The 72089-nt window shown below is 33.4% G+C and overlaps 3 protein-coding genes across 4 annotated transcripts; 1 reads left to right on the top strand and 2 right to left on the bottom strand.

Moving 5' to 3' along the window:
• The first annotated feature begins 28916 nt into the window (after positions 1-28916).
• On the top strand, positions 28917-31912 carry ARP6 (actin-related protein 6). 2 transcript variants are annotated; one of them, XR_015783509.1, is made up of 9 exons: positions 28917-29719; positions 30106-30328; positions 30413-30476; positions 30624-30708; positions 30817-30867; positions 30998-31060; positions 31135-31298; positions 31372-31530; positions 31618-31912. XR_015783509.1 is itself a non-coding variant. In XM_047291528.2 (8 exons), exons 1-7 carry the CDS (start codon positions 29028-29030, stop codon positions 31262-31264), a joined length of 1308 nt encoding a protein of 435 aa, XP_047147484.1. In that variant the 5' UTR covers positions 28917-29027; the 3' UTR covers positions 31265-31298; positions 31372-31912. The 2 variants fall into 2 exon arrangements, 1 of the variants encoding a protein (XP_047147484.1); XM_047291528.2 differs by having other exon boundaries at positions 31372-31912.
• A 4152-nt stretch (positions 31913-36064) lies between these two features.
• Positions 36065-39164, bottom strand: LOC124819922 (putative serine/threonine-protein kinase PBL3). Its single transcript, XM_047291529.1, has 6 exons — positions 38896-39164; positions 37903-38231; positions 37615-37750; positions 37227-37363; positions 37014-37137; positions 36065-36615 (listed from the first exon to the last, which is right to left on the bottom strand). The coding sequence occupies exons 1-6, from the start codon at positions 38957-38959 to the stop codon at positions 36224-36226; spliced, it is 1182 nt and encodes a 393-aa protein (XP_047147485.1). The 5' UTR covers positions 38960-39164; the 3' UTR covers positions 36065-36223.
• An 8540-nt stretch (positions 39165-47704) lies between these two features.
• On the bottom strand, positions 47705-53648 carry LOC124819923 (transcription factor MYB124-like). Its single transcript, XM_047291531.2, has 13 exons — positions 53350-53648; positions 52642-52861; positions 52489-52535; positions 52327-52383; positions 52139-52211; positions 51439-51494; positions 51163-51342; positions 50907-51085; positions 50614-50759; positions 49942-50075; positions 49662-49864; positions 49251-49396; positions 47705-48270 (listed from the first exon to the last, which is right to left on the bottom strand). Exons 2-13 carry the CDS (start codon positions 52774-52776, stop codon positions 48160-48162), a joined length of 1467 nt encoding a protein of 488 aa, XP_047147487.1. The 5' UTR covers positions 52777-52861; positions 53350-53648; the 3' UTR covers positions 47705-48159.
• Between the last annotated feature and the right edge of the window lie 18441 nt (positions 53649-72089).

Below are 72089 nucleotides of genomic sequence, written 5' to 3'. Positions count from 1 at the left end.
TACTGAACCTGGTCCAAATGTATGCTAAGGAAAGAGTAGAGAGAGATCCTCGTTGCTCTGAATGAACAAATTGCTGATAAAGTGATTCTAAGTTGGAGCCTTCAAAAGTTAACACAAGAAAATCAATTCTCAATAGCTTTATGTCGATTTATAACTCACTAGATCATGCAGATGTTTAGGATCTTCTAATTAATTGAACTAATGATAATGTCATAATTGTTTGTTTTGTCAAAATAATAGGTCTGGGAAAGTCTCATATTGCCTAAGAAAAGTTAGAAAGTTGGTGTTGGTGACTGTAACACCCGAATATTTTAAAGGGTATTACTGATAGTAGAGACTAAATTAATTTGATATCTCATATAAACAATCAAACTTTATTTCAATTACTCCAAAGTACAATACCAAACTTACAAACTTTAAACAATATAGTCTTCACCATTGAAATTTCAACTTATAAATTTTACACAACATAATCTTCCCAATACAAATTTATTCTTTTTACAAAAATCCCTGAAAGTTTTTCCCCGCATCTCTCTCATCTCTAAGCTCTTTCAACCGCATCTGCAACATTATCTAATCACATATAACATGAGTTATATGATCATAGTACAAACAAATAAGGGTAAGCCAACCATATCATAAAATCATTAAACTTGTAATAAAAATATTATAATCATGTATTTCTGCAATTGATAAAATATCATTATTCCGATGTCATTAATTCATCATTATCAAAATCATCTTTTCCATTTCCATAAATCTTACAAGTGTACCATGCTTACTCATGAAGCCTTATGGTCAGACCGCTCTCTGCCTGCTTCCTTAAGCCTCACTTATATACTATGTCTTACTTTCTGAAGCCTTATGGTCAGACCCCTCTCTGCCTGCTTCTATATAACTTACGAATCATATGTTTATGTCAAAGCCTTATGGTCAGACCACTTTCTGCCTGCTTTCATAAACCTCAGGTGTTACATTGCTCATACCAAACTCTCATGGTATAACTCGAACATACTACTCCCGGTAGTAAACATCATTTCATAAGTAATGATTTCTCATATCCACTCCAACATTTCATAAAACCAACAATTCATACCCTCTTATCCACCTAACTCAATCATGTTCATTCTTTAATCATGAATTCATAATAACCCGTTTTGGTATCAATAAATTAAACATATTGCCATATATCATGCTTCATATTATAAACTCATTTTGCCCATAACGAGTATAACTCAACATATTTTCACCAAACAAAGATCATGGATCAACCAAAATATATCAACATATCGTAGGAACTACATATTAAAGTCTGGGCTCAATGTAATGATAAATAAAATATATATGAAATTTTTACCATGATAATATTATGCATCTACAATCAACTTGTTTTATTTTATTTTCATCCTAGTAGAGATTTTTCTTTACCCCAATTGGTCACCGGAGAGGACCCAGATGTCTGAACGCATCAAACTCACCTTCGACGCCAGCACATATGACTAGTCACAACTGACTGGACCAGACCAGGGCTGCTCTATGATCAGGGATGTGCCAACTCAGGTTTTTAAGGTTCCTCTATCCTACCAACAAAGGGAGGCCTTCAATAATTAACAATTTGTTTATTTAATTTATCTACCTTGTTTTCTTATGCTCTAAATCTTAAAATGCCTAATTTTACTTCCTCTCACAACAACCTCAAACACTGTATATATATTTAATACCCATATACAAGCTATTACAGAACCCTTATTCCAAACCTTCCAACAAGATTAATTTCAGCCAACAAACTCATTCAATAAAATCATCACGATAGAATTCATACAAGATAATTATAAACAATTAACAATAATAAAACATTACTATAAATGGTCATAGAAGAATACAATATTTGACAATCATAAAAATAATCTTAATATAAAAATTCATGGGGAAACAAGAAGTTGAATCTGGCAGAGCCGGTTAGACAACTTCTAATCCATCCATCAATACATTATAATTAAATAACAAGAACAATACATGTCTGGGGAAATAAGAAGTTGAATCTGGCAAAGCCGGTTAGACAACTTCTAATCCTTCCAAAAATGCAATAAAATAAATAAGTAAAGAAATAAATAGTTTGGGGAAACAAGAAGTTGAATCTGGCAGAGCCGGTTAGACAACTTCTAATCCTTCCAAAAATGTAATAAAATAAATACGGAAGGAAATAAAAAGTTTGGGGAATCAAGAAATTGAATCTGGCAGAGCCGGTTAGACAATTTCTAATCCTTCCAAAATACAATAAAAAAATAAGGAAAACAATAAAATGTTTGGGGAAACAAGAAATTGAATCTGGCAGAGCCGGTTAGACAATTTCTAATCCTTCCAAAATACAAAAATAAACCACTAATAACATACAATTGACATAACATAATCAATATCACATTTTACAACTATCACACTTGGATATTAACACACAAAAAAAAACATATTCTCATTTAAAATTCAAAATCATACAGAAACAAAATACTCCATATTTAAGATTTAAAATCAGACAAAAGAAAAATATAGCATATTCAAGACTCAAGATAATACAAAAAGAAATACTCAAAGTTAGCTTCCCTTACCTCTATTCCAGACTTAGTTTCCTCTTCTCAAACCGTTCTCCGGAAACTTCCAGAATTTCCTCTCTTTAACTAGAATTTCCTCTAACTCTCTTCTCTCACAATTTCTCTAGAATTTTGGTGTAAATCTTCAGCCTCCCCCCCTTGGCTATTTATAGCCAAAAATTTTACTATTCATTTTTACTATTCATTTTTACTATTCACTTTTACTATTCATTTTTACTATTCAAAAATTATTTTTTATTCACCATTCTTATCTCTGAATGATTAATTCTACGTGGAGTGCTCTCTTCCATAATTTATTTTAATATTTTTTTTTAACTATTCACTATTCACTATTCACTATTCACTATTTACTATTTACTATTTACTATTCACATTTCTAAAAAAAAATCCTAAATAAGTTATCAAAAATTTGAAGCTCTCCCTCTAAAATTACTATAACTTTATATCCAAAAATTTACATTTTTCTATCCATTAAAATTATTATTACTAATAAAATGTTAAAATTTACTATTATAAATATTTTTTTTTCATGGATCGTACATTTTAACTTACAAATATTTTCAAGGATCTTACAGTGACTATATAATGGACTCTAAGTCAATAATATTTCTTGTGTAAATCAAAAACACTTTAAGCTTGTATTTAACTTTTCTTATACTTATTGTAGTAGAGTGTCACATTTTCACATAGTATTATTATCTAGTTGTCATTAGACAAAAGTTTTGATTTTTTTCTCCCGTTTTGAGTTTCCACATGTATTCTTGTGTATCTTTATTTTTTCTATCTTATTTCTTTGTTAGTAGTGTATTCTTATTTTTTATCTTATTTTTCTGATAGTAGGGTCATTATTGGGGATAAAGACAGTAATATTATTAATTGATTATGCGTTTTTCCTAACAAGTGCTATTAGAGCTATGGTTCGGTAGGATTTTTCTTAATATACTATGTGGTTGCAGTTTAGTCTAATCTTCTACAGAAAGAAAAAAGATGAATTTCTTATTGTTGAATAATCATCCTTAATTGCTAAAGTTGTAATAAGAAATTTGGTGGAAGGATAATTGTTAACGTCATGTTGCCAAGTTCTTGGAGTTATGCTAAATTTGTTGTGGAGTTAAGGTTTCCTGGTGGGTGTGCTTCTTGTTTTGCAGAGGAGGTCGTTATTGGTGTTCGCTCTGGTGGATCGTGTTGTGTTGGTGCGTTTTAGATCAGTTTTGCGCAATGGAGATCTAATATATGTAAATCGGGATCTACAACAGGTTTGTGGAGGAAATGTTATGTGGTTAACAAGTCTTTTTCGGTTGTTTGTGAAGTATAAATTATGGATCTAGGTTCGTGTGGTGTGCGGTCTATTTCGAGTGGCTCACACGTCCCCTTCTTTGGTGAAGGGTTCTGAAGTGCAGTGGCAACAACGTTCGATTTGTGTTGGGTTTTTCGCAAGGCTCACACAAAAATGTTGCATTGAGGGATGCAACGTAGTGGTGGTGAGGTCTTGCTACTTTGATGAACATTGAATAATATTGAAGCTAAGTTGCGGTGGAAAACAGTGTCCGGTGATGGCTGCGTGGTGATGAAGAATGATGGTTGTGTTTACAAATATGTTTGAGGAAGAAGGAGATGCTGGAAACTCTTGGTTAGTCAAATTTGAGAGTGGAAGATTGTGACATGTGACATCTCCTGGTTGGTTAGACTTGAAATTGGAGGACTGCGACACATGGTAGCTCTTGGTTGGGTAGAATGTGAGTGCTAGGATGAGTTTTCTAATTGTAAACATGAACATTGGCTAATATTAATGTAAGGTGTGTGAGATTTTGCATGTGCATTTGTTAGCATTGATGGAGGGTGTATGGTGTTTATGCACGAGATTTGGCTAATATTGATACAAGGTGTATGAGAATTATACACAGAAATTAGCTAGCATTTATGCAGGGTGCATGGAAACATTTGTGATTGTTTAATTCTAAGCGAATATGCTCTCTATTGTGAAGTATGATTGTTAGTATAGACAATAAAAATGTGTTTATTTTAATCAGAAAAATGATTGTTGGGCTATGAAAACAATACGTCTTGGGAAGTCCTACATTGCCTAGGATAAGTTAGGAAGTAAATATTGGTAACTATATAATTAACTCTAAGTCTATGGTGTTTCTTGCCCCGATAAAAAACATGTTAAGTTTGTATTTGACTTTTCTTATACTTTTATAATCGAGTGTGTTCGAAGTTTTGTTTAAATTATTGCTTTGAAGAGTGTGAAAATACTTAGGATCAAAGGTCAGCATAAAGTTATTTATATATTGTATAAATTTTTACATATTATTAATTATCATTGCTTTTTCTTCGAATTTAGAGTTTTTATGTATATTCTTGATTTTATCTTGTTTATTTATTAATAAATTGATTTTCATAAATAAAGAGGATAATGTTCTTAATTGATTATATATTTTTTCGAACAGTGTCGAAGAGAATTTGTTTTTTGAGAAATTACATAGGTTATTGTTAATGATATGAAATAATTTTTTTATCGTTGTTTAGGTACGGTGGTTAAGTTTTCAATTACGACTTAATAAGTAAACTGTGTTTAAACTATCATGAATTTTTTAAATAAGAGTACATGCATGCACAAAAAGCAAACACCTCCACTAACTGCAAATTCGTGCCTTTCCTTAATTAAAATCTCAAAGAAATTACATGAAAAAAAAAGCGTAAAAAGAAGACCTCTATTAATAAAATCATCGCTTTTAGAAACTAAGTATAGTAAAGGCTGGGAGTAAAATATATATTAAAAAATAACCTAAAAAGGAATATTTAAACAAAAATACATACATACATATATATATATATATATATATATATATATATATATATATATATATATATATATATATATATATATATATATATATATATATATATATATATATATATATACACACACACACACACACACGACCTTTTTCATTTTATGTGAGAAACTACTGGCAATTCTCATGCTAGTGTAGCCCTTATATTGTTCATTTCTTCATTGTATTATGGTTTTGTATATTTATTTACTGTGTTTCTTATCAACAAATATATTTAAACAACTATTCATAATTCATGTTTTATTAAAAACATATTTAATATATAAAAAATAAGTTTTTGATAATGAGTATATAAATATTTGTAAATGATAGTAATTTTTGAAAAAGGTTATTTAAAAATCAATAACAAATATACATAATTTTTATTAGTGAAGATTCTCTTTTTTTTTTGTTAGTATTTTAAGCAATAAAGCATCATTTAATTTACTTTAGGAAAGTTAAAAAATATATAAAATTAATTAAGACACCCTAATGTAGATGAATTGTATCCTCGTATTGTATTGCTTAATCAAATTTGTATTATGTCCATTTTAACAAACTTATCAATTATGTGTACTCGTACAGTTATGAGTAAAGAACATTTATAAAAGAATTAGAAAGTTAAATAGTGATAACACTATGTTGGTAACCAAATCCACCAAGACTATACTTTAACAGATTGGTCTATTCCGATTAATTAGTATTACATTCAAATGTTTGATTCAATAGTTTTTTAATAAAAAAATTCAATCAAAGTTTAAAGTATGATTGAGCCAAAAGCATACGAAGGAAGAAATGCATGGGTGCATGAGATTGAAGAAACATTTGATGACTTGAAAGTTGAGATCACAGAGTTTGACGCAGTAGCTAGAACACACACATTCACTAATAGATTCCATTATAAGCATTGTGTGTTGAGAAAAGCTGAAAGAATATCTTTATGCAGAATAGCATGTGGCCACTCGATATCGGTTGTTTCCATGCAATATTCTCATCGGATGATTCAACCCTCTAAGGACCAATGTTGCGTCCAGGTTCACTTGCTTAAACCTTTCATATATTATTCCCATTAACAAAAGCAACAGTTGCAGCTCAGTGCACAGAGTAGAATCCTTTCTAAATGGGGGGTTATCCCATGCAAGGACATTCATAACAGGTGTCAGTATTCCTTACAATACTCCACCCTGGACAATTATAACCCTTTTCAAATTACTTTTTAAGAGTTTTTCATTGTCATATCTATTACTTTTATTAAGTTTATTTAATGTTCAATTAACTACACTTAACTATTACATTTAAAAGTAATATATGATTTTTTTATGTTTTTAAGGAAAAAACGCTTTGTATGTTATAAATAAAAACAAAAAGTTTTAAAATTACGGATATAAAAGTCATGCAAGCACGATTTTAGTTATGACACACCGTAAAAGATGAAGTCGTGCATTTCCACACGTTTTTAGGCTTTGGTAATCGATTACAATAAGTATAATCGATTATTAATACTGAAATCATTTAGGGGTACATAGTAATTCAAATTACATGTCAATGTAATCAATTACAGTAATGTTTTAATCGATTACCAGAAGCAAAAATGGGTAAAACACATGAAAGTAATCGATTATGGGAGTTGGCAATCGATTACCAAAGGGATTTGGTTAGAAAACTTGTGATGTTTGCTTTATACTCATCATAATTTGGATAAAATGTATAAAGTAGAAAACAAGATACAATATAAGGCATAAGTGTAATTTATTAATATTAAAAAAATGATAAATATAAAGATGTAAGAATTATTGACAATACGAACATGCCCTCCTATGATGACCTTCGTTGCAGTAGTAAGAATATTTTTTGGGTTTATCCGAGATCAACTCATTCATCTCATTTTGTGGATTCTAGTAGTAGTTGGTCTTCCTGATGCCTTACGTCGCCTTTGAGCATTTGGTATGAAGTTTGGACCAGTATACGTAAACCAATAATCTTCAATTCAAAGGGGGTGATATTGTACATCATATGCCTTGTAAATATTGTGAATTGTGTAAATCATATCGATATATTGCATTAGTGGTATATGTGAATGATGGACGAACGCCCGAGGAGATGACGATAGAAACTGTGCGAGCACGATTCGGACTCCTCGAAGCTTCTCCGACGAGTGAAGACGCAGCGGAATGGAGAGGAAGCTCTAAATCTGGAGCTAATCGGAAGAGAACTCGAGAAAACCCCAAATAATGGATAAACCCTAAATCGAACGGTGGAAACACTAATCGGACACAAAGAACCCTAGAATGGTGAGGAATCACTAAACTGGACCGATTGTTCGGTGGAAATCAAAGTTGAATCGGTGGAAAATGGATTTAATCGGGAAACAAGGTTTTTAATCGGTGGAAATCGAAGGAACGGTGAAGATGAGGAGCGGATATGGAAGGAGACGTATATTCGTGAAGAGAAATGAAACTTACGAAGGAGGAGACGTGGTGTGATGATGATGCACTCAAGAAGAAAACCCTAGCTAATGAGGTTTCTTCGAAGTGGAAAATGAGAGAAATGTGGTGAAGTTCTACGGGAGAGGATTGAAAGTGAAACGTGAAAGATGTCACGCGTGGCTGAATGAAGAGGTGGAGGAAAGGAACGCTGACGCGTGCACGGTTGTAAATGATGTGCGTCAGAGAAAGGAGGATGCATGGCCAAGAGGTGTTGATGCCACTATCATGAGAGAGAAGCACGGTGGAATGGAAAATGAAAGTGAGAGAGGTGCTTGGAAGGTGGCTAGAGGGAGTCTTTGGACTCTCTAGCTTGTGACTTTCAAGAGAGAATAGTTTCTTGTTTCAGAAAACTCAATTCTCATTAATCTCAAAAGTCCCATTACAATAAAGAAGCTAGGTATAGTCACCCATGCTCCTTACAAGCTAACCTATGAAAGGTAAAAATACAAAGAAGGACTACGTCGGGCAGGATTACATCATACCCTCCCTCTTAAAAAAAAGATTTGTCCTCAAATCTGGCATCGCCTTATGAAGAAACTCCACACAGTCTGGGGAGAATAGCCATGAAATGGCCTTATTACTTTAGATCTACTTTTCTTCCTCCTGGATCAAACACGAATCTGTTAGAATCGCTGCAGCGGAATTATTAGCGTGGTAACAAACCAAGAGGGTTTTTAATCCGAACGTGTGCCTTTTAATTTCTACTCAATTAAACTTACCAAGCAAATAATAAAGACAAATAAAGAGAGTAAGATTGAGAGAAATTTGCACAGATGATTTTATCCTGGTTCAGATCACTAGGATCCTACGTCCAGTCGCTTATCTCAAACAAGATAAACCTTTTTCACTATCACAAAACAGTTACAAATATTAGTCACACAGAAAAACAATTTGTAACAGTTTAGAAATTACCACCTCTCTTGAAACCACAAGAGACGAACTTACACCTCCTTTGAATCTTCACAAAGGATGAACACCTCCTCCGAATACTTCACGAAGGATGAACACCTCCTCCGAATACTTCACGAAGGATGATTCTCTTCCGAACACCTCCTTAGACACACCAAGGATGAACCAGCTATTCCTCTATCACCGTAGCAGTATTTCACCAACTCTACAGACAGAGTTTCCTTAGCTGAGCAAGAGCACACAAGTCTCAATGATTTCTAAGTACTAGAGCACAAGGGAAGAGTCATTTTTGAGATCAACAGAGAGCCAATTTATAGACTCAGCCAAATACTCTTCCATTCTTCGAAAACGGGCCATCTAACGCATTTAATCGATTAACATAAGTATTAATCGATTAAAATGAGTACAACGGCTAGTTTTTCAAATCTGAAAACCCCAACGGTCAGTGTTAATCGATTATTCTCAAGATTAATCGATTAGCTAATCGATTATTATACACTTTAATCGATTATTCTAGTGGCGCTTGGGTTTTCAGGGCCAGCCACTGTTTTAATCGATTAATACTTGTTTTAATCGATTAATACAGTGCGATTTTGACTCTGGACATAAATTATATAATATAAAATTACATGGAATCAAAACCACTAAAAATCTAAGTCCTAGACACTAAACTACAATTATTACAAAAGCTTTCCATAGCAATACAAGTCTTCATAACATCTTGAATCTTGATTTTTCTTGACTTGATTTGGACATCATCAAAACTTCATCTTCATCATTTTGCTAACATTCTCCCCCTTTTTGATGATGATCAAAAACTCCTTTGATTTAAAGCTTTTAGTAATAATCTGGATAAAACACAACTTACGGAAGAAAAAGTGCATTAGTGAATAAGCACAAATAGCACAAATAGGCAAATAAGCTTTAAACATTTTCTCCCCCTTTTTGATCATAATTAAAAAGTTGTGTTTGATGTTCTCCTCCTAAGATAATACTCCCCCTTAATAAAAGCAAGTATGCATATGAGCTAAAAATATTTTAAATTTAAATATTCATTCAAACATGCACAAAAGGATATATAAAGCAAATATTTTTAGGATAAAGAACTTATAAAACATTGTTTAATCATATATTGATATATATAAGATAGGAATTTAAAAAAAAAATTGCAATCCTAAGATATTTCTAAAAAATTCCTAGATCTCTTCTAATGTTTACCCCTTTAGATATGCTTCCAACTTTGTAATGATAATCCTCTAGGTTGTTTCCACATTTTGTTTAGATCTTCATCTTGAGGATTGTCATCATTCTTTGCTTCATTTGTTGTCTTCTACAAATCTTCATCATTGCCTGCATGTAATTCAACTGACTCAAGAGGTTTTGCCTCAAGGTCTATAATTTCATCAAAGACAACATGCACACATAAAAAATTTTTCCGATTGAAAACTATATATGTTTTGTATATTAGAAGATATCAAAAAAAATAGTTTCAACGGCCTTGGAATAAAATTTTCTTAAATTTTGTTTTAAAGAAATTCTAAATATTAAACAATAGGTACCCAACTACTTGTATGGGTCCTTTGGGTTAGATTTAGAAAAAAGAATCATTTTACAACCCAAACATATCTACCACTTGGAACACCATAATGCTTAATTTTACATTTATTTGAAGTATGACCCTTTTTCATACAATAAAAGCATGATACAAAGTTTGTGTTCCTATAAGTTGTTCCTTTTTCTACCCATGTTCTACGGGTTCTATTATTATGTTTATTTTTAATTTTAGGAACATACTTATTTTTAACAACCTTATTTTCGTTATTTTTACTACATTCTCCTAAGGTTGTGTGTTCTAGTAGTTTCTTAAAATTTTCACAAGAAGCACATTCATCACGACTAGTAAATTTACCCTTTTCAAAAAATAAAACTTTATTTTTCAAATCTTTATTTTCTTCACAAATATTTTCAAAATTTAATTTTAAATTTTTATTTTCTTCAAGAATATTTTCAAAGTCTGATTTCAAATTTTTATTTTCTTCAGAAATATTTTCAAAATTTAATTTTAAATTTTTGAAATCCTTTTTCAATTTCTTATGAGCTTTATCTAATTTTTCAGATTCTACTATTAAAGCAGCATAAGTTTCATGCAATTCATCTTCACTAATTTGACTATAATTATCAGAATCGCTAGATGTACTTACTTGGCTTCCAGCGTCGTCGTTCACCACTAAACAAATGTTTGCTTCTTCTTCATCTAGTCTTCCGAGGTCAAGTTCATGCTCTCTCAACTTTCCAAATAATGCCGCCATAGTCATTGTGTTGAGATTTTGTGACTCCGAGATTGCAGTCACCTTAGGTTGCCACGACCTGTCTAAAGACTTCAAGATTTTAATGTTTAATTCATCAGTATCAAATGACTTACCTAGTCCAATGAGATGATTGACAATGTTGGTGAAGCGTTTTTGAACGTCGGAAATTGTTTCTCCTTGCTTCATCCGGAACATTTCATACTCTTGAATTAGGGAGTTCTTTCTTGCCCTCTTTACGTCATCTGTTCCTTCATGTGTCACTCTGAGCACGTCCCACATTTCTTGAGCAGTTTTGCAGACAGAAACCCTGTAGAACTCATCAACAGTCAATGCTGATGCAATGATATTCCGAGCTTTTACGTCATTCTGACATCTTTTCTTTTCTTCAATGGTCCATTGACCACGGGGCTTTGGTTCCTGTATATTGTTAGTAGGAACAGAAGAACCAGACGCAATAACATCCCAAATTTCACAATCAATAGATTCAATAAATATTTGCATCCTTACCTTCCAGAATGCATAGTTCTCACCTGTAAATAGTGGGGGTCTATTGATTGAAGCACCCTCTGCAAAGGTTTGATGTGATCCTGCCATTTGAATGACTATCAAAGCAAGCTCTGATACCAATTGTTAGAATCGCTGCAGCGGAATTATTAGCGTGGTAACAAACCAAGAGGGTTTTTAATCCGAACGTGTGCCTTTTAATTTCTACTCAATTAAACTTACCAAGCAAATAATAAAGACAAATAAAGAGAGTAAGATTGAGAGAAATTTGCACAGATGATTTTATCCTGGTTCAGATCACTAGGATCCTACGTCCAGTCGCTTATCTCAAACAAGATAAACCTTTTTCACTATCACAAAACAGTTACAAATATTAGTCACACAGAAAAACAATTTGTAACAGTTTAGAAATTACCACCTCTCTTGAAACCACAAGAGACGAACTTACACCTCCTTTGAATCTTCACAAAGGATGAACACCTCCTCCGAATACTTCACGAAGGATGAACACCTCCTCCGAATACTTCACGAAGGATGATTCTCTTCCGAACACCTCCTTAGACACACCAAGGATGAACCAGCTATTCCTCTATCACCGTAGCAGTATTTCACCAACTCTACAGACAGAGTTTCCTTAGCTGAGCAAGAGCACACAAGTCTCAATGATTTCTGAGTACTAGAGCACAAGGGAAGAGTCATTTTTGAGATCAACAGAGAGCCAATTTATAGACTCAGCCAAATACTCTTCCATTCTTCGAAAACGGCCATCTAACGCATTTAATCGATTAACATAAGTATTAATCGACTAAAATGAGTACAACGGCTAGTTTTTCAAATCTGAAAACCCCAACGGTCAGTGTTAATCGATTATTCTCAAGATTAATCGATTAGCTAATCGATTATTATACACTTTAATCGATTATTCTAGTGGCGCTTGGGTTTTCAGGGCCAGCCACTGTTTTAATCGATTAATACTTGTTTTAATCGATTAATACAGTGCGATTTTGACTCTGGACATAAATTATATAATATAAAATTACATGGAATCAAAACCACTAAAAATCTAAGTCCTAGACACTAAACTACAATTATTACAAAAGCTTTCCATAGCAATACAAGTCTTCATAACATCTTGAATCTTGATTTTTCTTGACTTGATTTGGACATCATCAAAACTTCATCTTCATCATTTTGCTAACAGAATCTGCAATACACATCAAATATATCTTCAATTAATATCAATTCAAGAAAGAATTTTTCTTTAAAAACAAAAGAATAAGAACTTCTAATACTTTGATCTGTAATCTTTGAAAATTTTAGAAGTCCAAATTCAAATTTGTCTTGAGTTAATTGTTTTCTTAAAGATAACAATAACCCAAGATTTGAATTGTCATATTTTAAGAATGTTTTCATAGAATATATAATGACAATTGGTTTGAAAGAGAAGTCCATATTTGAAGAATAAACCATGATTGGAAAAGAAGTAAAGATTTGGAAACCTTCCCTTTTAGGTGCCATAGTCTTGGAAAGAATAGAATTTGCCATCAGCAACAATTTCTCCTTTTCTTTCTTCTCTCTTTCTTGCCTTTCTCTCTTTTCTTCTTTTCTCTCTTTTTCTTTTCTTTCTTCTTTTCTCTTCTCTTCTTCTCTTCTTAATTCCTCTCTTCTTCTCTCTTCTCTTTTCTCTTTTTCTTTTCTCTCTCTCTTCTCTTCTTCTTCTCTTCTTAATTCCTCTCTTCTTCTCTCTTCTCTTTTCTCGTTTTCTTTTCTCTCTCTCTTCTCTTCTTCTTTCCTTTCTTCCTCTTCCTTTCTCTCAATCTCTCTTTCTCTTTTCTTATTCTTAAGCTCTTTAAGTCTTGCCCCAAATTCTAATTCTCTACGAAGAAACCCATGATCATTTAAACACTCAAGAAATAATTTTCCATCATCAATGCAATCCCTAATTAGTTCTAGGTTTCTTTTAATACTTGAAGGCACAAACTTTCTTCTCATGCAAGCTTTTAAATCATGCCAATCACGTATGGAGGACTTTTTACCTTTCCTAACATGATATTGTCGTTCATCCCACCACTCACTTGCATGCTCTTCTAACTTAGAGAGATATATGCTAAGGACATAATATTCACTCTCTCCATAAAACCAAGGATTTATTTTATCAATTTCTTTTTCCCAAGCTAGGTATGTTAATGCACCTATGTCTTTACCAAAGGATGGAAGATTCCTAGATTGTTTAAACATTTCATCAACTTTATCTAACCTAGAAGACTTATATGAACTATAAGAAGACATCTTTGTTTTTAAAAGTTTTCTTAATCTAAAGGGTTCAAAACTTTCACTTAGACAAGTCCCAGGTAAGAGAGGTGAGCTAAAGAGCTGCTTAAGTACCAAGTCTTGCCTTGCCAAAAATGTCTTAGGCTACTAACTAATTACTCCTTAAACTAAAATCACCTTTAGAAACAAAGTACACAACTCAAACAATCACAAACAATTAAACACTAAAAGACTAGACTCTTCGGACTCTAATGTGAAAAGTCTTAGAGTTTAATCCCTTTTAGCCTAAATCACCCCTAAACGTGAAACATAAAGCAAATCAATATTTAAAGTCTACTCCTATGGTGAGGCTTGTTGCTTTGGCTAACAAGACACACTCACCTGTCTAGCTATACTAAAATTAAAGCAAGTAAAGTTGCCAAGAGTTTGAAAGAGCACCAAGGACTCTTCCAAAGAACTTGGACTTTATAAAAGGCCCTTTTACAAAACAAAAGCTAATGCTAACAGTGGCTAACACGAGCCTATTACAAACAAAATTGAAACTAAAAGAAAACTATAGCCTATCAGTCTATTACACATCAAATGGAACAAAACATGCACGCTGTTACGGTCTGGTCCTGGTTCAGCTACAATCCACTTGCTGTTTCGGGCAGCTTTGACCCCCTTTTCTAGCTTCTGGATTCCACTCTCTTTGGATCTAATTCACCACTCCTGCAAAACAGTATATAACAACATGTGGATTAGGGAACCTGATGCAAACAAATTACAAGAAGAGATACACAACAATTTAAAGTCTTCCCTTTAGTTCAGAAGACAGCTGCTAGCCTGCTCCAACTACACTTTTGCTCAATTTTGTTGCTTATGGAATCAACTCTCTTGAATCTCCTGATCAGTTCAATCCTACAAAGGCAAATGCAGATCTGCAATCAAAATTTTTCTTAGCTAGAACAAATTGCACAATGAAAACACATAACAGTAAGAACTTCCCTTTTATTCTCTGGCCTTCACGGTGCACTTGTTAATCCTAACAGCGAATAGAATTGCTTTTGCTCCCAAATGACAAACTGCAATCAAATATTCACACTCAATTCAGCAGAGCAACCATCAATGCTATCAATTTCCAGCTAAAACAGAAACAGTTAAACAATCCAAAGGTAAGAAAGTTAAACAACTCCCCTAATTAAATGGTTGGTCTAGCTTGCTCTAAACTCTATTGAGATTCTGCAGCTGCTAAGAATTCTTGACTCCAAATATTTATCAACTCTGCACACAACAACAAACCTATTCTACATTTTCTCCCTGCACTGATTTAGTTCAGATCTGCTCACAGAAATTACACCAATTCCAGCAAAATACACAAGGACATGGATATTAAACCAGATGCAATGGGTGTAATTCAAAGCTAAACTAAACTGATTTAAACAACCATTCAATTCTAATTTAAAATCTGATCAATCCAATGGGTAAAAAGAATTATGTGCTTAATTCAACCACAACGTCAGAATTGGAAATTAAGTGCTTTAGTCACTTCCTAAAATTGAATGATGCTTTGGCAGTTAAAACAAGTTCATGCACAAGCCTAATTACTCCAAGCAAAATCAATTCATGCATAAATCAGTCCATGAACAACTAACTAGGTGGCATGCAAGGGTATGCAATCAATCAATCTGAACAAAACTGAAATCTGCATGTGATTAATACCAGGAAAATATTTTCTATATGCATTTGGAAAAAATGATCTCAACAAAGAAAGAGTGATGGTGCTAATAAGTATTCAACAGATTTCAACAATTGTAAGCAAACCATGAAATCAGTAATCACATTCAGACATATAATATCTCAATGATTTCAGCAAACAGTTTATAAGCCAAAATGAATGCAATGTCAATTTAAGCAAATCACAACTGCTCCAATCTAATTGATCCAATTTCTTTTCCTGCACAATGAACAATCACAAAACAGTTAGATTAACAATGAATTCTCTATTTCAAAGTGCCAAGGAATTAGGCCAAGTTAGCCACACTAAACTCACTACACTCAGGCTTCTCTTTGAAAGCTTAAATCACTCAAAATGGAAAGGTTTGGAAGGGAGATTCTCCCTTGGCAGTACAAAGCTGGAAAGTCTTTCAGACCACCACCACCTAAGATGCTACCAAGCACACAAACCTTCTTTCAATTTCCAGAAATCCAGAGTGAAAAAGCTTCTCAAGTAATAAAGAAATGGCTAGGCAAAGATCAAAGTAATGGACAGACAGGTAGAACAGAACAGGACAACCACTAAAGCAAAGGAATTGACAGCACAATACAATAACCACTGTAGACAGACTCTAGATTAGATGAAAAAACAATTAAAGCTCAAATTAAGAACAGTAGAATAGAATGCACATGCATTGAGACAAAACTAGAACATTCAACAATGACAAGCAAGAAACAAAGCTTTTGATCATAGTAAGCACTCAAACAGGATCCTAAGATCAGTTCTAGAGTAGATTTCAAAAGCAATAAAAAGATCAAAAACAAATTGCAGAATTTTTGTAAACAAATGTTCAAACTTATTCACTTTATTTCAGAATTGTAGTGCAACATCTAACATTGTTAATTTCAGCCTTATGCACTGTTTTACAATGAAATCAGTAGAATCAACTCCAATTACAAGTGTTACTGCTAGGTTCAAATTCAAATCACAGATTTAGTGGTTGTTTTGTACAAGATTACAAGTACTGCTGATGTGATGCAGATTTTTGTGGACTTAATCATCAACCACTTACAAATTTTAAGCCAGAACAACTTTGACACAAAGGTGCAGTAACACAAGTCAAATCAAATTTAATTCTGCAGAAAAGAAATTAAAGCAATCAGACACAATGACTCTAGGATGTACTGATGTTAGAACTTAGTAATGATCTAATACTAAGTATAGAATACAACCACACACACAAGACACTAAGACAGATTCAATCTCGGTGTAATTGAAACAGGAGAATGCTGTGTTTTCACAAAGTACCACCAAGCTATGCCATGTATTTCATTGCTTATGAGATGTGTACTTGTTACTGGCTAACAGTTCAACTTATAGAACCAAACTTAGTTCACAGATAACAATGAATTCAAAGGAAACTTGCAAATCAAAAGTCAATTCTAACTACTGCCAAGTACAAACACCCGAGCTCTTAGTTAAACTTTTCATAGCTCATATGGTGTGCATTTATGAGTAACAGCCAAACTCAAATCAGATATGACAATGCAATCATTCAAAATTGCCAATGGAAATCTGTCAGCCAGCTTTATCATTCGAATGAGTCATAGCTTTTGAGGCTTGATAGAAATTACACCAAGGTTAACTTCAAGTACTCACGAAATTGAATACTAAACCAATATTTAAAATGACAAAATAAGTAAAGCAACATGACATAGACAAAACAGAAGTAGATTTTAAAACTTAAAAGACTCAAATAAGAAGATTCACCGAATTAAAATGAAATAAGACTCAAGGCACAGGAAACGCAACTTGGAGACCGAAACAAGATTTGCAACAATTCAAATCAGAAAAACAAATCAAGACATTAAAGGAAAATGATGAACAACTCAGAAATTAACGAAACACAACAGAGAGGCGAAATAGAAACGCAAAACAGAAACTCAGAATCAAGACAAAGCGAAAAGACACAAGGAAAGCGATACTTATCTTTGAAGCGTGTTCGACCTTGCTCTGAATACCACTTGATGGACGAACGCCCGAGGAGATGACAATAGAAACTGTGCGAGCACGATTCGGACTCCTCGAAGCTTCTCCGACGAATGAAGACGTAGCGGAATGGAGAGGAAGCTCTAAATCTGGAGCTAATCGGAAGAGAACTCGAGAAAACCCCAAATAATGGATAAACCCTAAATCGAACGGTGGAAACACTAATCGGACACAAAGAACCCTAGAATGGTGAGGAATCACTAAACTGGACCGATTGTTCGGTGGAAATCAAAGTTGAATCGGTGGAAAATGGATTTAATCGGGAAACAAGGTTTTTAATCGGTGGAAATCGAAGGAACGGTGAAGATGAGGAGCGGATATGGAAGGAGACGTATATTCGTGAAGAGAAATGAAACTTACGAAGGAGGAGACGTGGTGTGATGATGATGCACTCAAGAAGAAAACCCTAGCTAATGAGGTTTCTTCGAAGTGGAAAATGAGAGAAATGTGGTGAAGTTCTACGGGAGAGGATTGAAAGTGAAACGTGAAAGATGTCACGCGTGGCTGAATGAAGAGGTGGAGGAAAGGAACGCTGACGCGTGCACAGTTGTAAATGATGTGCGTCAGAGAAAGGAGGATGCATGGCCAAGAGGTGTTGATGCCACTATCATGAGAGAGAAGCACGGTGGAATGGAAAATGAAAGTGAGAGAGGTGCTTGGAAGGTGGCTAGAAGGAGTCTTTGGACTCTCTAGCTTGTGACTTTCAAGAGAGAATAGTTTCTTGTTTTAGAAAACTCAATTCTCATTAATCTCAAAAGTCCCATTACAATAAAGAAGCTAGGTATTTATAGTCACCCATGCTCCTTACAAGCTAACCTATGAAAGGTAAAAATACAAAGAAGGACTACGTCGGGCAGGATTACATCAGTGAATATGCACAAATGACAATGACATGATGACAAGAGAGACGAATAGCTTGAAATTGACCACAATCACACCACCATTTATTTAGCCCGACGTTAAATTGGATGTGAGCGATATTGGTGAGGGGTTGAGATTTCTTGAATGTCAAATTCAAAATTTTCTCAATCATCACGATGAACATGACCAAAATGTCGATTATTATTGATTTTTCCATATAATGTTAGTAATTTCTTTGGGATATTGGTGGTCTACTTGTAACATGTATTGCGCTTTTAAGTCTTGTTCAACAAACGACAATTGTGTCTTCTCAAATGTTGTTTTGATTAGAGCACAAATTGGTAATGAATGTGCTCCTTTTAGCACAAAGTTCATGCACTTAGCAAGATATTTGGTCATATGTCCATATCTTTTGCCTACATAAAAAACTTGAGACCATTTTTTTAATGGAATTTTATCTAAGCGACTTGTTGGGAGAATTAGTCTCTCATTGCGGTAAGTTTTTCTATTATAATGCGTTGCTTCACCTTGTAAGTTATAAGAACATAATAAAAAAATTATAAGAGTTAGTATAGGAAATTTAAAAAGTAATTCGGTAGTAAAGATTAGTTAATTAGTACCCATGTTTATAAATTGTCGCCCGAGTTCTTGATTTTTGAATTTTTTGTTGAACTTCAAGGCTAGATGTCGTATGTAATAAACAGAGTTTATACCATCCTTTTCCCAAGCAACTTATTCTTATCTTAAGGCCGAATATGTCCTTCCTTCTGTCAATGATGATGCAAAGATTTTGTTAAGGGGTAACATGCTCTCGAAGTAATTGAAAAAATCATATCAATGCCTCTTTGTCTCACCTTCAACAATACCAAATGCCAATGGGAAAAAGGTTTCTATTGTCATCTTGAGCGATCGGGATGAGCAAAGTTTCATGATATTTACTTATTAGTAATGTTCCATCCACTTGGACAATGAGTTTACAATATTTGAACCCTTTTAGCCATGGACTACATGAACAAAAAACTATTTCCAAAACATAACATGAGGTGTCTGATACTCCATCGACATTCACGGGAGAACTAATGCATTGGACAATTGTCCCTGGATTTGCATCTTGGACAACTTTTAAACACCTGGAAAATGATTATAAGATTCTTCCTAGTCACCAAAGTCCATTGCAAGAGCCTTTTGTTTTATCATCCAAGCTTTTCATTATGACACTATATATCCAAAACGAGGTTTAATCTCTGCAATTAAACTTTTTATGGGAATTAAGGGATTTCTCCTAACAAAATTGGACTCGATCGAGGCTTTGTGGTTACTGTCAATATTTGTATGTTCTTAAAGAGAGTATTTTTGAAAAAGAGGTATGAGGTCCCTCGATGTTCTTGATTTCATAATGTTGGCTGACTTTGCTATATCCTTCTCGTAAACGCCATTGACAATCGTTGTACGAATCCATGCATCGAACTATGTATATGTTAGGCTTTGATTCAACAATGTTGAATTTATATCCATTGTTGTTTTGATATTGCTTTATTGCAAAACTTGTTTCCTCCTTTAATTGGAATTGCATACATTCATGTACTGGTTGAACATGATCAGTTAACTACGAGAATTGGTGGTCATCCTTTTGTTTGTTATGAAGTGTGTTTTCCAACTCATCATCGTCACTAAATTCATCGATGTTATCTAATATCAACGATTCTTCGTTATGATTTCTGATGATGAAGATGCTCCAAAGTTCTAGGAGACCATTAGTAGGTAGTGTTTTGGCGTTTCACGAGTAACGCAACGCGAGATCGGAATATGAAGTTGAGGATGAAAGAGTTGCAAAAATGTAGGAGTTGCAAAAATGTAGGAGTTGGCATGCGACAGAAAATAGGTAAAGATAAAGGAAAAAAGTGAGAGTTGTGTTTGGAATAAAGTGCAAGTGTTGATGGATTGACAAGTGTACCAAATCGCACAAGTAATATAAAATGGTAAGACCAAGTATCGTATCCCAGAAGACTCTCGACACTAAACCGTTGTGTGATAGCTCAATTAATTAAGACTTAAAATAAACGAGATCATTGGTTTGAAATGCAAAGACAACAAATTAAATATGAATGCAAATTGATCAATAGTAGAGTAACACAAAGATGAACGGATGTTGTTTAATATGAGATGAATATGTTGTTAGGGTTAGATTTCACCAAGTTCCCTCTCATGTATATAAGAATTCCTCTTTATGCATTAATGTTAACGTCATATGACCCCAGTTACAATTCCTCTTTGAATCATGATACTGCCTTGGTTCGCTAGGGACTCGAGACATATACACCATATGACCTCGGTTAAAATTCTAATTTTGAATCCTGATCTTCTGCCTCCTAGGGATTTAGGATTTATCTATTTTTTGGTTTGGTTTGATTTTGCAGGTTGACGTTTCTGATGAGGATGAATGGTTTTTGCATTAAAGCAACGATAACATTGAGGCGCGATGAGATAGTGGATGCTCGAAGTGAGGTTGGACGAACATTCCGGTGAGATCGTGGAGATTTGTGAATCGCAATGGCCATGGAGGCATTCCGGTGATGGTCTGATGCGGTGGAGAAAATTGGGTGGTGGCATGAGATAGTAGGTTTGTTGCAGAACTTTAGAAGATTATGGTTGTGACGAGTTGGAGAAGAAGACTTCGCGTGGTGCCCTTTGTTGGTCCGGTAAAGGAGGCATGGTTGTTGGGTGGTGGTTCGATGGGAGAATGGAGAGTTGAAGATTTGTGGGCACCTTGTTATCAAGCTTCTTGATGGAAGCAGCTCCACACTTCAAGTGAGAGCTCTCCCAAACTCAAAATGGACGTAGCGGAATGGAGAAATGAGTGATGTTTATGATGCACACCAAGTGTTTGTGAAATGGTTGAGTGGAGGTTTGGTGAGTGTATATGGTTTCTCAAGCTCAGAAAGCCTTCCAAAAGGGAAGGAAGTTAAAGGAGGGAGTGTAGAATAAGCACAAGATCGTTTGAACTCTGAATATAAGTCTGGAGTAAACTCAACACTATTTCTTTATCATTTCAAAGTTAAGATTTACATGGAGAAGAGCCTCTCTTTTATAGGTGAAGAGAGGACTCATTTTCTAACTTTGCTAAGCTTCTTAGAATCACAAGTGAAGTGTGTTGGAGAAGCTAAGGAGCTTGAGACGCAAGGTTCAGCCAAGCACACATTAAAAACGTGCAAAATGTGTAAAAGCTGTCAAAAATGGTTGGGCGCATTGTGCGATGGCTGAGCAAATTTACAATCCAAAAGTCATTTCTCTTTGTAATCCTAATCCGGAAGCTAATGGTCCAAATCCAGAAAGCACTTCTATTCTTCTCGTTAGTGATTGCCTTGCTTCCTTTGGCTCACCAAGCTTCCTTGGTTATTTATCCATGGTCTCCAACCTTTATTTGTGACCAACAAAATAATACAAAAGTTTATTTAGCAAAGTAAATCCATGTAAGACTGAGACAAGGAAAGAGCTTTAGAAATCCTTATTCCACTTCCCTTTCTTTAGTCTTAGTTTAATTTGTTACTTCTTTGGATGGAAAGTCCCTAAAGGAGTTGCCATCATTCCCTCCTTCTTCAAAAACGATTTGTCCTTTAATTGGGAAGAAAGAAAGAAGCACAACTTTGGTTTTTGTTTTCTTGTTGGATCAAAAATATATCTACAAAAGATAGAAAAATTAATATGATTAGAAGGATGTAATTAAAAACAAGGAGACAAAATGAAGGGCTTGTATTTGTAAAAATTTTCTTAGATGTAGTCTTGGAAAAATGGAGAAGTCCATATTCATAAGTTATTTGATTTTTATCTTGAGTTACTTGTTTCCACAAGGGTAACATTAACTCAAGATTCGAATTGCCATGTTTTGAAAATGATTGCACAGAATATGAAATGACAATTGTTTAAAAAGAAAAATTAATAGTTGAAGAGTGGACAATGATTGGAAAAGAAGTAATAGTTGAAAAGTGGACAATGATTGGAAAAGAAGTAAAGAATGAGAAACCTTTCCTTTTAGGTTCCATGGTTATGGTAAGGGTAGGAGTTGCCTTCAGTAGCAATTGCTCTGTCTCTTTATTTTCCTCTTCTTTCTTTTTTTTCTTCTTGTCTTCGATTTTCCCCTTCTCTTCTCTCGCTTTCTCGTCTCTCCTCTTTCTGTTTCTCTCCTTCTTCTCTTCTTTGTTTCTCTTCTTTGTTTCTCTTCTTTGTTTCTCTTCTTTGTTTCTCTTCTCTTCTCTCTCTTTCTCGTCTCTCTTCTTCTTCTCTCTCTCTTTTTCGTCTCTCTTTTTCCTTTCTGTCTTCTTCTTCTCTTCTCTTTTCCTCAATCTCTTTTTGTAGTCTCTTAACCTTCAACTCTATCTTCTTAGCTTTCAACTCCTTAAGTATGATTTCAAATTCTAGTTCTTGAAGAAGGAAACCATTGTCGTTTAAACTTTCAAGCAATGTTTTTCCATCTTCAATGCAATCTGTCAATAATTATAGGTTTCTCTTAATAGTTGAAGGCACAAATTCTTATCTTATGCAAGATTTTAATTCATACCAATCACGAATGAAGGACTTTCTACCTATCCTAACATGATATTGTCTTTCATCCCACCAATCTCTTGCATGCGCTTCAAATCTAGAAGTGTAGAGACCAAGGACATAAGATTCACTATTGCTAGAATGGAAATAGGATTCAGGTTTAGTTTTTCTAGTAATGAATGGATGCATGTCATCAATTTCCCTTTCCCAAGCTAGGTATGTTAATGCACCAATATCCTCACCAAAGAATGAAATATTTTCCCTAGCTTGATGATATAAATCATCCTCAATCCTCTCAAATTTATGAAATGAACAAGTCTTCCTTCTAGCTTTGTCATGTTCTCTTTTAATGTCTTTGTAACTAAGTGGCTTATAAAAATTAGAAGACCAAGATGACCTATATGAACAAGAAGACCTATAGGAACTATAACAAGACATCAAACTTTTTAGATTTTTGGGAAGGATTTCTAGAAAGATTATAGAGGTAAAATGAACCAAATAGCTCCCAAGAAGGAGAGGTGAGTCACAAATGAACAAGCTTAAGAACCTTGTCCTTCCTAGCCAGAGTTTCTTTGGTTGTTTCTTACCTTAGTTTCTAGGTAGAAATCTTTCAAAAGCTTTTAAATGCAAGATGAAATGCACCTAGAAACCAAATGAAGGTTTATGTAAATAAAATGCGCACATATGTATCACGGAGACTTAAAACATGAAAGACAATCAAGCAAAGTAAAGTAAACAATGCAAATGCAAAATGCTAAGCGGTCCTAAGTGAAAGTGCAAGTGACACTTTGAGCCCCTTGACACACTTCCACACTAAGAAGTGAAAACTAAGCTATTACAATGTTCAAATGTGCACTTGGAATTGCTTGAAGAGCATTTTCCCAAGCCACTTAAGTTGCAAATGTAAAAGCAAGTAAACTTCAAATGTTCTGTGATACAATGCTGTAAAAACTCTTGAAATTGTGCTTAAAATGATACCAAATGGTAAGCTGGAAAATCTAGACTGGGTGCAGCTCCAAACTGTTTGAAAATGTTGGTGCAAAGGTGCTGAAATGCTGTTGAATTTAGAAGCAAGAATGCAACTTTGAGAGCAACTCCCTTGGCCAATTCTATAATCTCTCCACTTCCTAGGATGCTACCGTCTTGGAGAAAGGTTTTTGCACCTTGGACACCTCACCAATACGTCACAACACCAAAGCAAACACAAAACTAATCAACAAAAACCAGCTGCTGCACCAGATTTACAATTTACACGAGACAGATTTTGTGGCACAATTTGGAAGCCAAATAAGTTGAATTCAATTGAGTTTAAGCATTGAATCAAAGAAGGGACACAAAAGGAACCTAGGAAAGGCACTAGAACAAATTAAACAAGCAAGAAAAATCAAAATCGAAGATCAAAATCAAGTGCATTAAACTGTTTGATAAAAAACATAAACTGCTTGATGAAAGTCCCCAATGAATTTCAGATTTTGTGATTTTCGGGTTTTGGGGTCAAAACTGGATTGCTTGGTTTTCTCTTGCTTGTTATGGATGTATTACATTCTTTTAATCATATCATTGCATTTGGAAACTTGAAACCAGCTTTTTCCAATCCAGAAATGAAGATTAAAGTTTTGCAAATTTCAAACTACACATGATTATCAAACTACACCAGAAAATGAGTCTTAAAATGGTGCTTTCAAACCCAAAAATGCTTGGAAGTGCTTTAACAATTCAAGTGATGCTTCAAGCAACTTTATATCATCAATTTGAAGGTGTGCAAACACTTAAACAATATAGAAACAGATTGGACAACAAAATCATTGGTCCACTTCCAATTTCAAGATAAATTGATGGTTTGGATGGTGATTCTGCATATAGGCTCAAAATTGACCAAATGAACATTGCACACAGGTTTGAAATTTTAACATACACTTCCAAAAATGTTTAAACTACACTGAAATAGACAGATTCCCCAAAGCACACCTGTTGTAGCCAATTATGTAGCACTTTTTACACCAAATTTGCACAAGAATTGAAAACAAACACTAGAATCAAACTGAACAACACCAACAAAGCTAATGGAAGCCCTAATGTCTAGATCTAGATACAGAATATTAGCTAGGAGATGTTAAATGACCTAAGACACAAGCAATGAAGTGAGTCCGGTGAAAAACTCCAATCTGAAACAGTGACAGTAAAGAACTACTAAATGTAGGCAACTAAACCATGCTTTTTGAAATTTAGTGGTTAATACAGGTTGCCACTACTTGAAACATGTATAATATCATCAAATAAACTTGTCTCAAGCTTTAGAATCAAGAAATCTGATCTGAAACAAATTAAAGTATATGCACCAGATTTGGAAAATTGTGCAGTTTTTGATAGAATCAATTTTTTTTTTGTAATGCTTTAACTCATTTGATCAAGGCTAGACATTGTCTCACTGCCTTATATGATCAATATATGGCTACATATGCATCAAAACTCAGATTAAACCTAAAAAAATTATAGTTGAATAGATGCAAACACTGGACAGAATTAATACTGCAACATATTGCATATAACATTGGACAAAACTGGAAAAATGGAATGCAAGATAAATTGAAATAAAACAAACGGAATTCACCGATTAAAATGAACAGCAATCACTAAGAAACAATCAAGGCACAAGTATAACAACAAAAAACATGAATTGAATCAAATCATAAATGAAAAAAAATGATGAAATAGTGAACACAAACTACACATGACAAAAATGAAGAAAATTGCAAAATAGAGAAGTTTATCTCTTGAAGACAAGCGTGAACGTACTAGCTCTGGATTCCAAATGATGGAAGCAGCTCCACACTTCAAGTGAGAGCTCTCCCAAACTCAGAATGGATGCATCAAAATGGAGAAATGAGTGATGTTTACAGTGCACGCCAAGTGTTTGTGAAATGGTTGAATGGAGGTTTGGTGAGTGTATGAGGTTTCTCAAGCTTAGAAAGTCTTCCAAAAGGAAAGGAAGCTAGAGGAGGGAGTGTAGAATAAGCACAAGATCGTTTAAACTCTGAAGATAAGTTTGGAGTAAACTCAACAACATTTCTTTATCATTTCAAAGTTAAGATTTACATGGAGAAGAGCCTCTCTTTTATAGGTGAAGAGAGGACTCCTTTTCTAACTTTGCTAAGCTTCTAAGAATCACAAGTGAAGTGTGTTGGAGAAGCTAAGGAGCTTGGGACGCAAGGTTCAGCCAAGCACACATTAAAAACATGCAAAATGTGTAAAAGCTGTCAAAAATGGTTGGGCGCACTGTGCAGATGGCTAAGCGAATTTACAATCCGGAAGCCATTTCTCTTTGTAATCCTAGTCCGGAAGCTAATGGTCCAAATTTGGAAAATACTTCAATTCTTCTCTTTTGTGATTCCCTTGCTTCCTTTGGCTCACCAAGCTTTCTTGGTTGTTTATCTATGGTCTCCAACCTTTATTTGTGACCTACAAAATAATACAAATGTTTATTTAGCAAAGTAAATCCATCTAAGACTTAGATAATGAAAGAGCTTTAGAAATCCTTATTCCACTTCCCTTTCTTTAGTCATAGTTTAAGTTGTTACTTCTTTGGATGGAAAGTCCCTAAAGGAGTTGCCTTCACTTCTCGAGAGTGATGATGCCAAAGGTGCTTCCTTGCTTACTTCTCTGAATAATGTCATTGATATCTGCCCAAAATACAATCTGGTGTGTTCATTTTAAAAAGTTTGACATTTTTGTTTAATCCCTTAAATTTTAATTGATAGACTTATTTGTATCAAAAAATGTATTAATCTTGAACTGTTGGTGAAGATCGTTGAAGCTTGAACATCTTGAAAGGTTCGTCTTCACAGAATAGAATACTGACCCACTAGGAGAACTCGAACAGCGTGAGAAACAACTTTTTATAGACTAAAACAAAGAGAAAACATTAAAAACACTCTACTTCCTCAGTTCAGAAAGAACTGAGGCGAAAAGTCCTTTGAAAAAAATAAAAAAAAAAAAGAAAAATCCTACTGCTTCGGTTACGTATGAACTAAGGAAAAATCCTACCCCTTTTTGCCTCAATTGTGAACCGAAGCAAAAAGTCTACCCCTTTTTGACTCGCCTGTATATGCCTCGATTCAGGAACCGCTGCTTATGGGCGAAAATAACCATTGTCGTTTCCCTTAACTGCACTAGTGTGCTTGGCCTGAAGGAACTAGTCAAATAGTATATTACGTCTTGCAAGCTTGAACAGGCCACAAAAAATAAATGGGTTTCAAATGTTAATGAAGTTTGGTTAGTTTGTTAAAAACTATATGTAATTTTAGATTAAGACAAAATAGTATAGAAGCCCTGTATTTTTACCTTTTTAATATTATTTGCTTAATTTAAACAACTTTGAGTTGTGTTTTATCCCTTGCAAGAACACATTTAAAGTATTCTACACAAACCTTAAAGTTAGTGGTATTGACCATATCTCCAGTGAGGTGAAATTGACAAAGATTATAATCAAACATGTAGATTGGATCACTATATGCAATCTGTGATATGAAGGTTGCAACTTATCCTTTCAAACCATACTTGAGGACTTACAATACGGCGGTTCTGAAGCTTTAAACTCCATGGTCAAACCTCACCTACATGGTCGAATGGTTAGGAATGCAGGAAGTTTAAATATCTATGTCAGACTCTTGCATTATGTGCTTGTTCATATGTTGTCATCTCGAGATACAAATTTATCTAAACTAACTCATGGGGACATATTCTTCTTGTGGTGTTTGAAATATAACATTGCCATCAACTGGACACATCACATTATGCAACATATGGTAAAAAGAAGGAACAACATGTCTCTTCCATTCGCAATGTTGATTACAAGAATATCTGTTCTCTTTGAGGTGGACCTGAATTATGAGAGTCTTATTGAATCAGGATGGAATCATTATTTTGATACAAAAACATGTCCAAATTGAATATTGTTAATGTCAACAACATTTGACAACATGGAAGGGCAAAGCATGCGGATGCACATGATGATGATGATGAAGATGCTCTAAATGTTGCAAAAAATGTTGCTAACATTATACCATAACCCCAAATGCAACAACAAACTGTACAACCAGATGGAGTCTCAATCAAAAATTATAAGTTTACATAAATTATAGGCATAAATGATAATATCCAAGATAGTATTTTCAATTTGATATTGATTTTGAAGCAAAAATTCAACAACATTTACACAAGATTGCAAATTTTGGAAGATCCATCAATTATATTAAATAATTTTCCATCTTTAATTTATTAGGTTGGTATTAACAAATTGAACTTTATATTCAAAACTTATTTTAATTTAATATGAATATGGATAATTTTTATTTATTATGTAAAATTTAATGTATTTTTGGCTAACAATAATTTAACTAATAATATACAAATTATATTTAAAATAATATATTTGAAATTTATTCCTACTAATCCATTTTATACCATTTTTCTTTTATTTTGACAATTTTAATATTTTTTATTAATAACAATTTAACTTTTTTTAATATAATTTTCACTACTTAAATTTAAATTTGTATCAAATTTCTAAAAAAAATAAAAAATAATCATATATTTTATTAATGAATTTTTTATTAATTTATCACACTTATCATATCATTCATAAATTCTGAAAAAAAAATTCATTCAAATTATTTTATTTATATATTCAAATTTCTTAATCCAAATAACACCTCAGTTCCCTCAAATTAATCCATTGAGCTTCCTTTACATCCATTCCGAAATTCAAACACTATCTAAAAGGTAAAAGAAAATTAAAATAAATAAAAGATGGAAAGTGTATTTAATTTAATAAAAAAGAAATAGAAGAAAAGCCCTCAGGTATTGAATTGAAAACCCAGGAGGGAAGTGTGACGGCTGAATGAACCCATTTCAAAAACGCCCTTTCAAGAAAACAAGAATAAATACTTCCGCCATTACTGATGTCCACATCCACCAACGTCGTCGTTCTAGACAACGGCGGTGGGTTAATCAAGGCGGGCCTGGGCGGCGAACGCGACCCCTCCGCTGTGGTCCCGAACTGTCTCTACCGTCCCCCAGCCTCTAAGAAATGGCTCCACCTGACCTCCGGCGACGAGGACCTCACTTCCGCCGCTGTGCGCCGCCCCATGGACAGAGGATACCTGATAAACCCGGAGCTACAGCGCGAAATCTGGTCGCACCTTTTCTCCTCCGTCCTCCGTATAACGCCCTCGCAGTCCTCACTCCTCCTCACGGAACCCCTCTTCACGCTCCCCTCCATCCAACGCTCCGTCGACGAGCTTGTCTTCGAGGAGTTCAACTTCCGGGCCCTCTACGTGGCCCATCCCCCCGCTCTAGTCCACCTTCACGAGGCCACCCGCCGGCCCAGTGGGCTTCTCTCCCGGGCCCAGTGCAGCCTCGTCGTGGACGCAGGGTTCTCCTTCACCCACGCTTCCCCCGTCTTCCACAACTTCCCACTCAATTATGCCGTGAGGAGGATTGACTTGGGCGGCAAGGCCCTCACCAACTACCTCAAGGAACTCGTCTCCTTCCGCTCTGTCAACGTCATGGAAGAGACCTTCATCATCGACGACGTCAAGGAAAAGCTCTGCTTCGTCTCCCTCGACGTTGACCGCGATCTCTCCATCGCCAGGTTTTCACAATGCTCACTGCTCACTTTTAACAACCAAATTCTTACCTTTTACCTTTTACTCATTTTAAACTGAGTTTGAGTTTGTAAACTTGAGGGATGAGCTAGAGTTACTGCATCAGTGTGTCTACCGTTGTGTGATTTAAGTAACCTACCTCATCTGAAGAAAATAAGAAGGAAAGATGAAATAAGTTTCCAACAGCTTATGCATGAGTTGAAAATCATTTTTTTAGAGATAACTACTGAAAGTTTGTACAAATCCGAGATTATTCAATGTGAAACCAAACACACAGTAACTCTTAGGTATACATCTTTTTTGTATGCTATTGTATGTTACTGCATTGGAATAATACTATGGCCTGAAAAATACTTCACGTGTGATTTTATAGGAAGAGTGGGAAAGAGAATCTCTTCAGGTGCACCTATGTGCTTCCGGATGGTGTCACACATACAAAGGGGTTTGTTAAGTACCCAGACCAGGCACGGCGGTATCTTGCATTGAGGGAGAGCAGCCTTCCTTCTTCGCTGCCAGTGGAGGCAGACGTGATTATGAATTCCTCGGAAATTGCCGAGCAACCAGAGGACAGAAAAAGAGTTGATTTGTCAAAAAATGTATTAGTCAGTGTTTCTTGCAGTGTGCCATTGTTTTTTGTGTCAGTGTTTTTAACTTTATGTTTTACTTCGTGTGATCTTTAGGAGTTTGACTTGACCAATGAACGGTTTCTTGTGCCAGAGATGATCTTCCGTCCTGCCGATTTGGGTCCGTGGATACAACTTGATTTTTGTTAATATTTTTGTTGACGATTTCTCTAGAGACTATAAATGATGATGTTGGTCCAATTTGGTTGTTTCTCTTTATTTGTTGGCTTTTCTTTTTCTGCGTATTGCTGAGCAAAATGTTTTGCAGGAATGAACCAAGCTGGGCTAGCAGAATGCATTGTGCGGGCTGTGAATGCGTGCCACCCGCAGCTCCATCCTGTACTCTACGAAAGGTAGGCAGTTCAGAGCATTTGATTTGATGGTCCTGTGTGGGGATATATGCATGTTTCTTAATTTGTCACACTCATTTTTCAATCCTGTGTTTGCATTGTGTTTTGCAGCATCATATTAACTGGTGGAAGCACCTTATTTCCTCAGTTTGCTGAGAGATTGTAAGTTTTTTGTTGGGATCACTGCAATTCGTACCATTATGTCATAATGTTTTTGGTCGTTGGTGATGTATCTTTTTTGCCCCGTATATCATGGTGTAAATGTTTAATTAATTGATTCTACATGCGTCAGAGAGAGGGAGCTTCGACCTCTAGTTCCTGATGACTATAATGTGGAGATAACAACTCAAGAAGAGTAAGCATCTTCCCTGAATATTTTTTGCTTCTAATTTGATATTTTCTACAAAAGTATTTATGGTTCTTCTACAGTCCCATTCTGGGTGTTTGGCGTGGAGGGTCACTGTTGGCATCAAGTCCAGATTTTGAAGCAATGTGTGTGACGAAGTCTGAGTATGAAGAACTTGGTTCTGCTAGATGTCGCAAGAGATTCTTTCATTAACTATACATGCTATCAACATGGCTACCCCAATATTGTATGTATGCCTAATCTGTAATATGTAAGCGTATTTGTCTTTTTTTTTTTATCCCTTTTACCATTTCCTACAGTTTCCTTCCAAGCTAATGGCACGTGGGAGAGAAGGCAGTGGACTGCCAGTGCAAGAAGGGTGCAAATGGAGAATATTGTTTGAACCCACTGTACTTTAATTTGAATGGTTCAGCCATGGTTCTGCTCCCGTCTTTCCAGGATTCTTACTTGGGACCCAGGTGTGAATTTTGGATGATCATCCTCTGCGCAAAGATTTTATTTGAGAAACCATGTGTTGTCTAAGGTATCAGGTGAACATGATGCAGGCATGCTGGTAATATCGGATTGAATTCCATATTGGATGGCGAGTTCAATGTTTCATTGCAACAGAGCTGCATGCTTACGAGATGCGATCTATTGTGATGTCCGAAGGATTTAGATTTTAGTATAATTCTTAAGCTAGCCTTAAGTAGTTCTTTTTCACCTAAGTGTGTAATTCTGTGAATGTGAACTTTTGGGGTTCTTGCTGTATTTTATTGTAAGTAGAATTATCTCCTCTCTTTTTCTTGCCAATGCGATCTTGTTTAAATGAATGCAATCATCAAATTGCATTTTGAATCAGTTGGTCTCAAATTCCCCTTGCTTTAAGCTATTAAAGTTTGATGGTTTTATGGGATAAGCCGTTCGTCACTTCATAGAAAAGGCACTTGGTTTTGGTTGGAATAACCTATTCAATTTTCACTTGTGTCTGTTCAGCTATGGATGGTAGTTTTTAACGTTATGTTGCATTTCTGGTCCCTTCATGAGGTGTGGATCAAGAAATTCAGGGACCTGGTAAATACTGTGTTGGTAAAACTCTTCGAATGTTTGGGGTAGCAGAAACCATACAAGTTCTCCCATGCACATTATTAGTAGCTGCTAGTGCAAGGGTTAACTGTATATCTTAACACTGCCGCATTATTTTTTGCATCTCTGAATACCCACCCCACAGCAATGTTATCTTTATATACATACTAATTCAGACTCATCAAGTCGAAAGCTATAAACCTGGTTCCCATGCACACAGTTACTTTACATCCCATTGCACAACAGAAGCCACCACAGAAAGCTCAAAAGCAATAGCAAAGAAAAAACACTTTAAACCATCTCAGGCTACCAAAAACTTACCCATCACAGTGCCCATGTCTACTTCACTTTGATTCCCTGCCCAGCATCAATAAATAACTAGTAATCTGTGATTAAGAACCCATAAATCAAGCAACTACTATCATTTATAGCAAATTTACTGCATAATGATCCTTACTACGAAACTGAAACCACTGCCCCACACCACTTTCAATTTTGTAAGCAAAACCCAGTTTCCTTTTTAAGCTTATAGACGTGATATATGATCACTAAAATCAAGAGGTTATAAGACATTAATTTTCTCATCTTTCTAACCATTTAGGAAGACGTTTTTGGCATTGAAAGAGCTCAAAATTCATTCGAACGAGCAATTTTGTAATGGCTTTTAACTGCTAATTTGCATAAATTATTTATGAAATTAATGACAAAAAGACTATCTAGATTACTTTTTAATATAAGACTATGATCAGACTGAATTTAACTTCATAAATAATATATTAAATTAATTATTTAGTGGTTCATTTATTTGAACTAGAACTCCGAGGAGATGTGAAAAAAAGATAGTGATGAAATCACAAAAACGGACCTCGTATATCCTAATAATTAAAGCTCTTAGGCTAAATTATATCGATGGGTTGAGCATTTTCTTAATAAATTTGAAGAACAGTGAAAAACGTGCATGATTGGGACAGGCTCAACTTGAATCTTGAATTCCTAAATGAGTTATGAACATATTAATACAAGAGATCAAAAAATTATTTTCAACCTATAACTTTAAGATTATGATTCTTCTATTTATATACTGTTTGTCTTATTTATTTTTATATGTGAGACACTCACCTTGAATTCTTAACCGAATGAATTATTTATAAACTTAAAGAACAATAACTATATCTTATTCGAGTTATATGGAACACAATTTTCCCAAACATTTCAATAGTATGTGTGTATCTTGAATTCATTTAGATAAGGGACAGCTGAACTATTTCTGTGATATATCATTGTTGCCATTTCATATTCTGTTTCAATTGTGATGGAATGGAATGAGCAACATGGTACAATATTTATATAAAACTCTCCATACTAATGTTATTCATGAAGAATTTAGAGCATTGGAAAACCTTGAGAAGCCCATAAAAACATACAAGTTTACCAGCTTGAATCTGGTCAGAATTGGGAGAAAGAACATCATGAATGACATTGAAAATGACTAGTCTTGAGTTTTTCTTACCCATCTCCTTCAAACTTTTCCAAGCGAATCATACCCCTTTTGTTTCATGCTGGAATCAAATTCATCAGTTAAAGCTATCCCATTTCCTCTTAGACGTGGTTTCCTCTCTTCATCCAAATTTACCTTATTTACTTTATGCAAATATTGCTAGCATCTTGACTCTTGAACATCGACACTTCAACTTTCAGCAGAAGTTAACAGTTTCTTCAACTTGTGTTGAGATGACACTCACCATACACCATTTTTAATTTACACAATCTATTCTATTTTAGTGCCTAACTTTTTAGTCATCTTAACAATTAAAATTAAGCAACGGCATAGATAAACACTAAAAATATAAATATTGGAGACTATTAAAAAATAATTTTAAAAAGAATAACTTCAAAAGTTATGCACATTATAAAAGCTAAAAGCATCTTTAATTTTGTGAACGTGTGAGAGTATATTACATGGTATATATTTTCACCCTTGTGACCACAGTATTTGCATGCCAGTTGCGTATGTATCAAATAGACATCGAGAGAAAGGAAAACTGTGATACTTCTCTGAATAGATTCTGTGTTGATCAAAGTTTTGTTTCATGTAGACTGTAGGTAAGTCCAGGTTCAGTTTCAGATAGAGTTGACGTTGGCTTGGTTCTACAACAATAACATCACTATAAATATAACAGGTTCACATATGTTGCAAACCAAGAAGCCATAGAAGCATTGAAGAAGCACTTGAAAAGGCTTATCCTGTCATGTGTCCCCTAGAGTTCCCCTCAACGCTTCATTGAGGACTGATTAGGTTCACTTTCACTGGTCCTCACTGAAGTGTTTGGGGGAGCTCCCGGTGGCTCTTGATGCTTCAAAACAACTGTGTAAAACTTCCAACAATTTCGCATTTGAAAACAAATGATTACTGATGTTTTTACACCCTCTTTTCTTCCACTTCTTTTATCCTTGTAATTCTATTAATTTTGCTTTCTCTATTTTTTTTTGTTACATTACATCATTTAATCTCAGTTTACTTCTGTTTCAGTTCTTACACCTTTGTATCCTCGTACATCTTTCGTTCCTTTCATCAAAATGTAATCTTTAAAAGATTTGCTTGATTTACTCTCATCTCATAGCACAATGTAGTGTTTTTTGTTATTATTCCAGTTTCTTGATGTGAACTGACTTTATTTCAACATCTTTGTATTGACTTCACTTTATCTTCTTTTTGTACAGGCTGGTTTTGTCTAAACTATTTGTTAGAATGCGAGTCTGAAAATTTGTTAGAGATGTACAAATTCAATATTATATAACCGATGAAAACTACAAATCTGATATGTTCAAATTTTTAATTGAACGAGGTGTTAGTTATGTGGTTGGGTAGAAAACCATTTATGAAGATCTCTAATATTTTTCTCTTTATGATAACATTTGTAAGACGAAGTTGTCTCTAATGCAGAAATGGTAGAATGATGTCTTAGTTGATGTGAATCTCATCATGTTACATCTTTATAAAAGCTTTAACCTTTATTCATTTTTAAACATTTTATAAGAATGTCTGCGTTTTGTACTTCATCCTCTTTGTGCCTTCCCCAGCCACCTGTACAATCTCCAATGGCAGTACCCAAGCTCACCTCGCCACGTGTCCCGCCATAGCCAAGCGTCACCACGCTCTCTCCGCTGTTATTCGAATGTTATTCTTCCAATGTTTACACTTTTTTTTCCATAGTCTTTGTTTGATATTGGGTAAGTAAAAATTAGGATATGTAAAGAGACATAGTTTAGTAAAGAAATAATGAGCACCTCGATCAATACGTTTTTATTGCAAAATTAACTCAAATGAACGAAGACAAAAGAAAATTAATAACATGATCATCAAAGATTAACTTTCTTCTGCACTAAATCGATCGGAGAAATGGAAACAATGTTAAAATGAAAAAAAAAATGTCTGCAAACTAGCTACGATGATATTCAGCTGCCTCTGTTGTGGTACCAAGGCAAGAAGAAACCAACAATGGCCAAATTGGTACCTAGCTTTTAGAAACTAGAGTAAAAATTGGGACTGCAAAATCAGTTAATTCGTGTAGCATCTGATGATTTAATATCGATCGTTTAGCCCCTTAACTTCGACAATAATAATAGATAAGAATATACGATGAGAACAAGTAATTGCATTCTTCTAACCTTACATTGTGTATTTATTTCTTTAATCTTTTATGTGTATCATGTTCTTACACGCTTCACACACCATTGCTAATGATTGATTGCCTACGACACTAGTCCATGCAAAAACAACTGATACGGATAGTTTTGATGTAACTCTTGGCTAGCAGCAATGTGTCAATGACAGTTTTACAAACAAATATCTCAATAGCCACAATCAAACAATAACTGAACATGCAGAATACTGCTTTGCGGAATTTCTACTGCACGAAGAAATCATGCGCTAATAATTAAATGAAATTTCATTGAAGTTCATGGCACAATATGTCCTCTCAAAAACAACCGCATAAAAAAAGGAACGTATATACAGATGTTCAAAATTTGATGCACACAAGCAGATAATGGCTGAAATGGCAATGAATGAAGTAGGAGTATGGTTCAATGGGCACCCATTTGCACTTTACACTTTCTTGCAGGAATATGGACTCTCTTCTGTTCCGATTGGTTGTTTCTACATACAGTTTTTGAGGCTGCAATCTGCTCAAGAGTTTCCAAAACCTCTGTCATTGGAGGTCTTGCCTTGGCTTCGCGATTTAGGCATTGTAGCGCAAGAGTAGCAGCCATGTAAGCTCCTTTTTGTGGGTATTGGCCTCCCAACTTGGTGTCCATAATCCGAAATAGTTTTCTTTTGTCACCCAAATATGGTTTTGTCCACTCTACTAGATTCTGTTCCACACCAGCTTTTGTTCTGTCAACTGCACGTCTACCAGACAATAACTCAAGCAACACAACTCCAAAGCTGTATACATCACTTTTAGCCGTCAGCCGACCTGTTAAAATATTGGAGCTTTAGTTTGATGATTTGCAGAAAATGAGACATGTGAAAGTGGTTAGTTTCCGAGTTCTATCCTAAGGAGCAGTGCATTATAGCAAACAATGGATCTAAAATTTGCCTGTTTTGACTAGAACATATGGATTAGAATTCAGAAGGAGAATAATAATTAACCCAACTGACTCCAAGTACACGAGTATGTTATATCAGATATTTATAGTTTACTATGCAGAAGAAATTGAACTGTTGATCAGTTCAAAATGCAGATTCTCATACAATTGAAATGAATAACAGCATGTTTAAATGGACACGAATGATTATATAGGTCATTAAACAATTCCTATAAGCAATGCAACGTACCGACAGTTTACACAAAGCTAAGGAATAAGGAATTACCTGTTGCAACATATTCAGGTGCTGCATATCCTTGAGTTCCCATAACTTGAGTAGATACATGAGTTCTATCACCCGTAGGGCCAGCCTTTGCTAAACCAAAATCAGAGAGTTTAGGATTGAAATCCTGTAATTCAATAATGATAAGAAATTATTTTTCATGATATAACAGGAATGAAGATATTATTGCATCACTTGTATACTCATTAATCTTACAGCGTCAAGTAGGATATTAGATGCTTTAAAATCACGGTATATGACTTGAGACTGAGCATTATGAAGAAAAGAGAGTCCTCTGGCAGCGCCAATGGCCACTTTCATTCTCACTGACCAAGATAGAGGTTGTGGTCCCCCTGTCAAATATAATGAGCCCCATCAATCACAATGCAAAATACTAATGGATTAATCGATCATTTCTAAGTCAGTGCTTATCAAAGCATACTTAAATAATAATAGCGGAGAAGATCATTCTTAAATTAAGGAACCAGCTATCATTGTTGATATCTTCATCCTTCTGTGAGTTTCTTTGATTGCATAACCAATAAGGTAATAGCTTAATCAACCAAACTTAAAAGAAAACAGTGTAATGGTTGTGATAACTTACTTCTAAATAGATGATTCTCTAAGCTCCCTTTGGACATAAACTCATAGACCAACAGCCGGTTCTCTCCCTCCACGCAGTATCCAATCAATTTAACAAGATTCTGATGGTGAAGTTGCCCAAGGTAGTCCACTTCAGTCTGGAAAATGATTAAAACTCCAGTAATTAGACCATTAATAATATTCAAAATATGATAAACTTTCTTAGGGAAAGGGGAAGGGGAAGGGTAGGGTTCTAATATAAAGTATGCTTAAGCAAGCTAGGGCATGGAAATGGAAATAAAACACCTACCAACCACTCCTTATGACCTTGTAACCCTTCAGGCTTGAGTTTCTTAACAGCAACTACCATTCCTGATCCAGGTTTTGAAGCTGTAAATGTGTGTTCATCAATCCACCCCTTGTAAACACAACCAAATCCTCCTTCCCCAAGAAGACTGTCGGGGCGAAAGTTTCTGGTGGCATTCTTTAGCTCATTAAAGGCAAAGGCCTTAAGATTTGGGGAAGACAAGATTTCACCCTCGGACCTTGGTGTGGGAAGACTTGAGACATCACTTGCTTCACAGTATGATTGAATAGATAAGTTGGAAGGAACAGATAAAGGACTAGTCTTTGAAATTCCTGATGCAAGCAGAAGTGGAAACAGTTAGTCCATTTATGCTTCCATTTCACAAACAAAAACAGGCACTTTTGCTAATAATCTTAAAATTCAACCAACTGCACCCATGTAAGATAATGTTCACACCTTTCGCATTACAAGGAAATGTTTTTTTTTTTTTTTATTTGATAAGCAACCAGAAGGAAATGTTTAATAACAAATAAGCATCCATTCTACAATCCTAGTTCAAGTGATCCCAATCCTAGCAAATACTAACCCAAACAAACCCAGCTTGCAGCACCCAAAAACAGAAAGTAGACAAAAAAGCTAGAAAACCGCAAAGAATTCACAATCTACAACTCCATCAAACCCACAGTTATGCAAGCCATAGCTTAAAAAACCAACTTTGACAAATGACAAAGGAAAATCACATACACCCCTTCAAAACATAGAAAAAAACAAGGTTCTAGAAAGTGGTTGGAAATGACGATTTCAGTATGATACTTAAAATTTTTTCCCTCATCGCTAACACATGCAGCTAAATCTAGAGTATTTTTTCAAAATTTCCAATTATGTTAAGGGTGCAAATGAAACTGCAACTGCAATCACAACTTAAAAGCTTGCAAAACATTGCACGGCGAATGAAGAATTGCTGACAGAAAAAGAAAAGGCAAAAAGAAAAAGTACCAGAAGGGGTTCTGGAACTGTGAGCTGCTTCTACTTTAGCCGAAGAACCTAGACAGTTACCCATTATCCCCTGGCACAAACTCAACTCGCACACTAAACTTGTGTTTGCTTAAAAGATACAAAAAGGTGACTCTTTTTTCCTCTTACTTATGTGGGTTTGTATCACATTTTGATGGAAAAAATGGTAGAAGAAAAAGAAATGAATTTGTGTTTGACAAGAAAACAGAGGGAACGGAAAGAGAGGAGAAAGTGCATATGAATGACATAAGACATTGCGATTGATTGAAGCCAAGTCGTGTTAAAGAAGACACGGGAAGCGCGTGGGGACACACTGCCCTCTCATTACGGGCTCTTCACATTCTGCATTTACTATATTATCCCTCTTTTTCCAATCTCTTTCTCTTTTTAATGCGAATGGGATCTTCTCGTTGGCCGTGGCACTGTTTAATATTTACTTTTTTTTTTAGTTTATCATTTTTTATTTCGAGTGAATCGAATCCATGTTTTTTTATTAAATAATTTTGAGATTTGACTTCCACCAATGAAGATTTCAAAGATGTGTTTTTTTTTTATTTTTTATTAAATTCCGGTTTATTTAAAACTTCAATATCTTTTTGAAAACTTCACTTAAGTATCACTCAACATAATTTTTTAACTAAAATGGGAACACAAAATAAATTTAGTGAAGTGATACTATCAATCCCTTTTCTAAATGAAACACTAGATATATTTTATTCAGAATAAAATTTATCAATCTAATTATGAAATTTTATTATATTTTCATTTTAAAAAATTACTCTCGTTCTTTATTTTCCTTATATGTGTGTTTTATGTTTCCAGAGACTTATTTAACCCCAAAGGTGTTTACCAAGTCGTTTAGAAATTTTAGTAGGTTTCATAAGGCAACAAATACATCTAATCAATTTTTGTGTGTTATATTTTACCCAAATGATTAGTTTTTTATTTACGGTTTTATATTAATATTATTTATATAAACACAAAAAATTATTGTTTTTTGTTATTCTTCATTATGCTCATTTTTTTGTTGTTCTCTCTTGAACACTCTACCCTTATTCTATGAGATGTAATGTTCAAAGCAAGATAAGAAAAGTTAGGAGGAGAAAGTGAGTGGCCTGCAACCTAAGGAGAGAATTGAGGATAGAATTGTTTTGAGCAAAATGTCAAAGAAAAGAATAAAAGGTATAAAAGGTTTAAAGAAATGAGTGCATGAGGAAGATGCCAACTTAGTCAACTAAGCAAAGACAAGTTGACCACGTATGACAACCAATTCCATTGTCTTTCACTCCAATCTAATCTAACACCATTGCTATATAACATCCAAATTAGCCGACGAAATTTCCTCACAAAAATAATAATTGAAACGTAACTTACAAGACTCTTCAAAAATCTCTTTATTAACCATTTCATTACCTAATAAGGCTTTCCTATTAAATAGTAAAACTTATCCCTCTTTGAATAGTTATTTTTTAATCTCAAAATCTATTCAATGACATAATAAGACTCCTTATTCTAGATATTATTTTTATTGATTTCCCCCATAAATATTAATGTTCTCATTTTAAGTTTATCAGTAATATTATTATAATCAATTCCTCCTTATATGAAATATATTTTGTCATAAAATTTTCTTAAGAATTTTATCTTTAAAAAATATCTTGAATGAGAAAAGAAAAAAAATATTTAAACTGCTTTAACGGTGATTTCAAAACAAAATAAAATTACTCAGCTATATGTTAAAAACAATTATAAATTCAAAGTTAAACATATACATCCTACAAAGATTGGTAATCACCTTGTTGATGAAGATGAGTGATGTTTCATATAGCTCAAAATTAAATAAAATATTATTTTAATTAGTAATTTATATTTATATTTTAATTATTTACTGTATATAAATAAAGAAAATATTGTGAAAATTTTTCAATTGTTTATTTCTATTCTAGCGATAACTGTTCTTTTATTGATTTTTTCGTCATTTACAGTTTTTTTTTTTCTTAAAAGTTTATTGTTCTTTTTTTAACTTTATCTTGAAAAGGCTCATCTATTATGACGCATTTTTGTTTTTTTTTTCTCAACATTCATTGTTCTTTTTGCGAAACCTATCCTATTTTGAGGTTATTTTGTCATTTCCTTACTATCTATTTTCTCTTTTTTATCTCTATCGTGAAAAGACTAATTTATTATGACGCATTTTCAATTCTTTTTTTTTCTTAATATGCACATTGTTATCCTTGCTAAACCTATGTCATTTCCCTCTATACATTTTATCTTTTTCAACCTAACCTAAATAGACTTATCTATTACAGTACAGAGAGTTGGTGGCTTTCCTAGTTGACTTCTTGAGTTTACTTTTTATTTTACAAAATTACAAGTGTGTATAATTTTTCTTCAACATATATATATCTGCTGAGATATAAAAATTTACAGAGAAGTATTTTTTTAATATACTACAAACTAGTTATAATAAAATTTAATCTATACTTTGTAAACCAATTAAATTAACTAGTTATAACTTGTATTATAGTCACTTCTAGCATCCTAAACAATTTTGGTATCCTCTAGATACACTGTCTAGTTGAATATCACCCACTCGTGGTTGAATATTATAGTCATTCCTTGCGTCCTAGACAATTTTTGTATCTTACTGTCTAGTTGAGTATCACCCACTCTTGGTTGAGTATTATAGTCACTCCTTAACACCTTAGACAATTTTGGTATTCTTTAGATACACTGTCTAGTTGAGTATCATTTACTTTTGGTTGCAAGTGTTTTAGTTTTCTTCAAAACATACAATAGATCCGTTGCGGGATACACTACAAGGTACAAATGTTTAACTCTCAATGAGAGAATATTTTTAAATTTACATTCTAAAGTAACTCTCTAAGAGAAGATAAATGTATTAAGGCATAGTCTTATAGCTTGGAGGTTGCTTCCTTTGCTAAGAGCATCAGACGATGTAATATTGATGAGCAACAACATTTATCTTCAATCTTCATGCGTGTGCTTGCTCCTTTCCTCATATCTTTAGTGAGGTTGTTCCTTTGTTTGGAGCAGCATTAGAAAATGTAAGGATGAAGAGTAGTAGGATGAATACTTGCTCTTTTTATCTTCTCTTCTCTTCTTCAATGAAGTTGTTTCCTTTGATTGAAGAGATGTATATGATGTAGGCTTTGAACAATAACATTGTTGATCATTCAACTGATTTTGATTTGGATGCTCCTTCTCTTCTCTATTCCCTCTGGATGGAAGAGCTTCAAAGAATGTGTATGAGCTTGATGGGCAATAGAATGAATGTTCAATGCATACTTTCTTTCGTTTCTTCTATTATTTTCATTATGCTCTCAACTTTATTTTTCATTTCATTTTAACCTCAACTGATTCAGCCTCATTTCATATCTTCTTTTCATTTCTTCATCCCAACTCGAGCATAATACTTTAATGCTCTGTTTTTCTTTTCTTCATCTCTCTTCTTCAATCTTTCTTGGAAGCATCAAACATTATAAGCTTGAAGGTAAGATGAGGTAGAGTCAATGACTGATGGTTTTTCTTGAGCACATTCTCTCTTTCTCTCTCTTTTTCTTCTCTTCCTTCTTTCCTTTATATTTCTGCTTCAACCATTCTTCTATATTTTTCTCAAGAGCACCAACTTTCTTCTCTACAATTGATCTTCTTTATATAGGACCATTTTAAAGATGATCGTTAGATATTAAGTTGATTTTTCAAAAGAGCAGACAACTTCTAGGTGAGAGGTCAAACTTATGTCTTTTCATCAAAGGTACAGTGCTTTATCAGATTTTTCATTGAAGAGTGGCTTGTACAACTTTTTCAGAGTAGAAGGCTTCAAGAGATTTAATCCAGAATGTTCTTTGTTATTCAGCGTGTGTAGATGTTCTGATTAATCCTTTGTGTATTCCTATTCAATACAAATAACAATGACAAGGTATGTAAGCAAAATAGTATTTTACAATACATGCATTAAAAGTTTTGATCGTTTATAATCGTTAACTTGTAATGCTTGATCAAAACATCTTGTCATTCATCTTACTAGTAATTAATGTATTGTTCAAATATATCATTCAAGAAAGATTGGAGGATAACACTTTTGACAGTAGACGACATAATTCATTAGACTCTTATGAAAAGTTGTTTTTTATGTATGTTATATCAAATTAGACGATATTCTTTATGGATACTTTTGCTTACAACACTGTTTTTTGATGTAAAACATTTAAGTTTTAGTGTTATTATCATTCTTAATCAAAGATATTTTAGAGCTTGATAACAAATCCTCCTATTTTGCACATATTTCTAAGATAGTTCCTTTATGACATATTTTTCTTTTTGTCTCTCCATGAGTGCAAATCCTTAGGTATGTTATCTCTACTGCTTTCATGTAAACTTTTCTTATTGACCAGACGCTTCTTATAACCAATGTGTTAGACGATATAGATTTTAGAGAAGCGTTGTTGTGTGCCTAATTTGACCTCATTCATATTCCCTGAACGCACAGTTGCACCCCCACCTCATGTCAACTCAATATTCTACCTAGTTATACCTAATTTGACAGATTTGTTAGTCACTATGTTATCGGTTGAGTATCTGAAAAAGTATTGTAGTATATTTTTTTATATCACTAAATATTCACATATATATTTTATATTTTTTAATTTAAAAAAAATATAAACTTTTAGATTAGATTAAAAAAACTTAAGTACAATTCAAATCAAATTATATGAAATATTAGTGCAAATAAATTTAACTTTTTTAGAAATTAAATTTAAATGAATTGCAACAAAATATATATTCTAAAAATTTAATCTTTTACAAAATAAATTCAATTTTATAGGTCTAAATAAAAAAATAGAAATATGTGAACATAAATTTTAAATTATTCTTAAATGATTAATAGGTTTTCATTATTAATTTTATTTTCATCATTCAAATTTAAAATATTAATTAACTAAAATTCAATAATAATTATTAGGTATAATTAAATATATGATAGTTTTATGTATTTCATCAACAAAAGAAAATTAAAAGTCCATATCTGATGTGGATAGAACTAGGTAGAAGAAGATTTAGTTAATATGAGAGTGGGGGTGCGGCTGTTGCCGTTCAGAGAATATGAATGAGATAAAATTAGGGTTTGGAAAATAAATTAAAAATTTGTGGTAAAAGTAAAAAAAATTAACATTTAACCTAAAGATAGTTTTGGAAATAAAAAAATTTGATAGGTGTAGGGAACATGCCTAGTGGTGGAGGGAGCAACGCTCTTAGAGTACTCATAAATATTAGATACGCACGGCTTAGTAAATACAACACAACTATAACAATAAGAATTGTATTGTGATTGACAAACGGTTAATACACATAAAGTATTTTGATTCATATAATTTAGTATACCAACTACTCTGTGTGTTAAGTTTTTCAATTTAGAATTGATTCATATATCTTTTTATACCAATACATTACATCATACATGAGACCTGGGTTTTTCACCCTTTTTTCACCCTTGTATGATAGATATAGATATATATATATATATATATATATATATATATATATATATATATATATATATATATATATATATATATATATATATCAACTAGATGTTGCTTTCTCGTTTCGTTGAAACGTTGCAAATTTGGTGTCGTGTTTTTCTCAACAACAGTTCTCCAAGTTTTGCAAGACGTGAGTTTCTCTAATAGTGGACTTGAGTGAACGTTGCAAGATCTCCTATGCAACTTTTGGGCTAATCCGTTGAAGCGTTGAGATGGAGGGCTTCTCCTTGCACCACCACACCCTTCTCCCTACACCTCCCCATTCCCCATTTACCCTTGACAGAAATTTAAAGTTCGTGGTTAAAAAAATTTGTTTTTCACCAACGTTGAACAAGCTCTTTTAAAACGGTCCTCACTATATAAATATGCACCCCCACACCACGAAAATCACATTTCGTCTTCTTTCTCCTTCACTGTGCTACCCTTCATTTCGTGGTGGTGCTTCTTTGTGGTGGTGTGTTATTGTGCTGTGTTTGTTTGGAGGTGATAACTTCTTAGAAGAGTTTGGTGGTGCAACAACGTGGTCCAATGGTAGTGGTGCTGGTGCAAAAAGGTGGTCCGGTGATGGTGGTGGTGGCAATAGGAGGAAGTCGTCTCAGGTGCGAAAACAAGATGAAAAACCTTTTAACGAATATGAAAATCCGTCAACGGATGTCAACATCCATTGAAGGGTTACCCTTTAAATTTTGTTAGTTTATAATGTTAGAATATTAGTTTAATGTTATTAATTCTAGATTATTTATGAAGTTAGTTTAATAGCTGCCAAGGCTCCTTTGAAACACACCTTTCACATATCTTCGTTTTGTTCATGGCTCATTTTCTCTTCTCACCTTTTATGTTTTTTTATTCTTTTCTTAAATCTAGGTTATTTTGTCTTATAAGAATATTTTTTTTAGTTCTAAAATCTTCAAAAAATAATTTAGAAAATTTTTGTTATATCTTGAAGAACTTGTACAGCAGATAAATCCTTCTTAACAAATCCTTATTAATAATAAATATACACGCACATCAAGAAATCTACTTTAATTGCAATTTTAATTAGCTTGAACAACACTTTAAAAAATGTAGAGTAGGGTTTAAGTTTTTTTTTTTCAGGATTTCGGAATATTCAATTAAAACTTGTTCTCTAACATTTCAAGCATTAAGTTAATAATTTATTAGACCCTACAATTTCAATTAAAAATTTCAAGTTCACTCAAGAAAACATTAACTCTAAGAACAAATTGATTGAATTTCAAGTTGTCTCCCACTTTTAGAGTTCCTAGTAGTGTAGGTTAGGATATTCAATCAAAACTTAACTTGGTGTCTACCATATCAAGGACAAGAACAATAACTTCAAGAGTAATTGAAGTAATGAACCTAAAGCTTTGATTGAAATTTCAGGTTCATTCAGAAAGCATAAGCCTTAGGAACATAAGTGTGTTGAATTCGAATATAAATGTCATTGTAGCTTATATATTCTTCAAGTTCAACCGTAGTTATACCAATATTTAGATTTGCATCTAGGATATTTTAACCACGTAATTGGATAGATGCTTTTTTTTTTAGAAGTTAAGGAGATGTTGACTTCTGTATTTACTGTTCTTTGGTTTTTGTCTGATTTCTAATTTTATAGATTTCTACAGAAAACAGTGAGAACAATTTATGTTTTCATTTTTTGCTTTAACTTTCTGTTACTCTTTTAATTTACAAAATTACTACCTTGTTTTCAACTAGTGTTCTGTTTTTAGAAATTTATACAGCAAACAAAAAAAAAATGTTTCCATAGGTTGGTGTACAGAATTTTAAAAATAGAAAACATGTTTTCCATAGATGTCTTTCCTGTTTCCAACGATTTACATACGAACTAAAGAAAATTAAAAGTTGTTTTTTATCGTTTTTTGTCTTTTACTTTTTTAAGAGAGAACAGATTGAAAAGTTGTGCTAGTTCTTTTATAAATGTAGAGTAAAACCACAAAAATACAAACAGAAATAGATAGGTCCTAAAAGTTTATGCTTCATATCTGTTGATTGGTACTATGAATTATAATTATCAAGTGACTCTGTATTTGACAGGGTTAGTTTTACAGCATGCAGAGCCAAAACTGTATTCTGCGTACACTATTTATTTGTATGCTCTCATTTTTGTGTCACAAAAATGCTAAAGAAAGAAACCTTGCTAAATATTTGAACGTGATTTTGTTCAATTAGTAAGATCTGTTATCGGGCTAATATACAAGGTTTGGAACTGTTCAAATAAAGATTTTAGTTTGAATGTCATTTACTCTTCTTTCAGATCTGGAAGCTCAAATTTCAATAGCAATGATTACTGCGCTAAGTGGGGTATAAAGAACAAAAGGAAAAGAGTTAGAAATTATAAACTTGCTGGATCTTGGTGGGTACACTATTATTATTGAATTGTTTATCATAAACTGTCTTCCAAATTAAGCTTACTTACAGAAGTACGTTTACAGAAAAATTCTTAGTTCATCTTCCCATCTTGAGATTTCTTGGGTCCTTTTCATCTAAGTATAAAAGACTAAAGTAGAGTTCAAATGAATGATGACCAAAATATCTAAAATGATGCAACGTAGAGAGAAAATTCTTGTTTCTTCAGATTTTTCCATCTCATAGCTGCAGTGAAGCCAATAGAATTATGCAAGTGACATTATAAATTTTAAAATCAATTAAGGCGTTTACTAGTTCATTTGTTTAAGCGAATTGAATTTGAGTGAGTGGAAATTGGTTGGTCAAACCAAATGAGTCAAAGGGAGTCTTTGGTGGGCAAAGTTAACAACAAAGGTATGCACTTTATTTTGTAGGACGTTCCCTCTCTCTTTTTACCAACTGCTTTAGCCTTGTCATCATTACCAGCGTACTGTATACCATCACCAACCATTAACTTGTTATCCTAATTAAATATAAGAATGCAGTGAATGTAGAATCATTCTTCCACACAGCAGCACAAGACCATTGCTCATGCCAAACAAACCATATCAAAGAGAAAGGTATGCTTTGCCTCTATCAGGTCAGGGAACAACTGACCTGTTATTTGTCCATTTCTTGTTCTGGTTTCATGATGCTTCCTGGTATTTGTCTTTACCATTATCTTTTAATTTTACCTGGAATATGATGGTAGGAAAATCAATGTGCTAGATTCTTAGTTTGGAGAATTCTAACAGAAACAGTATTTGCACACCAAACCAAAATGCATTTCCACTCACTTATGATTATGTTTCAGTACATCAGAAGCAAAAGGGAAAAATATTTATTAAATAACCTATGCACACTCCAAACAACAAATTAGAATCCAAGTTGCCACTGTCAAGTTTCTTCTCTCTCTTCTATCTATGCTAATGTATTCATACACACTCAGGAATCAGGATGCTACTGATTACACGGCAAGCTCTGTACAAAATTCGGACAAAATGCTGATTGCTGGATTGGAGAAAAACAAACCCAGAACAATATCAAAACAAAACAAACCAAAGAATGACACACTAAGCAATCCAATTTTATGTGCAAGTTTCAAAAAGGTAACTTTTGAGATGTTAGATATGTTGATGGCGGCAAGAATGTATCATAACATTCTTGGGGAGCAGCATATGCCTTCCAAAACTTTAGGCAGAGTGAAATTGTAAATTTTCTCCAGATGAGAAAGTAGGATTCAAAACGGATCAATATTTGAGTCTCAGATGATTCATAGACTTGGTAGTAGGGCTCTTTTGCAGGGTGGTGGTTGAGATGAGTCAGCACTTGGGTTGATGGATGGAGATTCCACTCCTAGTGTTTTCCTTAGGAAGTTCCTTTCCTGAAAGAACAAAATTTAAAAATAAAGGTTAGTCTTCAGTGTCAAGCTTCGATATATTCTATTACTTGACGAAAAAGATAGAAGTGTCATTACCAACAAAAATCTATGTATGTGTGAAAAAAAACCCCAACAGCTTCCACTAATCTTGCCAAATAATTCAATGTTATTTGCAAGAACATGGCTTCTATCTTCTAGCACGAATAGAAACTATGTGTTTTATTGGATAAACTAGTCTATAAACTAGTTTTGCTTTTTACGGTTTGTCTTTCCTTCTTATTTCCTTCTCCTGTAAGTGTTTACGGAAAATTTTATCCAAACAAACCCTACAGTTACACCTCTATGTGCTCCAGCGTATTGCAAATTTTAGTAAGATCTTTCCCAACTAAATATGTATGCCAAAAAATCCAAATTTCTCTTAGAAAAACCTCATGTCATATACACACATGTTGTATTAATTTTACCAGCACATTATATGCCACTCAAATACTTGATTTACCACTTTTTTACCAGCTTCAACAATTGTATGTAGGGATTGCCTAAGTATTTCAAAATCCCAGCTCATCTATACCTGAATGGACTTAGAAGTAGCAATAGATGATATTAAGAACCCTTGAGTTAAGGTGTCCACGGTTTCATCTTCTGAGTATTGACATCAAGGATGGAAAATAAAAAGCTAGAATTATTTAATTTATTATTGATAGATTAAAAGACACGACTCTATTAATCCAACAACTATTCATGTTAAGTTTCTAAAGATAACAACTTAAGTTCACCGCTTTAACATCACCTGCGCATTGATAAGCTTTCCCCCAAAAATCCCTAGTATAACAAGCTCTGCCATTAAGTTAAAAAGCTCCCTCATTTGCCTACTTAATGTCATATTACTAATAATATATAATCATGCTAGTTATCTCTATTAATGATATAATCATTCTGTTGGCCTTAAAATTGTTCAATGCCAAAGTGCATGGCTGACTTACACTTTCTGAAAACTGTGGGCTGGGAATTCCTGCTGCCAAGGATCTGAACAGAGGGGTTACTTGAATAGGGGAGTTGAACTCCAATCTTGATGAGGTAGAAACAATTCCATCATTGTTTATCTGTTCCTCACAATATGGCAGTACATCTGCAAGAATACACATAGTATTAACACTTACCATTTCCGGTATTAGCATATTGGATAAAGCATTTTATTTTAGAAAATATATAAAACTAAGCCTTCATATAATTTCCAGCTTAGGAATAACTAAACACTTAAGAGGTAAGTTATTATCTGGTTATTATCTGTTTATTATCTGGTTATTCATCAACCCTTTGAACATAATTTACTATTTATGTGGTTAATTGTTACTAAACTGATATTTTATTAAAAATCCTTTCCATTTATTTACCTTGATCTACATTTGCAGTACAAAGAACCCCTTTATCATCTTTGTCTACTCCTTTTTCATCTCCAACCTGTTCAGACTTCATTTCAGTTCCAATATCTTGATGCAATGTGTGCTCTGATTTATCAACGGCTGACTGACCCAGGAAAGTTGATTCTGTACTGTATCCGGAACTGGCTGGAGAATCTTCGTATTGTTCCACTTGCCTAGAACATATTCAGAAACTATTAGACATTTCGCAGAGGCCACAGGCAAAACAATAGTTTTAAAGATCTTAATGTACCTCCAACAAGCCTGGCCTTCCTCATTACTGCTTTTCAAGTCCTCATTGATATCTTTATCTACAAGCCGTAAATCTGAAATCTTGTGACCAGGAATGTTTGATTCTTTGTTTCGGTTCAGAAACTCTTGAAGAACCTACCATCAGTTCAAATGAACATACAGTGTAAAGAGTAACACTTATCATATGTATATGGTCAAGTAAAAAGACATATCAGCTCGTGATTGGTATCATAAAATCAAGCGGAGTTTTCAACATTTGAATACACGCTAGCAAGGTGACCTATGAAACTATTTCAGAGTTCTCATTGGGAAGATTAACAACTCATTTGATTCATGTTTTCCTTTAAATAAATGCTTCAGATTCATAACGACATAAATTGCAAATGTTTTAGTCAAGAAACTAGGAGCAAACAATGCCTAAACTTTTTCAATTAGCTTTTAATGCTTACCAGGGTGCTATAGGACGAAAAAAAGATACATGTGAAACGACTTTCAATTTTTTATGTAAATAGGCTAACATGACAAGTTGCTTGTTGTTGATGCTAACTTCTAAGGATATAACTGGCACTTTTAGGGCTTTACTCATCACAAAAAGTAGTAAGTTCATTTTTTAAAGAAGAAAAAGTGGTCAATATTCAAAACTGAAGCAAGTTTAGAAGTTATAAAGCCTCACCTTCCAAGTGTGTTCAAGACTTTGGTCCACGTTTTCGGTATCAACTTTTAGAGCTAGTGAACTTAATAACTCTGCCTGTTTCATCAATACACTTCTCTTTGGGTCATCCCTTTTGAGAAATGTTCCTTGAATCTGGTCATCCTGGGCTGCAGAAGCATGACAAACCATCTTACAATGAGAGGATGGCTGAAGTTTTGTTTGCTGAATATATTAATTATATCATGTTTTCTTTTTCAAGTTTTACTATACATGAATCAAGCTCCAACACTAAAGTTCAATTCAAAGATAACTACCAGAATTGAACTTGGGACTGCAATCATGCTGATGGTCTGGCAAGCTGTTTGAGTTATGAGAGTTTTGAGCTAATACTGCAAATGGTGGTCTTTGCTGTTGATTTATTGGAGTTCCATTTCGTAAATGTGATCGGTCTCCAAATTCGGTTTTTTCTGCATCATCAGGGATATGGGACCTCCTATATAACCATAGGATAAAATGTCAACACTTCTCTTAGTAGAATTTGAGTATTTTGATACATAGAGTATACAGTACCTCATCCTTTTAATAGGTACTCCAGATTCAGCTGTTGTATCCATATTATTATAATGTTGGAACATAATTCTCTTGCTATTTGAATTGATGTAAGAAGTACTGTTCTCTTTTGCTAATGCTGCATATTTTTCTTTCTTTCTGCAGAGTGTGGAGAAACGGTTTTTCACGGCATTATCCGTTCTGTGCAGAAAGCAATGCATTAAATATTAAGCATCAATAAAATGACTATCACATATTCACATGCACTCAAGAAGAAAAAAATCAATTTCTGGTTACCTGCCTGAAACCACCTTTGCTATTTCTGTCCATCTGTTACCAAATATTTTTTGAGCCTACAGAGAAAATGGTAAGAAATAAAATCACAAATGCCTCATTTATTCATGTGTACTGAAGTCTAGTTGATGTTATCTGGAAGAGTATGCATATATATACATGAGATCTTGGTGATTTGGTTGTAACCAACTTCTGACAGTAGGCTAGGCTGCTTCTCAGTGCATAAGTTCGTCAATAGATTGTCTTCTGGCCAATGAAGACAAAGAAGTCTTACAATGTGGCTTTGGACACAACTCATTCCTATAAAACTGACTTGTAAAGGGAAATTTACTAAGTTATATACAAAACTAGATCATGTTATTGGTCAATGTGAACCTCCACCACACTCCCTAACATTGAAGACTACATATCTTGACTGTGAAGCTTGCAAGACTTTGAGGATAGTCCAACAATAACTCAATAGCAAGTAGCCTGATAAACTCAACAACAATGACAGGATAAACTCTGGTATCATTTTAAATTTGGGCTTTAGGCCTAATTCAACTCTACAAATTTAACTTGCAAGTTAAGAATTGTGTCTGACTTGTACCTTTTAATTTAGTCATACTACTATTCAAAATGAACTCCAATCTTTTAAAGTTCCATATGCTTCATCATAAAATAAGCTTGTTAAGTTGGTTCTGTACACAGAGACCATCATTACCTCACATAAGAGCATGTCTTCCTCGGCTGACCATCCACCTTTCTTGAAATCAGAATTCAAGTATGTGTACCATCTGAAATATGATTAGTAATAGAAGGATCAGAATGGTAGTAACAAAGAACCCAACAGATCTTTTGAATCAGTGAAGATAAAAATTAAAAAATTGTAGACAATTGGAAAAACCTCACCTTCTTCTGCACTGTCTTGTCGTTTTATCTTTAAACTTAGATGCAATAATTGCCCAACTGCATATAATTAATTGCAATACAAAGCCCTTTAATGTCACTCGTCAACGAAGAAAAGAGTCGTGTTTATCAAAAAAGAAGAATTAGTAAAAGAAGAATGAGTACTTTTCAGTTCCATGAATACCAATCTGCTCCCTTAGTATATCATCCTCCTGAAAAAATCTCTTATCCATTGTTAGAACTAAGTAGATGATATATATTTGCAAGTAAACAGAAGAATTAAAATAAACGTAGAGAACTAAAGAGAGAAAGAAACACCTCTTGAGTCCAAGTCACAATGTGACGCTCCTTCTTTTTAGATTCTTCATTGTGGTCCTTCTTTTTAGATTCTTCACTGTGCTCCTTCTTCGTGGACTCTTCATTATGGTGCTGCTTCAAATCTTGCGGCATCATTTACCACAGAGAGTGCTTATTATTCTATCGGCGTCCCTCTCTTCTTGAGGCTCCTTCCTTTTGCCTGAACCGGCAAACTTGCATGCTGCCAAAGCTTTATAATTAGAAGCTTTTATGTTTTGCAAAAAAAAATCGAAAAAGAAAAGAAAAAGCGAAACCATCACTTCTCCCTTCTCTTTCACATCCACCTTTACACCTTAATAAGCAAAAATCACATTCCCAAAAGCCCTCACCAAAAAGTATTCAATTGAAAAAGGGAAAATAAAATTGCTATTATCATCAGTGATCAATGAAGAACAAAACAGGAAAACACAATCGAATGTTAAAATTAGAGAGCCAGAGCTACACGAAAAAGATAGATAGATAATGGGTAATGAAAAATACTTAAAAGGGGTACATGGGATTGGATAAAAATCTAATTTTTATCCAAACCCAACAAAGTACCAACTACCTATTTATTTCATGGAGTAGTGGCATGTAAGAAATAACCCAGAAATGGTGGGGGATCTAAACAAATTGATGAACTTGGAATATACCCAAATGAGTAAAAGAAAGGGTGAAATTGAGAAATACCTCGAATAAACTACGTTTGGATTCGTGATACGTATTCTGGGATAAACAGGAAAACTGATAGCAGGAAGCAGAGATAGTAGAGAGAGTGGTATGAGAAGCAGTGTGGAGAGTGAAGTGGGTGTTTTGGACCAAAGTACTAATGTTGATCTGTGAGTGTCTGAGTTACTTGGTTGTTTTGTTTTTCAGTTCTTTCTCTCTCTTACTTTTTTGAAACGGTCACACACCCTTGAGTTGGTTGGTTCTCTTTTCTTACAAGAAAGAAAGAGAATAGAAAATTGGAGTGGTGAGTGAATGCAAAACCTAAGATTAATTAATACATTTTATGTATTTGTTTAATAGTTTTAAATAAACGGATACTTGGGGTTAGTGCGCGGGTATGAAGGAAGTTTGAATAAAACGCTGAATTCCATGAGAAGACTTGTGCTGTGCTGCTGCTCCTAACGTGCATTCTTCAGTCTTTATTAATGCTCTCATGGCTTATTCTGGCATACTTTCTCCCTTCACACGCTTATTCTTCCTTTCATTAACTTTTATCTGTCTTCTTTCAATATTTTTACTCAAGTTTTTATTAAATCACACGCATTATTAGTTATAATATTGTAAGAATAGTAAAATCATTAGGATTATCAAATAAATCGTAAAATTATATAAATTGTCATTTTTTTTTCTATATTATTTGTTTACATTATTAGATTAATGTAATTCATCTAAATAAAAGTTAAATTTAATTAAAATTTAAAACAATTAAAATTGATTTTTATACGTATTATGAGTATTAACACCATTCAACTAAAAAGAAATACAAATAAAACTCTCTTATATGTTTAATCAAATTAAAATTTAATATAATTACAAATTTGTCTTGGTATTATCACTTTCAACAACATCAAATATTCATCTACTTGAATAAATTTAAATTAAAATAAAATTCAATCTAATTTGATAAATGAAACTTTAATTAAAACAAAATTCAAATTCAATTAAAAATGAAGGGCGTTTTTTTTCCACACCACTCATCTTCAATGAATTTCAATCAATTAAAATAAAACACTCTTTTATGTTACATCTTAAAATCTATCATGGTTAAGATAGTAAGGAGTTCACAAAATGATTAATTGTATAAACTTAAGTTTGATGATTGATAGATTAATAATTGAATTGATTTTATTTTAATAATTTATCATTTATATCGTAGAAAGTAAAACTTTTACTATCCTAACCATAATCTCAATTTTAACTATCTTCTTTTATACATACATACATATATATATATATATACATACATATATATATATATATACATATATATATATATATATATATATATATATATATATATATATTTATTGAGTATTCAATATAATTATTAAATACAGCTTTGAAATTACCTAAATGTATATTTCTTTATAACTGTGATATTAATTTTTAATCTGAAATGAAATTAATTACATTTAAATCTCTTCACTCTTATTGAAAATTGTATCATTTCAAAATTCAACTCAAGGTTATGTTTCATGAGTTATACCCGTTTAGTCAAACAAACATTTTATATGACATCATACACAGCTGTATTGTATGAATGAAATGAGTATGAAACTGTGAATTTTAAGGATACATCAGAATATATGACCCCACAGGAAAACTGTGAATTTTAAGGACACATGAGAATGTACATGACCTAATAACAAGTTAGTATAAGGCTTGCATTGAAATTAAATGTTTCGTATGCCTTAATATCAATCGATCTTAGTTCATGCTAAATGCACCACCTCATCAAAGTATGGGTTATTTTATTTTCTTACTTTTGATTTGAAAATTTTAAGAAATTAACCTTTCATATATATATATATATATATATATATATATATATATATATATATATATATATATATATATATATATATATATATATTTTTAAGTAAACCCTCTTTTAATTCTTAATTTTAGTGTGGGTGTATTTGGAGTAAAAAAAACATAAGAAAGTTGTTTAGGTATTGTATAATTTGTTATATAGTATTATTATTTTTTTCATTAGATAACTATCGTAGTTTTATCTAATTTTGGAGTTTTCATGTTATATTCTTATGTTGATCTTATTTATTTATAGGTGGAGTAATTATTAGAAGTAAAGACATTGATGTTCCAATCAAAGCGGTATCAAGAGTTTATGATTCACTAAGATATTCTTAGTATACTCTATGGTTGCAGCTTAGTCAAATCTCTCACTAGAAAAGATTAATTCTTTGTTGTTGGAGAGTCATCATTAGTTGTTGATGTTGCAATGACATTTACAATTGATGTCAAATGTGACCGAAAAAATGGATGGAAGGATCATAGTCGGCAAAGATGTCATCGTGTTGGTGTAGTGAATCTACAACCAGGTTTGTGGAGGTCTGGTAAGGTGCAAGCGTGGATTTGTGGAGCTTTTCATAGTGGAACTTGCAATGAATCACTCAATGTTTGCTGAAGTTTAGTGGTTGAGCGATGGTGACTAGTGTGCTTTTTGTGAACTACAGGGAAGTCTAGTGTTACTCCAGTGATTGCAGCATTTTTGGCGAGCTACAAGGAGGATCGATGCTGGTTGTATGTATTAGGATGAGTCTTTGCTAGCAATAATTATGCATGGGCATTGGCTAATGTTGATGTAGGATGTTTTGTGATTATGCACGAGTATTGATTAACATTAGTGTAGGATGTGTAGTAATTATACATAGGCATTCGCTAATAATGATGCAAGATGTATGGTGATTATACACGAACATTTGTTAGCATTGATGCATGGTATGTGGTATGTGGTGTTTATGCATGAGTATTGACTAATATTGATGCAGGGCATGTGATGATTATACATGGGCATTAGTTAGCATTGATGTAGGTTTGCAATGAAAGGAAATCTTGGAATAGTTTAATTTCAAGTGTGTATACTCTTTTATGGTTGACTATGATTGTTGGTCTAAGCAATGGAGACAAAAAGGAAGATACGTTTATTTTAATCATGGTGGAGATTGTTGAGTTCATGAAAAAAATACATTTTGGAAAGTTCACATCACCCAATATAAACAATTGCGTGGGTGATAGTGGCTATATAATGGAATCTAAGTTCATTTTTTAGATGTCTCAAGTCAAGGACATTTTAAGCTTGTATTTGAATTCTTTTATACTCATTTAGTATAGTGATGTGAGGTTTGGGTTAAATTCTTGCTTTGGAGAGTGCGAGTGTACTTGGGGTCAAAGAGCATAGGAGAGTTATTTATGTGTTGTAAAAATTTTCACGTAACGTTATTCTCTGGTTGTCATTAGACAACAATTGTGATTTTTCTTTGATTTTGGAGTTTCCACATTATATTCTTGTATTTATCTTATTTTTCTATTGATAAGGTAATTCTTGAGGGTAAAGATGTTGATGTTCTTCTTAATGACACATTTTTCCCTGTCATATACCTCTTAGTGGAATATGACATAAGCTTTAACTCTATTTGGATCCACACATCGCGAGTTCGCAAGCTCCTCACCGTAAAGCTATCAACCTCGTCGTTAATCACCAACAAAACCCAAATTACGCTTCAACCTGCAGAGAATACGAAACCCTAATATGAATTCCTCTCATAATCCTCCTTCTTAGCAAGCTTAATTGCGTCACCATAGCCTCTCCATCGCGTCGCAACGGTGAATCACCTACAAATCGAAACCAACAAGAAATCGCGTTCTTGTGAGCTTCACGTGAACCTCATCTTCTCTAAGGAACCTTATGCATTGCCTCCATTAGCTTCTTGAACTTGCAAAATTGAAAAGACCACGTATGCAATGCGTCATCGTGATAAAATCAACAATTACTAGAAAACCTTCTCCATGTCCTTGCGACATAAGAATCTCCCTCTACATTAGAACCCTAATTTAAGTGGGGAATTACACGTCATAATTTAAATTTTATTTTCACGTAATAAAATCATCCAGATCAACATGTCTAACTTACACCACATCAACAGGTTTTGACGTTGTTTCTTACCATTTAACGGAAATAACTTAATTGTTACTAATTTACAAAAGTTAAGACCTAATTGAGACACTTTTAAACAAGAGGACCAAAATGAGATTCTTGAACAAATATGAAGATCATCCGACTATTTAAACCTAATAATGAACTATATTTTTCCACTAGAGATTATAATAAAACTTAGGATTTGATAAATGTTTTACTTATTTATAGAGTTCGTCCGATCTCAACAAGTTACAAATAATTTATAGGATAATGACGCAGCATGGATACACATAAACACAATAAGAGAAAAAGAAACAAAACTCCAATCCACACAGCCACAAATTAATACATTTTACTTTATAATTTTAAATTTTACCTAAATCTTTTAAGTATATGTAACGTATAAGAAAATGCATAGTGATTTATTATTTTCATTTGATGTTTCAATTTAATGCTTATATTTTAACCTTTCTTCTATAAATACTTTTGCTGATGATTCTTAACTTTCAACTTTTGATTGTGTACACTTTTTTCTAACCATTCCAATTCGAACTACTATTTTTCTTCAAGTACAGGTGATAGGATCCTACAAACCACTTGGCCAAAAGGAGTACAAAAGACGAGAGGTAAAGCCCTCTCACTAGGAAGTTCTCCGGGAACTCCTAGGGCAAAGTCGAACGGTAAAGTCCGTTCCTTAGGAAGAACTCCTACGTCAAAGTCAATAATCCAAGAGGTAAAGCCCTCTCATTAGGAAGTTCTCCGAGAACTTCTAGTGCAAAGTCGAACGGTAAAGCTCGTTCCCTAGGAAGAACTCCTAGGTCAAAGTCATTGTGCCAAGAGGTAAAGTCCTCTCACTAGGACGCTCTCCAGGAACTTCTAGTGTAAAGCCATTCGACCTCACGAGTATTTGGCCCTTCAGCCTCAACTATTAGGTCATTCAGCCTCACAGGTATTTGATCGTTCTGCCTCACAGGTATTTGGCCATTCAGCCTCACAGGTGCTTGACCATCCGACTTCAAAGGTATTCGGCCTCACAGGTGCTTTACCATTCGGCTTTGCACTAGAAGTTCCTGGAGAGCGTCCTAGTGAGAGGGCTTAACCTCTTGGTGCTATGACTTTGACCTAGGAGTTTTTCCTAGGGAACGGACTTTACCATTCGGCTTTGCACTAGAAGTTCTTGGAGAACTTCCCAGTGAGAGGGCTTTACCTCTTGGATTATTGACTTTGACCTAGGAGTTCTTCCTAGGGAACGAACTTTACCGTTCGGCTTTTCCCTAGGAGTTCCCGGAGAACTTCTTAGTGAGAGGGCTTTACCTCTCGGCTTTTGTACTCCTCTTGGCCAGGTGGTTTGCAGGATCCTATCACCTGTACTTGAAGAAAAATAGTAGTTCGAATTGGAATTGTTAGAAAAAAGTGTACATAATCAAAAGTTGAAAGTTGAGATAGTTAATTTCAAAGTAGCTTATGCAATAAGGTCGGACGACCAAGCCAGTAAGACTACTCGATCTTCGGTTTGAATGTTTTGAGACCAAGACTGAAATTCATATTAGGATGTGCCTTGGATGAGTTTGTAGGTGTTTTACTGTCCTCCAACAAAGTAATTTTGATATTAATTTGATTGGTTATAAGAACAGATGGCCAAGCAAGTAAGACCAGTCGCTCTCAGATGAGCTTTAGGTTCTTTATGGTTTTCGATCAAACGAGAGAGACCAAAGTCTGCTCGGGCTTTACCCTATAAGTAATAATTTTCTGCAAACTTTCTCCGATCATATGGATAAGAGCGATCGGCCATGAAAGGTCGAGCAGTTGAGGCCGAAGGCCGAATACTAGATGGCTGAATACTTGTGAGGCCGAATGGCCGAACACTTGTAAGGCCGAATGACCGAGCACCTGTGAGGCCAAATGGTCGAATGCTTGTGAGGCCGAATGACCGAATACTTCTAAGGCCGGATGACTGAACACTTGTGAGGTCGAATGGCCGAATACCTGTGAGACCGAATGACCGATCACCTGTGAGGCCGAATACCTTTGAGGCTAGATGGCCAAGCACCTGTGAGGCCGAATGGCCAAATACTTGTGAGGTCGAATGACCGAATTCTTGTGAGGCCGAACGGACGAATACCAATGAGACCGAATGACCTAATAGTTGAGGCCGAAGGGCCGAATACTCGTGAGGCCGAATGGCCTAATGGCGTAATGCTTGAACACTCAAGGCCATGAAAAGCCGAGTAGTTGAGAAGGAAGGTTCGAATACATGATGGTCGACTGGCCGAATACCTATAAGGTCGAATGACCGAATACCTGTGACGCCGAATGGCGTAATAGTTGAATGGTTGAGCACTTGATGCCAAATTTGGCTAAGTGGTGAATGCGTCATTGGACCTGTACAGCCGTAAAAGCTTGTTGATGTTGATGGTGAGAGTTTCTTCAATCGGGATCATTATGTACGAGCTTGGTCGACATGATGATGTTGAGACTGCGTCCTTGTATGGTTCCTTGCGGTTTCAGCGGGATGCCACTCGACCCCACGGTGGGCGCCAAATGTTTCGGTATGGATTTTGTAAGACCGAGAAGCTAACATTTCTTACGTGTCTTCCTTACCTCCGAATGTCTTGATTGTCGAAGCTGTTCGTCTCCCTTCAGTTTGGGACCGCCTGGTGCCTTGTGACCGCCTGGTTTCAAACAGAGCCGATCGATTGTACTTCTGATTGCTTATTATTGCCTTGAACCGGAGGGGGAGGTACCTGCAAAAGGTACTCCGACGCTCAAGTTAGCCGTGTATGTTTTGAACCGTTTATCACAGTTGAGTATTTGAGTTTTGTAGAATGTGAGTTGAACGTGCCTGACTTTTGGCCTCGCTGTTGTATATATAAGTACATAATCAAATAAAAACCAACCTACCTGAAAATTCGGTCAGTTACATATAAATGACTTTATCAATATCTTTAAAGAAATATCTTTAGTTATCTTAACCGTTTGATTATTTTAAACTTCTGTAGGACTTCTGGCCCAATAATAATAATACCTTAAACGCTGGCCCAATTATGGTCCAACATTGTTTTAGCGGATGGACCTAACGGTATCCAGCGGCGATCGTTCGGTTCTGGACCTATAGGTCCTAGACCTATACCATACAATAATATTTGGCTTTTTGATAAAATTATAAAATGTCTCTACAAATTTAGATCCTTTACGTAAGCTAAGAGATCGTTTCTTGATCTAAACTTAATCATACTTCAAGCTTTCTGTGTATTCTGCAAGCACCGTATTCAATTTTTCTCTAAAAAAAAAAACCAGTTTGTATCATTACATATACATTATATGCATAAAAAGTTTAATATCTTTAAAGATTGAAAATAAAAAGCTCCAACCCTAAAGCTTTTCATTAAAAAAAGAAAACACGTACACACATGAATTTTGGTACACATGAAAAACGGCCTGTTTAAATGAGCAATTTAATTAAACACTTATTCAATAAAGTCTTATAAAAAGAAAATTTATTTAAATTAAAAAATATTTTTATTTACCTACAATATATTCAATGAAGTCTTTAATTCCTACTTATTCCTCTAAACAATTAGTTTAAGCATAAAGAAGTTGCCTATAATTGGACATCAAAAAGAAAAAAAGAAAGAAAATCAAACGAGTAAGGTTATATATATATATATATATATATATATATATATATATATATATATGTTGTGTCATGATACGTTTATAATAAGTTGATGAATAGTTTATAAAAGGAAAAAGAAGTTGAGTGTGGGTTTATTAAAGGAATAGTAGAAAGAAAATAGAGAAAGAGAAAATGTGTCTTTCCATCTTGGTGTTATTATGGGTGAGAATGATAGAGATTGGAGGAAAGATTGAAAAAGAGGCATTTGTGATGATATATATATGGTGCAAAGCAAATGTGAATGACATATGAAGATGCTTTTAGAAGAGGGAATCTATTGGGAAGTCCAATAAAAGGAAGAGAAAAAGGTTAGGTATACGATGAAATGGGGAAATGATGGGCACTATCACTTGTGTAAGAGTCGGTGATATATATTCTGTCCCACAATAACCCATCAAAGAACCCTATGCAAATCCTTTCAAATACATAACATGGCCCTCTTTTTCTTTTCTTTTTATCATTATTTCACTGCATATTTTTCATTCAAAACTTTTCAAAAACCTTTCATATATTTAACTATGATTTCCTTTCAAAAAGGGAGAAACCTTGCATCTCCTTATGTCCAATGATTTGTCATGTTTTGGCTACTCATTGAAGATAAACGTTTAGCCCTTGAATGTTTCTCCTTGTCTCGTATAGACAGACCCTATTCAAGTTTTCACACACAATCCTCTTCTACGTATCATACGTATCATAATTAAACACGTTGATGTTTTCATGTTTTCGACAATAACTATACTAAAGTAATTATTTAAAAAATGTTCGTTCACGGGACCACATAGTTTCACAATTTTCTTGTACGTGGTCCTAGTTCTGTACCATTGACATTTAAGAGTTTGTCCATGAGAGAGTACAATGGAATGGAATGGGCACTGGTAAGGGGGATATATGGCACTGTCCTTAATCTTCTGAACTACCAGTAACTTATAGATATTTTTTTTCCCAAATGAATTCATATATGTCTGATTATATTTGTATGTATAAATAGTTTGAACCACTTTAATTACTTAACAACCACCTACTTTTGAAATTTGAATTTTATTATTTATTTTTTTGGTAGTGTAGCATTACTCTTAACAGAATAATTTTATGATCATGTAAAACTATTACTCCAGAGAACAATAACTTTTGTCTGTATTACGTATTATTATGAATACCATGACTGAAAACAGATACTAATCAGATTATGATTCGAAACCTCTCATATATAATCAATTAGTTTGTTGTTAAAAATGCGTTTTCTCTTCGCTAAAAAAAATATTAATTATTTTATTATTTTTTAAGGTGTTCTTTTACATTGTTTTACTATTAGGTGTATAAATTAATATAATATATCTATTTCCTACGTTGATTATTAACTTAACTGTGCTGAAATTTTATTTTCTAAATCAACGTGTTAACCTACATAGAGTGTAAAAACTAAGTGAAGTAAGGGTTGAGTTTTTATGGTTATATTGATTTTTGTAAGTGGGGAAATTCTTTTTTATGAAAAATATATATATCGAAAGTATAATGGATTAGCTTGTGCATTCACATATGGCTGATTATAGTTCTATGTATAAATAGTTTGAACCACTTTAATTACTTAACAACCAACTACAAGTTTGATTTTTGTTTTTATGTGTAGCCATTATTCGTATCAGAATAATTTTATATGATCATGTATGACTCCAGAGAACAATAACTTTTTATTTGTATTACGTATTATTATGAAACTCATAATCAATTAGTTTGTTATTGATAGATATATTATTTTTATTTTATATTTATCTTTTATCTTAGTTAGTTTATTATTATTATTTATTTGTATTTTGAGCTTCTCATATTTCTTCTATTATAAATAGAGGATCCTATGTATATATTCAATACAACGAAGATTAATCTTATACATAGTTTTTACTATATTCAACCTAGTATCTGAGCTTGGTTTTTTTTAGTACAAAATTTTTGTTGTCTTTATCATTAGCAATTTGGTGTCACTTGAGTGCAGAAAGAGATATTTTCACTAAGTTTTTATTAATTATATTAATAACAAGTTTTATACATATGATTTGTATGCACTAGCTTGAGAGAAATGGTTAGATATATTATCTTTATTTTATATCTATCTTTTTATTTTTAGTTAATTTGTTATTATTTCTTATTTGTATTTTGGATTTAGTCCATATTTCTTGGACCATATATGTATATTCAACCTACAGAAAATTAGTACTATACATAATTTTTATTATATTCAACCGTTCTTAAAAATACGTTTTCTCTTTGCTAAAAAAATTATTAATTAATTTATTATTTTTCTTTTACATTGTTTTGCTATCTAACAGAGGGTCTTTTCCTATTGATTAGGTGTATAAATTAATATAATATATCTATTTCCTACATTGATTATTAACTTAACTGTTGAAATTTTATTTTCTAAATCAACGTGTTAACCTACATAGAGTGTAAAAACTAAGTGAAGTAAAGGGTTGAATTTTTATGGTTATATTGATTTTTGTAAGAGGGGAAATTATTTTTTATGATATATATATATATATATATATCGAAATGATAATGGATTTAGTATTTTTGAAAGTCAAGCTAATTTTATGATGAGTTTCACTCTTTTCACGGTTCCACATTTCCAATCATGGTATTAGAAACCATGTGGGAGCGATAGATGTGATTTCATTGACTTTTTATCTTGAGAATAGAAGATTATTAAGGACCTTAATTGACAAGCTTGATATTTTATGTCTTTTCACCACTTAAAAGCTTCTATGTAGTATTTCAAACTTATTGAATTATTCAGATGCTTTTATCAAATCACTACTGTACCGTCGTAGAAATATTATTCAAGTGCCTGTCTTCTTCGATATTGAATTCATATGCATATATATAGGATGTGTAGTAGTTAATTTCTTGGGATGAAGTAGTAATTAGGGGTAGTGATTTGACTAATGGCAGGTAGATTTAAAACAACACTTAGTACTGTTATATGGTGTGAAGATTGTATTTTGAATATGATTAACCATGTAAATTGTCGATCTTAGGGTCCCTTAGAAATGTAGGGTCTGATATTGGTCACGGTTATATCTATATTTATTGTGGTTTATTTGATCCATTGGCTTCAAATAATTTTATTTTGGTCTTGTAAGGGGATATCTCCATCAGGTGAACCTGTGTTGTTTTTAATCTTTTCTTTTTTTCACCTCTTTCTTTTCTGTTTTGGTTAAGGTTTGGGACAATTATATAGTCTCTTTTCAATATATTTGATATTGCAAGTAAAAAAAATGTATTTGTCAATGATAGAAATAATATAATCACACATACACTATTGTATATATAATATATCTTATACTAAATTTTCAAAACAATATTTAAAAACATATAAATATTTAAATAAATATTTTTCCTAGTACTCTATAATTTTGTTGGTACTATTCGCAACATTGTTTAGTTTTGTATAATGTACAACAAACATGTAAAAACTGACAAAAACATGAATTAGATAGATTTTCTTTGGTGTATATATATTTATTGTTCTTAAGGATTTATTCGTTATGTATTATGCAAGTATCTTAATATAAAATAAAAATGTATTAGATATTTCAAGATACTAGGAATATAGAAAGATAAACTTTTTGAAAAGATGAGAATTAACACCTATTTATAGGTGGTCATAAACTCCAAAACAACGAAAGCAACTTAACAATCCATGGATTGTGGAAACGAAACCGTAACTTGCAGTTGAAGCCTTCATGATATGCATAAGGAATCTACAATTGGGAAAGGATGATTATGACCAGTGAGAACAAATCTACTCAACCATTGAAGCTTTGCTTAGATAAAAGGATGCAAATATTTTCATTGAGAAAAGAGGAAAGGATATCGCAAATCATTTTTGCAATACTCTTTGTTATAACAATCCTCCACATATAGAAAAAAGTAAGAGATAGAAAAAATGAAAGAAGAAAATTATTGGTCTCATATAGGATGTAATGCATCAGAGTTGGTATATATAACAAGCTATATGAACTAGTCCTAAACTAAGAAACTTAACCTAGAGTATAGTTAGTGTAACAAGTTATATGAACCAAAACATTAAGTGTGTTAGTGGTTTATCAATCACAATACACCACACAATTCTTGTTGTTATTGTTGTATTATGTTTACTAGGTCATGCATGTACATGGTGTTCATGAGTTCTCTAAAGATCATGTTAATATCTCATACAAGCAGTCTCATTTAACACTCATATAGGTGATTTCATCAAGTTTTATTCTGCATATTATAAGGATATGAAAATCATTAAAAACTTTGGTTAAACACAATTCTTACAACACATATAATTATAATTATAAAGTTTAGCTTCTCAATAATACAATTTCTGATACTTTCTCACACCATAGGAATTGACAAAATTGATTAAAATCAATTCAGTTTTATTAGAACTAACAAGTGACTTGTTTATACCCATATATTTTTTCTTGTTGTATCTCTTGGAGGTGAAAATGAGCACTATTTATAGGTGATCAAAAACTCCAAAACAATGAAAGCAACCTAATAATCCATGGACTGCGAAAACAAAACCGCAACTTACAGTTGAAGCCTCCATGATGTGCACAAGGAATCTATGTAGTTGGGAAAGGATGATCGTGGCCAACGACAACAAACTTACTCAACCGTTGAAGCTTTTCTTAGATAACGAGATGAAAATATTTTCATCAATTACAATTCGTAACATCAAAAACTAAATTTGAAATATTAAGAGTGTTTGTGACGCCAAATTACTCTATATTGTTAATTATATGAACAAGTGAAATGTGTATTTTTTTTTTACTTGGAAACACTCCTTCACCATTGATTTCCATTTATAGATGCAACATTAATGTGTGTTTGGAAAAAAACAAAGGCCAAAATTCATTTAGGTTGAACATCATGCCAAGCCCCATGGTTAGAATTTTGATTGATCACATTGACCCTCATCCTACACTAAGAAAAAAAAAGAAAATTACATCTAGGCTAATTGATGTATTGATTCATTTTGTGTCACCTAAGACACTACATGTCATGTGCCTCATGGTCATATTCGTGATAAGTGTAACAAACCTCTTATCTCATTTTCTAGAAAATAAATAAATGGCTTAATTGTTTGGGTGGTCCCCACTTTCACGGTAATATGTCTACTTGGTCTCCGTTTTTTAAAAAGTGTCAATTCCATCCTCAAATGTATTAATGTACATCAATCATGTCCATTTTTTTCACGTCGTTTAAATAGTTAACGTTGACTTATTGGACATACTGTGGTGGAAATTTTGTGGCATCCTGACATTTGTTTTTTGACGTGTAACCCATAAGGGCTTTCTGATGTGGAAATTTGGGATTAGGGTTTAGAATAAAAATTAATCAGTGAACATTTACAAATTAGAGATTCCAATAGCAAAGAAGAGACACGATTTTACAATACTTGCAGATCCTCTGTTAGGAAATTTCAATTTGTCAAAGAGATGATTCTCATCTTGTTTGGAATCACCAATCGACTCCACTCCAAGAAAGAAAGGTTGAGATTTACTTGGAAAAGGATATATGCTAGCAATAGTAGCAACTCTTGAATGACAAAAGGGAGGGAGCCACCCAACTGCTTCATTTCACTAAAGTATACTTGCTTGATTCACTAGTTTTTTTTTCTTGTCTGGTGTTGTAGCTCTTGAACTTGATTGTCATCATTCTCTTCCACCTTTACTGCTTTCACATCTTTGCATTCTCTGTCACGGTCTATTTTCTCGCTAAAAGAATATGATGTGCTTAAGGATTTAAAATTATTTGCAACATCTGTGTCATTTTCCAATGGTTGTTTGGCCTGATTTATGAACTTTCCAGGGGGAAGAGTTGGGGCTAAGGCAAGGGCAATTGAAGTCTGTATAAGAGATTGGTGTTCAGATCCATCATAATTCTTCGGCCTTCCAAGGATAGGGCTCCCAATTGAAAGGCACTCCAACAAGATTTGTTACTAGGGCAAACTTCAAATTTCACTTAGAGTTCAAACTTCAATTAGGACAAGCTTCAAACTTCTCCATTAAAAGGACACGTGAAGAACACCATTGCACACTACATTTACACATTTTTACTCATTGCAAATGTGTTTTGCCACATCACCACATTGTTTTGCCACATCATCACACAATTAACACTATTTTTTGAAAATTAGAAACGAACTTAATTGATGCACGTTAATGTATTTGAAGATGAAATTAATATTTTTTTAAAAGTAAAGATCAAGTAGACACACAGTGAAAGTGAGGACCACTCTAACAATTAAGCCGAAATAAATTAATTTTAATATCATAAATGAAAAATTAATATAAATTAGCGTTAATCAAATTTGTTTTAAATTAAAATCTCGTAAACATAATTAATAATAATAATTTAAACCAATAAGGTTAAAAAATTTTAATTCATCAATATACTATCAATAAAAATATGCATTAATTATTTCATTAATATTAAATAATTTAGTAATAGTTTATATAAATTTATCAGATAAAAGTTCTTAAAAATATTTAAAAATTTTCTTATAAGTTTTTAAAAATATTTTTTTAGGTCATTATATATTCTTTTAAATGACCATTTTAAATTTGAATTTTAAAATAAACATTTTTAATTAAGTAAATAAATTTGGTTTTCATTTGATAATGATTATTAGTACTCATAAATATAGTTGATATCAATTTTTAATGATGATAATAATAAATTTAAATTAAATAAAAAATTAATCAAAACCACTTTTAGTGATACCAAATAAAAAATATGCATTAATTATTTCATTAATATTAATTGTAAATATTTTTTTAATAACATTAAATAGATTAACTATATATTTAATAAAATAAAACGAAAATACTTTTAAGAAAAAAAAACTAGATGGGGTATGAATTGCTAGCCAGGAATGCCCATAAAAACTCGCAAGCAGCAAAAGAGTCTTACTTCATTAATATTGGCCAATACTCTCATTCCTACAAGTTTTGAATTCTGTGATTTAAAGCAGGCCCTTCAAATATTATGATTTTTAAACGTTCACTTCTTTCGAGTTTTAACAGTCTTTTTCTAATCCAACAATTACTATAAATTTCCCATGACACAATTAAACAGAAAAATGTAATTAAAAATAAATAGAAATTGAAAGACCGAATTAAATATAAAAAATATTTGAAAAGTAAACAATACAAGTTAACCTATTGAAAAAAAGGTACGTGGAGGCACAAACTTTGATTAAGCGGGTAATAAGTATTAGAATGATGAGATTAATTTGTCTGATTGACGCTAATGAATCCAAAGTTAAATGCAAATGATGGTGGCGAAGAATAAGAAAAGAGAGTGTTGGAGAGGCCCAAGTTCCAAAAGAGATTCATATTTTGATGGGATAGTGTGGGGCTTGAGTTATCTTCTTTTCACATTCCTTGCAAACTCACCAATCATTTATCACCCTTTTTCTTTTTCACAAAATCAGGGAAGAAAAACAAAATTAAATAAAAATTAATTAATCATCAGCTACAAAATATTCAATCAGGTTATCATATACCACACCACTTATTTGCCTACACATATTTTTCTTCTTCACTTTACCAGAACCTACTCTCTGCTTCCTTTCATTTTATTCACGACTTCATCACTTTACACTTATTTATGTCCTCATAGCAAGGCCTCACAATGGCTTGCACTATACTTCGTTAATCTAAGTTCTACCTTTAGTTTTCACCATGCCTTCCTTTTATCATTTATGCATCATCTTTATGTATAGCCATCTTTCAATTAGTCTACTTGTGCATGTTGTATAATAGAGTTTAATTATAAATAATTTTTTTTTAAAATCGAGTCACTTAATTCTTTCTAACTTATCACGAATTGGTTACTTAGTGAATCAATTAAATTCGACTCACTCATAAACTCAAAAAATTCAAACTCACTTATTGGTGTGGGTTAGATAGATTAATTCACTTAATTATATTTTTTTTCTCCTTTCAATCTCAGAACAAATTATAAATTTTTTAATTAAAATTTAAATAAAATTCAATTTAATTACTGTAATATCTCAAAAATACAATATAAAACCATATAAGAGAATAATCACATATTAATAATATTACACATCAGTCTTACAAAAGATAGGAAGTACAATTATGGACGAACATCCTTACAAAATAACAGGGAGTTAAAACTGTACAATGGCTACAACTAGAACGAACAGGTTACACCGAACGGTCCTACAAAAGAAGAGGCCAACAACTGACCGAACGGTCCTAAGGTTCAGTCTTCACTTCCACCTCTTCCAGTGCTTCTTCCAACAACTCTTCTCCTTCTGGTCACATCCACACGGATGATCATTGCAACAGGACAAACGACCGAACGAACATCACAAACAAGACAGGAAAAATATGGTAAACTTATGTAATTTAATTGATTCAATAAAACATACAATTCTTCGTGATTAAATCAAAGAACAACCAAATCATAATTCATACATCATGGCATGCAAAGACCGACCACTTGACTTTGACTGTCCGGACTGTATGAATTTTGTGTAGCTACGACGTTCGTGCACCCGGGTGATGTAGTAACTGGGATACCCTCAACAACTGCCACCCGAGGTTAATCCGTTCAGTCCAAGTTAACCTTATGGACTAGGACCTCCTGCCATTCCCACACATGACTTACTCCTCTCTACGTGAGAATGAGTAATCACGAAATATCAGGATAAACGCCAACTAAGCTTTGCCCACATTCATACTTCACCATTCAATAACCACTTTCTGAGATATTCCTCCTTGGAATACTCTTTCATAACCAAACTATTTCATTTGTATCACATTTCAAATTCCCTTATACTTCATCATCAATATATTCAACTGAAATAAGATCACACTTTCTTATCATAGCACAAGTCCGAATGCAATAACACTCCTTAGAAACTAACATGACCGAGCGCTATTTACAAATTGATCCACTTCAATGAACTGAACCTTAATAGTTCAAACCGAACGCCACGAAGCCTAGGCCGAGTACTAAGACTCTAGGCCAAACACCATTTAGAGACCGATAGTGTTTGACACTGAATACTATTAACAAACCGAAGTACTACGAAGAAAACAAACGGTATTGAGTTTGGCCAAACGCTCTTATTTTAAAAACGGTAATGATAGATTACTAAGACGAGACCGAGCGCTTGGTTTAAGACCGAGCACTGTAGAAACCGAACACTATTGAACGAGCGTTGGTCCAAGACCAAGCACTTATCAAGAACGAGCGCTACTGAGACCGAACGCTTGGTCCAAGACCGAACACTACTAAACTTAAATAAAATGAAGGAATATATATATATATATATACACACACACACACACACAATTACGCCACACTTATTTTTAATGAAAAATAACGATAACATCTACGACTTTACGTATTATAGAATACATTAACTAAACTGTTTAGGAAGCATAAAGAAGAACTATACTTAGATTGAACACTCATTTACATATACCTAATAATATAAAATGATCGTCATTAACTAAATTCTCTACAAAAGAAGAACTTAGTCTAGACGGACACTCAAAGAAAAACCGAACGGTCAATACTGACTCTCGGTTACAGTTTACATAATTCTGCAGAGTATTACAGAATAACTCTCAGACAATATCCCTACCCATTTCATGGCTTTCATTAATCATCAATACTTTTAAACAACATACAATATTTCATCATCAACCAAATCATCAAACACAATATCATTCCAGTTCCTCATCTTTTAGATTCATATACTCATACAGCCAACAATGCAGTAACAACCATATTTCATATTCATTCAACAATCAATCAACATGCAACCATTCAAAACAAGAATCTTAATCAAATTATACAAGCTTCCCTTACCTCTAATGTAGCCGAACGCTCAACGATACAAGATATAGCTTCTTACTACCAGAGACCTTAGTGTTCTACAGTCACGCTTTAAGAAACGACTTGAAACCATAACTTGATCGGTTTAAACGAAAGCCCTTGACGCCGGGAGAGTTCAAACGGTCCCTGAGTGGTGATCGGAAGAAGAAAAGGATGAGAATCCTTAGAGAGAAGGTGGAGATGGTAGAGAGAAGGAGGAGATTCAGAAGGTTGAAGATGAAGGATGCATGCAGAAAAGTGGCACGAAATTTGAAAGTTTAAGTTTTACTCCTACCGTCAAAACCGATCGTCCAATCTGCATCACACACCTGTCTTCCACTTTCTGAATTTCAGTCACCCTTGCACTCGCACATGTAATCCACTAAGTTGGAGTTTTAAGGATTCTGACAATTACAATCCAAAATAATGTAAACTTCAAATATAATTCAAAATCACAAAATTAAAATACAACTCAAATACATTTAGAGATACTAAATCTTTTACCGTTTTCATTTTTAATATAATTTAATATTTAGAATGTATAGTGGATTAGCAAGTCAACTTGACTCACCAATTATTCAATTTAGATGAATTGGGTTTTAAATAATTGGGTTTTAAATAAACTAAGTTTATTTTTTATTTGTATTGAAATGTGTAACTTTTTTAATCAAACTCAACTCAAATCGATAATCGACTACCTTAATTCATGGATTTTAATCGCTTTATCACTAATGAGATTTTAAAAGAAAATTTCTTGAAAAAATAAAACAGAAATATCATCAAACTCTACCTAAAAAAATAATATTACTTTCAATTTAAAACTTTAAGAGAATGAGGTTTTTTATTTTATAAAATGTTTTATTTTCTTACTTTTGTCATATGGCACTCACATTCAAATTTTTTATAATAAAAAAAGAAAGTAAACTTTAGAATGTAACATTTAAAAACATGCGAAAATTGCAATATATATTATGCAGTCTAAAGTTGGTTTCCGCTTGGCTTTGTCCGTTTTCATTATGTCCAAAAACAGGTACTTTCTTCTCACAAATGGTGACCAATCATCCCCTTTCTTCAATTTTATGATGATAAAACAAAACCAAAAAGCATAGAAAAAAAGGGAGCAAAACAAAAATAAAGCTAGAAAAAGTAATGGGAAATGAACTTGCAGAAATA

This window comes from Vigna umbellata, chromosome 1 (genome assembly GCF_029865625.1).
Source record: "Vigna umbellata cultivar VRB3 chromosome 1, Vumbellata_1.0, whole genome shotgun sequence".
Taxonomy (NCBI): Eukaryota; Viridiplantae; Streptophyta; class Magnoliopsida; order Fabales; family Fabaceae; genus Vigna; species Vigna umbellata.
Note: the sequence above shows the minus strand (reverse complement) of the source record. Positions and strands in the feature narration are given on the sequence as shown.

Excerpts from the sequence above, each read along its gene's own strand:
- ARP6 (XM_047291528.2), top strand. The coding sequence starts at position 29,028 with ATGTCCACATCCACCAACGTCGTCGTTCTAGACAACGGCGGTGGGTTA. Across the intron at positions 29,720-30,105 it reads CGCGATCTCTCCATCGCCAG|GAAGAGTGGGAAAGAGAATC; the intron begins GTTTTCACAATG and ends GTGATTTTATAG. Across the intron at positions 31,061-31,134 it reads GAGATAACAACTCAAGAAGA|TCCCATTCTGGGTGTTTGGC; the intron begins GTAAGCATCTTC and ends GTTCTTCTACAG.
- LOC124819922 (XM_047291529.1), bottom strand. The coding sequence starts at position 38,959 with ATGGGTAACTGTCTAGGTTCTTCGGCTAAAGTAGAAGCAGCTCACAGT. Across the intron at positions 37,751-37,902 it reads AAGGTCATAAGGAGTGGTTG|ACTGAAGTGGACTACCTTGG; the intron begins GTAGGTGTTTTA and ends ATCATTTTCCAG. Across the intron at positions 37,138-37,226 it reads CTAATATCCTACTTGACGCT|GATTTCAATCCTAAACTCTC; the intron begins GTAAGATTAATG and ends ATTGAATTACAG.
- LOC124819923 (XM_047291531.2), bottom strand. The coding sequence starts at position 52,776 with ATGATGCCGCAAGATTTGAAGCAGCACCATAATGAAGAGTCCACGAAG. Across the intron at positions 52,212-52,326 it reads ACAAGACAGTGCAGAAGAAG|ATGGTACACATACTTGAATT; the intron begins GTGAGGTTTTTC and ends ATCATATTTCAG. Across the intron at positions 50,760-50,906 it reads CAGTCCCAAGTTCAATTCTG|CCCAGGATGACCAGATTCAA; the intron begins GTAGTTATCTTT and ends ATGCTTCTGCAG.